We start from the raw sequence: 71,652 nt of genomic DNA, 5'->3' as shown, positions 1-71,652 counted from the left end.
GTGTCCTAGAGTACAGTGGAATGGAATAGCTTAGAGTGTCGTGACATGGACTGGAATAGCGTACAGTGCAGTGGTGCCTGGAGTGATTGTGTCGTTGCGCAGTCGCACTATACAGGACTGCAGAGTAGTATTGTCTCCACTAATCATATCATGGTAACTTGCCGACACTCAGGCCTCCGCGATTGGATAATAAACTTAGTGGCAACGCTCTCAAAGCTACCATAACTACAGCCGATGGACTGGCGTTTTACACTATGCTGGCACTTCATGGTTGTTGCCTCTATTTCTTACACTGGTGCTGCTTGTTTACTATTCTTAAGTGTACTGGGCCAAAAATGATTGCTCATTTGTTCGTTGTGAAAAGCAGGTGTGGTCCCAAAACACAAGCAAATTCAATGGACTCTTAGGTGAGGGCAGCAACCCACAGGGGTTGCCCCAGGTTTACCCCTAGGATTAGTGTGTCACCACTGCAGATTGACTCAATGCAAGCTGTGCAGAAGTCACTGGAAAATAAGTTTGAGGCTTCCAGGATTGCAGTCAAATTGCTATGTTTAGATCTAAGAAAGACTGAAGAGAGTGACTGAAATGGAGGTTATGGTTCAGCAACTTGAAATCACAACTGGTAAATACTGTGCCATGTGAAAGACTCCTGTAAGACTGTCCAAAGGCGTCAGAAGGTCCCTCTCAGCGGAATAACATTTATGTGATGGACCTTCCTGAAGAAGCGCAAGTCCCCTTCAGCAAGCTATTCATGGTGGCGTAGCCTTTGTACATGGCAAGCTGACTAGGGCGTTTGTAAACTCTTTTCGATGGAAGGAGCCTACAGTACACCAGATTCCCAACCCTGCCTGCAAACACCCCAAAGAGCTCCACCGCACGCAATAATTGTTCGCATTTTTCATCACAGAGATGTCACTTTGGTCAAAGCCGGCCTTACAAAGGATGAAAAGTGCTCAAAAAGATGGTCCAGTCAATCTAAACCTTGTGAAGGTAATTGGTGCTCCCTTGAGGGATGTATGATGTTACAACGCATACTTTTACAACGCATACCTTTACAACGCATTTTTTACAATGCAACATCCATTACAACGCATTGCATGCCATTACGAATTTTTAAAAACTACCTTTACAACGCATTCCATTACAACGCATACTACCTTTACAACGCATACCATTACAATGCATAACATTACATTGCATGCATGGTAAGTGTTGGATAGTGTAGGGGTAAAAATTACTATTCTAACTCCAGGGGGTGCAACAGTAGGGTAAGTGTTGGATAGTGTAGGGGTAAAAATGACTATTGTAATGTTATGCGTTGTAATGGTATGTGTTGTAATGACATGTGTTGTAGTGTCATGCGCTGTAATGGTTGCGTTGTAATGGCATGCGATGCAATGGATGTTGCGTTGTAAAAGTTTCGTTGTAATGGTGGTGCGTTGTAAAAGTTGAGTTGTAAAGGCTGTTTCCCCCATGAGTGGATAAGAAACTTTCTGAAGTAGATGAAGCTATTTTGTTAACAGAAGGTAGCTCATGCTCCTATCTGGTTGGTATTGGTAAAAGAGATCTGACTCTCCCATGGATGACAAAGAGAAGCACTCCCATTTATATGATCTGAAAGCAGCAATGCTGATCATTTTGCAATGTAGGCTTTCAGAAAGTTGTGCAGTTTGTCTCCTGATATGTACTTTTTAGAGTTTGTGCTGCATTAGAATTGTTTTTTCTCTCTGCAGAATGTCTGTCTGTAGGAGTTGTGTTTCAGATGGAAGACAGCTAGGCCAGTGTGCCTTGCAACAGATTTTTTTTTGCTGATCTACAAGGTCTCCCAGGCAGGTCTTAAAGCAGATATCAGTATCTGTGAGTTACCCCCGTCAGGTTTCTTCAAAAGGATCTTGCAAGGGATGTACATCAGAAACTCAGAACTAGATTTTCCTGTCTGTTGTACCACACTTCTTATACCGCTCTTCTATCCAGGGTCTTGAGACCTGGCAGTAGATACCTCACTGAACGGGTTGACTCTAAAGATTATGGGCCATATGTATCAAGCAAATTTGCATTCGCAAACGCCGAAATTCGCAGAACCTGGGCGTTTGTGAATGCGAATTTGCCAAATGGTATGTATAAAGGAAAATCTGGTGCACAACAAGGAATCGCAAATTTAGCGATTCCTTAAATGCAATGTATGAAGCAAAAAAAGAAATGCAAATTGTCCTTAAGGAATCTCAAATTACCACCAACTTCAAGTTGGTGGTAATTTGCGAATTCCTTGAAAAATGCAAATTTTTCAAAGTGCCATGTGATGCACATACATGCCCTTAGGGCATGTATGTGCACCACATGTGCACCCATGCTCATTTCAGGGGTGCAACAGGTTGTCCTTTGGACACCCCTGTACCCTTGAAATTATTCTCAATTTGCGATTCTCAAATTGCGAATCGCAAATAAGGAATACTAAGAATTCGCAAAAAAATTGCAAATTTGTACATACATCCCAATATGCGATTCTGAAATAGCGATTTAAAAAAAAATCGCTATTTCAGAATCGCAAATCTGGTTGATGATACACATGGCCCTAAATATTTTTATAATATGTGATCTAACGTATTTTTTTCCCTTTATCGACGTTTATATAAAATCTGTTTTTTATCCCCATTCAAAGGTTCAAGTATATAAACCTGTATATGTGAAGTTTCTGTGCCTATCAAAGAAATTGCTACATATGAAAAGGATATTGGTGATGGGAGTTGCGCTCACATCTGATATTTCCTCTCTCCGGCTCAATGACCCTGTTATCAGGTTTCAAATCATGTCTCAAGCACAATGGGCAACAGACTTATTTTGTTACAACTAGTATCACAGATAGTTTTCTCTGATCTTGTGTCCTCCTACTTGGGGAAAGGACAGCATAGTTGAGGTTTTCAGGGTTCTTATATCCAGGTCTGGGCTGCCAGTTTATTGCCCCGGGGCATTTTCCCGGTTGGCTGGAGCCACCAGAAGCCAGTATTTGATGGCAGAAGGCCGCTGATGGGGGCTCTGCCACTTTCTCCAGTTCCCCCAGGTAATTACAGCAGGTGCTTCAGATGAGAGGAGAGAGAAGAGGACAGAGAAGAGAGCAGGGCTGACCTTGACATTTTTGCCAGGGTTGATTTTGGTTCCCAGTCCAGCCACAGGTATAACTCGCCAATTTCTACTCTTTTCAATCAATCAATCAGAGTACTTGTAGAGTGCGCTACTTACCCGTGATGGTCTCAAGGCGCTGAGGGGAGGGGGGTGCTGCTACTGCTCGAAGAGCCAGGTCTTGAGGAGTCTTCTGAACGCGAGTAGGTCTTGGGTGTGCTGTATGTGGGTAGGGAGGGTGTTCCAGGTCTTGGCGGTGAGGTAGGAGGAGGATCTGCCGCCGGAGGTCTTTTCCCCCTTTGAGCCTCCTGGCAGCCAACAGTCCAGGGACCATCAGACCATAAGACCATAAACACGAAATGATGCCTTACTTCTGCAGCCTGCCTAGTCATCTGCTTTGAAGTACCTGTAAGAGCATTCATGAACACAATAACCCAGCCTGAATAGTGTATGTCAATAAAAGGGAAAACTGCTGCAGTATTACTGACACTCTGCGGCCTTCATGCCCACCGCATTGCAAATTGTGTAATCCTCCTGAACGGCCACAGGTGTGCCATGCTGAGAACGAAAGATTAACCCCTTGCATGCTGATGACAGCCCCTGGCCGTCATGCATTACGGTGGGCGTGTGCTGATGACGGCTGGGAGCCATCATGATCCCGCCCACTCATTAAAAGTGCCGCACAGCGCGAAAATTCACGCCACATACAAAAAGCACCAGTCTGTCCACACCCTGCCATTTCTCCTGCGCACGCTGTAGACTCATGCGCACTGAGAGTGCTGTATTGTGATTCCCGCGCTTGCACAGGCTATGGCAGAACTCACGAAAACATGCTTCCCTCACCATTCGAGGGCTGAGCGGGGACAGCAAATGATCCGGTCCTGGGACACTCGGGTCTCGGGCACATTTCTATACCTCGCTTCTGGTTTTCAAGGGAAGCAGACAAATGTGACGACTTCTAGGAGGCACAGAGAGGCCGGCGGGGCAGGGGTTCACGTGCTGGAGCACAGGCAACCCCAAGCCATGGGTGTCCGCCAGTTTTTTATTTTTATTGGCGTGGGGGGGAGTGCAGGGGTGGGGTAGGCGACGACTGTCGAGCCCTTTCGTACACTGCTGCTGTCCCAAAGTCAGGGCCTTGACATCAAATGTATGAAGTCTGCCATAAAATACATATTGTTTTGGGGAAACAAACTTAACAACGCGGTCAAAACACTGCAATACATTTATATCGCTGTTTTTACAATGCAAGTCGTTACCACGACTGGCACTGGACAGCGCTCTAGACTAAGGAATAGCGTGATTTACTATTCCAACACCTTCCCTACTGTACGTAGGCTGGAGTTGGAATAGTAAATAATGCTATTCTTAAGTCCAGCACCTACAGCGCAAGTCGTTGTAACGACTTGCATTGTAAAAACAGTGATGTAATGTACCGCAATCTAAATGATCGCGTTGTAACATCATACATCCATTGAATTGTGTTCAGGGCATTCCAGTAATGATACATTAGTGGGGAGTAGTATTTTTAAACAACCTCAACCGTATGTTGTATGGAATCTTCCCCATGGAGTGTGCAGAACTGTTCTGTTGCTAAGGCTGAATTTCTTTCACTTACAAATTATATCAGGGGCGTGGGCGGGACTAGCCAGGCAGGACAGACTGTGTCACCTAAGAGGAAACTGGGTGCAGGGTCTAAATCATGTTTTATTTGTCTGTCCCCAGCTACAACCGTTACAACGTCATTTTTTAAGACCATTGTATCTAAAATACAACATCGCTACAGCGAAGCAATTCTTAAATATATTTTAGAACAGGACCGGCACGTTGTGTATATTGTGGTATATTGAACAGGGTCCTTTCTGGGCAAAATTCATTGCATATTATAAGTAGAATGTTTGGGTCTTTGTATTAACAGTTGAACTTGTTGGAGTATGTAATGGTATCATCCGATTTGCACTGACCTAGTTAGGATGTTTTTTTTAAGGATATGAGAAATTGGTATTATTCTTGTGCATTTGCACTTTCGACATCCTGTATGCTGCTATGAATCTTGTACTGTACGATCAAAATCTGTAACTGTTATATGTAATACTATGTATTATGTATTATACTATATATAATATATATTAATATGTAATATTAATATGTAATATAAATCTGTAACTGTGATATGTAATCCATTTCATATTTAGGGTCTTTGTATTATACAGTTGAGGTTGTTGGAGTATTTAATGGTATAATCGAATTTGCACTGACTTAGTTAGTATTGTATTTGAAAGGATTTGTGAAATTGGTTTTAGGTTTAGCACTTGCACTTTCAACATCCTGTATGCTGCTATGAATCTTGTACTGTACTATGAAAATCTGCAACTGTTAGGTCTCTGCATGTATTTTGCACATGGTCCCTTTTCGGCAAAATCCATTTCATATTTAGGGTCTTTGTATTCTACAGTTGAAGTTGTTGGAGTATTTAATGGAAAAATCCAATTTGCACTGACTTAGTTAGTACTGTATTTTAAAGGAATTGAGAAATTGGAGCTCCAAATCATAATAAAAAAAAAAGGAATTGGACATAGTTACATAGTGATTTCATCAACATGCAGATTGTAGATATGGTATTGTAGATATGTGATGCAGGCAGTGGTACCCATATGTATGTATCCCTAATAGGTTTTATTAATTAATTTTAGTGTTGATCCAGAAGCCTACTAATATTTACTACCGCGGCACGACAATAATGTATACTGCTTGGAACTATGATTTTGGTTTATTTAGTAGACTCTCATTAGAACAGACATGTCTGATGTAGACATGGTAAATTAGCCTCTATGTATATTTTTACCCGGATAGGTGTTGTGCTAGACAGGATGTTGTCCTGAGGAGACCCTTGCAAATTGACTGAAGGGTCGAAACGTCAACATTTTTAGAGGTTTTTGTCTGTCATTCAATTACATTGCAAGCAGTAACCAGTGGATAGATTTTGGTCTGTTTCTTGGTCTTTAAAACCCTGAGACACCCCACTGTACATGTGTATCATTGTAAATGTTGCACACCACTGCACGTTTGAGCACTGCGCCGTCTGCACTTATTTTGATTCTGGCTGTGTCGCATAACACATATTTTGGAGAATAAATGGGGTAAAGTGTTTCTTTGGAGAAATGGACGTCACAGGTGTCCTGTTGCGTACAATCAATAGTGTCAGTAAGTGCCTTTTAACTCCCCAGGAGTCAGGGGGCTGTGCCTTCAGGGGCAGAGGATGAAAGGATGCCAGTGGGTGACGTCACTGAAGAAAAGGGTATTGATGGAGAGGCGGAAAGGGGGAGACTGAACAACAGATGGAGCGAAAATGGAGCAGTTGAAACAGGAAAGGAAGTAGGAAGGGAAAAAGGCAGATGGAGAAGAGGTTTGAAGCACTCACGAATAGGGTGTGTGAGGCAGTGCAAGGGGGGGGGGGCGCGAGGAACAGCATGTGAAGAAAGAAGGACAGAGAAAAGGCGACAGGAGAAGGGCCGGGTGGTCATAGGGAAGGAGAGAGGGAGAAGAGACTGGAAAGAAGACGACAGCAGACACATGGAGGGAGGGAGTAGCAAGACGTCTGCATCTTTCTTCAGTTACGTGTTGTCCCCCTCTTTGCATTCCAGCACTTTTAGTTTTGAATTTGTGGCTAAAGGGGGCTACAAGTTGCAGAATAGAAAGGAAAACAGGATTGATAAGTTATTAATGGTTGACATAGGACAACTAGAAATCTCAAGAGAAATGTTGGGGCACTAAGTGGAGAAAGAGGGTGAGAACGTGAAGAAAAGCGTGAAATGTAGCGGAGGGAGAAGTTAAGCGGGCGTCAGCAGCTTGCCAGCATCCATCAATCAAGCCAACAACCCAGATCCTCACCAGACGCAATAACGGTGAGGCCTTGACTTGGGTCCAAACGTGGGCAGTGGATGGCATCTTGTGTTGGCAATGCCTTATACAACTGGGGTCCCCGGGCCACAAAGAGGTTGCACTCCAGATTCCCAGGTTACTGCCTTTGGGATCTTGACTCTGCCTTGGTATCAAGCTGTCAAGTTATTCTTGGAAGGGAGAGGTGTAACAAAATTGCACAAAATAGGACAGGAAAAAACATAGTAGGACTTAATTGACCTGCCTTAGCATATACATGTAGAGTAGAGGCCCTCAAGCACCATCAGCACAGCTCCAACACCCTCAAGTACACAGGTAATCCAGGAGAAGTCAACGGTGCTGAAGGCAGACATCTGACCAGACCTTCTCAGCTGTGATCCAAGACCCGCAATCATCCTTCAGCACCTCATGGGCTCTGACCTTCAGCATGACCGTCACCTTCTAGGTTGTACCCACCACAGCAGCTGGTTCAGTTACTTCAAGAGCCTTGTGGTGAAGTTTCTACAACTATTATGAACTGGTCTCAAGGGGTTCTAGATCTCGTGTCCACCGGTCTCAAGGGGTTCTAGATCTCGTGTCCAACGGTCTCATGGGGTTCTAGATCTCTTGTCCACCGGTCTCATGGGGTTCTAGATCTCTTGTTCACCGGTCTCAAGGGGTTTTAGATCTCTTGTCCACCGGTCTCAAGGGGTTCTAGATCTCGTGTCCACCGGTCTCAAGGGGTTCTAGATCTCGTGTCCACCGGTCTCAAGGGGTTCTAGATCTCGTGTCCACTGGTCTCAAGGGGTTCTAGATCTATTGTCCGCTGGTCTCAAGGGTTTCTAGATCCCTTGTCCACCGGTCTCAAGGGTTTCTAGATCTCATGTCTACTGGTCTCAAGGGGTTCTAGATCTCGTGCCCACCGGTCTCAAGGGGTTCTACATCTCTTGTACACCGGTCTCAAAGGGTTCTAGATCTCTTGTCCACTGGTCTTAAGGGTTTCTAGATCACTTGTCCACCGGTCTCAAGGGGTGCTAGATCTCTTGTACACCGGTCTCAAGGGGTTCTAGATCTCTTGTCCACTGGTCTTAAGGGTTTCTAGATCTCTTGTCCACCGGTCTCAAGGGGTTCTAGATCTTGTGTCCACCGGTCTCAAGGGGTTCTAGATCTTGTGTCCACTGGTCTCAAGGGGTTCTAGCTCCCTTGTCCACCGGTCTCAAGGGTTTCTAGATCTCATGTCCACTGGTCTCAAGGGGTTCTAGCTCCCTTGTCCACCGGTCTCAAGGGTTTCTAGATCTCATGTCCACTGGTCTCAAGGGGTTCTAGATCTCGTGTCCACCGGTCTCAAGGGGTTCTAGATCTCGTGCCCACCGGTCTCAAGGGGTTCTAGATCTTGTGCCCACCGGTCTCAAGGGGTTCTACATCTCTTGTACACCGGTCTCAAGGGGTTCTAGATCTCTTGTCCACTGGTCTTAAGGGTTTCTAGATCACTTGTCCACCGGTCTCAAGGGGTGCTAGATCTCTTGTACACCGGTTTAAAGGGGTGCTAGATCTCTTGTCCACCGGTCTCAAGGGTTTCTAGATCTATTATCCACCGGTCTCAAGGGGTTCTAGATCTCTCGTCCACCGGTCTCAAGGGGTTCTAGATCTATTGTCCACTGGTCTTAAGGGTTTCTAGATCACTTGTCCACCGGTCTCAAGGGGTGCTAGATCTCTTGCCCACCGGTCTCAAGGGTTTCTAGATCTATTGTCCACTGGTCTCAAGGGTTTCTAGATCTTTTGTCCACCGGTCTCAAGGGTTTCTAGATCTCTTGTCCACTGGTCTCAAGGGTTTCTAGATCTCTTGTCCACCGGTCTCAAGGGGTTCTAGATCCACCATCCACTTCTCCCAAGGATTTGTAGATGTGTTACCTAGTTGTTACACTGATTTTACCTCTATTAACCACTGGTCTCAGGGGTTCTTACGTCTATCATGTACTCATCTAAACAGTTTCTATAACTAATCTGTACTGGTCTCAAGGGGTTCTACATCTCTTGTACACCGGTCTCAAGGGGTTCTAGATCTCTTGTCCACTGGTCTTAAGGGTTTCTAGATCACTTGTCCACCGGTCTCAAGGGGTTCTACATCTCTTGTACACCGGTCTCAAGGGGTTCTAGATCTCTTGTCCACTGGTCTTAAGGGTTTCTAGATCACTTGTCCACCGGTCTCAAGGGGTGCTAGATCTATTGTACACCGGTCTCAAGGGGTGCTAGATCTCTTGTCCACCGGTCTCAAGGGTTTCTAGATCTATTGTCCACCGGTCTCAAGGGGTTCTAGATCTCTCGTCCACCGGTCTCAAGGGGTTCTAGATCTTTTGTCCACCGGTCTCAAGGGGTTCTAGATCTCGTGTCCACCGGTCTCAAGGGGTTCTAGATCTCGTGTCCACCGGTCTCAAGGGGTTCTAGATCTCTTGGCCACCGGTCTCAAGGGGTTCTAGATCTCTTGTCCACCGGTCTCAAGGGGTTCTAGATCTATTGTCCACCGGTCTCAAGGGGTTCTAGATCTCGTGTCCACTGGTCTCAAGGGGTTCTAGATCTCGTGTCCACCGGTCTCAAGGGGTTCTAGATCTCTTGGCCACTGGTCTCAATGGTTTCTAGATCTCTTGTCCACTGGTCTCAAGGGTTTCTAGCTCTCTTGTCCACCGGTCTCAAGGGGTTCTAGATCTCTTGGCCACTGGTCTCAATGGTTTCTAGATCTCTTGTCCACTGGTCTCAAGGGTTTCTAGCTCTCTTGTCCACCGGTCTCAAGGGGTTCTAGATCCACCATCCACTTCTCCCAAGGATTTGTAGATGTGTTACCTAGTTGTTACACTGATTTTACCTCTATTAACCACAGGTCTCAGGGGTTCTTACGTCTATCATGTACTCATCTAAACAGTTTCTATAACTAATCTGTACTGGTCTCAAGAGTTTCTAGATCTGTCTACTGGTCTCACTGGTTTCTAGCTCTATCATTTACTGGTCGACAGGGGTTTTTAGATCTTTTATCCACTGCTCTCAACGGGTTCTAGATTTAATATTTTCTGGCCTCACGTGTAAGTCTGCCAGGTTATCTTGTTGCCGCTGCAACATATATCTAACCATCGTGACTGGAGGGTGAGTGAGGTTGGCAATACTCCCTTACTGGTGCACAGGTGCATGGTTACTCACCTTCTACCATTCCTAGTGTGAATGAAATCTATCAATGTTTCAAGAAAAGCATTTAACACTAATTACTTTTGATCTAGTGTGACAGGTATCAGGCATCTAGGAGTCTAGTAGTGGCGGCCTGTCAGTGGGAGGCCAGCATGTTGGTCATGATCACCGAGCCCAGCAATGTAAAGGTTACCTTTGTATTAACCCCTTCGCCGCGGGGGTAATTCCCCCGCTGTGCTGGGGGAGCGCACACAGCACCCTGGTGGAGCAGTGCTGATGACGAGCTGAGCTAGTCACGGCCACACCCGTTTCCTCGGAACGCTCAGCACAGCGGGGGAATTAGCCCCGCGTGCGAGCGTTGCGGACGTTATGACGAGCTGAGCTCGTCATGAGCACACATGAGGTTAACCTCTATCCAGACTCTTGTTTTAGAGAGCCAGCACTCACACAGATGGCCGGTTGCAACCAGTTCTGGCCAACAAGGTCCTTAATATCCACGATGTTGTAATTTTAACAGATGAATGATCGCTGGGGCACAAGGGACATTTGTTTTATACTGGACTAAGGTGAAAATCAACGAGGAACCTACTGGAGTCTGAACTCAACTGGGAATGTGAGAGGTGGGTGGCGAGTAGTGGAAAGGAACCCCACTAAAAGACCGGAGGTACAATCTTTGCATTGGACACCAGGTATTTTCAGCGGGCGAGAGTGCCCAGGGCATAGGGACAGATTCTTCTAAGGCACAAGCAGCCTTTCCCCCCTCCTATAAGGAGCATGGGAGTTTAGAGGACAGCCCACAATCTGACTCCGTAAAGACAAGGAAAGCACTCCAGGAATAGGCAAGCAAAGCACTCAAGGCTTAAGGGATTGTTGCCTCATTTCTGTGCCAAAGATAGAGGACATGATGGAAGACAATAAAAGCAAAACAGATGGAGGTAGAGCAATAGAATATATCAATACAAAACAGAGGCCCAGCTGGTGCCAGGCAGGTGTCATGGAATTTGAGGTGATATGGTATGCATCGCCCTGACAGCAAACAGTGGGGAACCAGAGACAGTGTATGTGCGATGCCCTGCTCCACACACGAGTCAAAAGTTGGCAGCCATAACTTGCAAGTATTTCCTGAGCAGGATTTGCACAACCTTTCTTCACAAGTGCCTCGTGTGAAGAAACGGGTACGCAAAAGGTTCACAAGCTTAAACACGCATTTCCATAATGGGATTTACGCCATATAGAACTATTGCCACAGACCAAACTTCACGCAAAGGAACCAAAGCGAAAACCTTCACTATTCGGTATTCTCAATGAGGCTTCACGAGGCTCAGAGGAATACAACTTTGCACACCTCTAATTTAGCACATGGCTCCCACCACTGGGAGGCTGGGTGCCTTATTGGAACCATTGCCTCCTTTTGGACCTTCTGTGCTGAATCTGAAACCTCAAGTCCACCACAAACCTTTTTTTCCAGCTCCACCCGCCAATGACCCACAAGATCGGAAAGACAAGGTACTGGTGAGTGCATAAGCACACTCGAAGGGTCAACTCTCTCAAATGCTCTGCTGGCTTCATAATGAGATGGGTAATCACTGCTTTGGCTTGGAAGGCCGGCTGAAGTGGGCTGCTAACTAGCAGTCTCAATGGGGCAGCAAACGTGCCACGTGCCCTGGATCAAGCAAGAAATTCCATGTCTAACAGGGGCTCACTGTCCACCTAGCTGATGGGGCACCCTCACCCGCATGAAAACCAGTGTCGAGGGCACCTGCAGACCTAATGATAGCTACATCAGATCCTGCCACATTTACCAGCATGCTGTGACCCCTCCACAAACTTGCCTTCCAGACTTGTTCCAATTAATCTGGGGCACACAGCCTGTTAGGAGTCTCTAATGATTGGGTTGATTTGCTTTAGGTACCACAACATGTATGTCATCGAAATCCCCCTTCGGTGTGGGGACAGCCATGGAGTCTAAGCATACACTCCCATCACAGCCCATCAAGAGGATTCTTTCAAAGCAAAGTTGGCTAGGTTTGTGCTATAGAAATACCATATACACGTACATACTTTATGCATACATATACACGAGCAAGAGTAAACTAACCCAGAGCATCAGGGAGGGGGCTGCACAGGTTGGTGTCTCCGATGCTAAATTTACTAATTTGGTTTACGATACTTTCATTTTACCGACTTAAAACAGAGCCATAATTCACCAAAACTGTACATGGATGCACGACTCACGCAACTTTCTGTCCAGATAAATATTTATTTAGGCATCATTAGGTCATTTATCAGTCACAATACAAGAGCATTTAATAAATACATGTGTCAGAATTTTGAAAGGACGAGAAAAGAGAGAAAAATACAAAGCATTTTACATGTGTTAACTGGACAGTAAAACAATCTATAACACTTTAAAACTGCTTCTATTTCTAAATGACAAATCGCGAAACACAAGGCTGCTGGCAAAGCCTCTGCTAGAAAGTGCAAAAATAAACATCTAGAATATGAATGTACGTATAAATATATAAATGTGTACACAAAAATAGGTCTGAAGCGTGGCCCCGTTGACGTCAGTGGCTTTTCGTTAATAGAAGAAACAGCCAAATGCTGCAGCAACACAGAATAGACTGTCCTGTGGGGAGAGGAAGAAACAAAATGAATTTTTATCAGGTTCCTACTTCACATGCAAAATGTTTAGGGGATCAGGTCAGCTGTCAGCAAGTACTCCTAGAAGAGGAGTTGCCACTAGCTGGGTAAGTGTTTAAAGATTAACGCAAGCCCAGGGTTTTCGTTTTATCTGCCGTAGCCTTGCCTGTGCTCCAGGTCCTTACTATCTCTATCACCATTAAGCAGATACCTCTCATTAATAATGTCCTTCTCCAAGGGCACTCAAAGTGGTCTTTCCGATGCAGAGTAATGGAACTTGTACAGGAACCCTCATCTAGGCTGGCCAGATCTTCCTGTACATGAACTCGTAGATGAAGTATCCAGCAGTGGCGGCTGTCAAGGAACGGGGGTGGTCAAAAACACGTACTTATCTGCAACCGCCGTCTCTCGTCAGCTTCGGTCCCGGAAGCAGGAAGCACGCAGGCTCCCCTGAGCCAATCCCAACACTACAATTCAGCATTGTGATTGGTCTGAGTGCCGTGGTTCAGTGCTCAAACGGGGACTGGGAGCCTGTGCTTGTTCTCGACCAGGCTGTGTATTACAGTCTAGTGGGGAACATGCAAAGTGCGCATGACTGTTTGGGTCACCCAAGACGGCCGGCCAAACAGTCATAGGTAGATGTGCAAACCACTCCTCTCCCTGTGACCCCAGCACCGCCCTAACCTAGCCCCGGAGCGAAGAAAAGTAAAATGATAATAACTATGTTATTATCATTTTCCTTTTTCCGGCCCTGGTCTCCAGTGTAGGATGCGGGGTGGTGGCAGCTCTCGCTACAGGCTCGTGTAGACACAGCCCATGTGATTCTGCACAAGTTCGCTTAGGGGAATATATTGCACACTACTGAAGAATCTGAACTTAAATTATGGGAAAAAGTTTAGGCAGAGATAAGAGGGAACCATCAGCAATGTAGTGAAGCTACCTAAATGTTAGAAAGGCGATGATACCTAAGAAATGTGGAGAAGATGTCAACAGGTGGGAAAGGGCAGAAAAAACAAATAAATGCCCGAGTCGAACAGGAAAATGGATGGAAGAGTTGAAGGTAGATGGAGAGGGTGCACGGAAAACCAAGAAAGAGGGAAAAAGAACAATCATTGAGAGGCTGGGCAAGTTATTGGATTAAAGAAAAACAATACAACTACAACTGTTGTTGACAATTCTTTGCATGACACGTGCTCTTGATTCTGATGTATACTATGTTGCAATAAGCATTGGAACTTTAGCATGTACACAGGCTTACGACGATCATATGCTGACCTCAGGGTCTATCTTTTGGAAGGATTAGGGGTTGTACCTCTCCTGTTCGCACCGCCTCACTTACCTCAGGCTTACTTCTATGCATTTTTGATTGGCGCCATTCCTACCACACCTAAGAAACCCACCCCTCTGTGTTTAATCACTGAGAGGAATAGGCTGAGGTTCAATGTTTAAACAGCTTTGAAGGATAAGTGGATACATTTTTGGGGACCATAAAAACTGAAAATGGAAAAGCAGTTGACAAGGGCGGTCTGATCCCATTATGAGAGGGAAGAGTCATGGAAAACCAGGGATAGAAGCATCTGGAGCAGAAGGCAGAGAGGGGAAAGAATGGAAGAGAAAGCACAGGGTGAAGGGAAGTGATGCGGGAAAGAGCAAGCTGTTGGTGAAGATCTCGTTGGATAACAAGAGCACAGGACAGAGGCGATGGGATCACAGTATGAGATGGGAGAGTCAAGAAACACCAGAGTTAGAAGCAATTGGAGAAGGCAGAGAGGGAAAAGAATGGAAGAGAAAGCACAGGGTGAAGGGAAGTGATGCAAGAAAGAGCAAGCTGTTGGTGAAGACCCCATAGGATAACAAGAGCATGGGACAGAGGCGATGTGATCACAGTATGAGATGGAAGAGTCAAGAAACACCAGGGTTAGAAGCCGGAGAAGAAGAAATAGGGAAAGAGTGAAAAGAAAGGAAGAGGAGGCACTGGATACAGGGGAGCGATGCAGGAGAAAGCAAGCTGTTGGTGATGATCTCGTTGGATTACAAGAGCATGGGACAGAGGCGATGTGATCACAGCATGAGATGGAAGAGTCAAGTAACACCAGGGCTAGAAGCAATTGGAGAAGAAAGCAAAGAGGGAAAAGAATGGAAGAGAAAGCACAGAGTGCAGGGGAGCGATGCAGAAAAAAACAAGGTTGGTGAAGAACTCAATACCCAAAGCACTGGGTAGTTTTTGGCCATGGTCTACAGCCTGTAGTTATGGTGCTCCCTCCCGTGCTCTCCCTCTGACATCATCATCTTTTGACTCAGTGCAAACTTCTCAGCTTCACTTGAACGCCTTAAAATACGAACTGCTCTTTTAAAACCACCCTTTTGGAAAAAGACTCACCGCCACTGGGTCACGCTTGCGCTATAAGTAACTGCTTATGAAATAAAATTAAAATAAGAATACTGCAGGTGGTTGGTGTGGCATTTCTAATTCTAGACAATAAAGTGAAAAAATGCTACCTGCAGATTTGGTGGCTGAAGTGGTGACGGTCCCACCACTTCTGCCCAACATGTGAAAAACCACACATAAAAAGATGCCCCCATCTTTGCAACTGCTGGCAAAGGTTGCACTTGCCATCTGCGACGCAAATAACTATTTCACAAACTTCTACCCACGCTACCACCCGCCTCCGGCTCTGCACTGCACAGAACTGCAGTGAGGTACAGCACATGACTCCTGTAATCTCCTCTCTGGCGGAGGACAGCAAGTATGAAAGTAACAGCTCTGAGAACGCAGGGTGAGCGCAGAAAAGATGGATGAAAAGAGCATGTGAGAGCAATAGCAAGATAGTCAAAAGAAAGAAAAGTGCGCAACAGAGAAAAGGGGGAAAAAAGGATGAGAAAAGAAGTGAAAGGAAGAAAAACAAGAGGTGAGAGGGTGGAGGTAGTGGAGGAAGAGAATGGACAGAGGAGAAAGAGACAAGGCATGGGCGAGAAGAAAGAAAGGCTGGAAAAGAGGAGGGAAGAACAGAGATTTAAAAAGTGGTATGGGGTCCGGCTGCATTTTTTAAGTTTTGGTCTACCGGCACAAAGCAGCTGAAACTTCTGAGTTTATCCTTTAAGAAATTGACCCTGTAGAAGAAACTAGCAGAAAGAGTTGTTACCACAACTGCTTACATTCCCTCGCGTGACCTTGCATTGACAATGAATTGCTTCCATTGCAATGCATAGATGGAAATGCTTTCATTATACAATGATTTTATGATTAGTTTTGGTCAGAAAAGTCTTGGCGTCAGATGGACACCAGTAGCGAGTGCATGCTGAGGTACTACCTCTCCCAAGCCCTACTGTTTATCTTCTGAACCCCCCCCCCACACACACACATCCCCTGCATGGACCAAACTCCCCCATTCCTATTCTATCCTCAACAGTGATCCTTTCCCCCCCTTAACCTGCTCCCCTCAACAATGCCTTTTATTCCAAGCCCTCCTTTTCCCATGTCGACACAGGGTAGCTACCCAGAGAAGAGGAGCAAAGCCATCCTCACCTCCCCTTACCTGCCCCAAGCCCCACCCCCCCGACCCACCCAAACCCCACTTTGCCATTCTCATCCCAGCAGACTGTTGACCACATCCCTTGCACCTGTATGGGTGTCCGTGCTACACTGTCTCTGTGAGGGAGTGAAGTGAACTCTGCTGTTGTGCATGGAACTCTGTGAGAGGAAAGATTTCACAATGATGCTGTATTGTACTAACTCTGTGATGGAGAGAAAAGTACCCTGCTGATGTGCACAACTTTGTTAGAGGGAAGATTTTTCTACTGATGCTGTACTGTACTAGCTCTGTGAGGGACAGAAGAGTACCCTGCTGATGTGCACGACCTTATGTGAGAGGGACGTTGTCCCTAATGATACTGTACTGTACCTGTTCTGCGAAGTAGTGAAGCATACACTGCTCATGCTCATGACCTGTGAGCTGGAAGTTTTATTTTAAATATATATTTTTTTATTGTTTTTCATGACCGGTTACATATAAAACATATAACAATTAAGGCAATTAGAGCAAATCGCTGATCCATTTGGAGTACATAAATTACATAAAAGCGTTTTGTGTATGGCTATTGGGTGGCTGATTAAATGTCCCGCTCGGTTGGTCGTCTTCATGGCTTCATTGCAACGGACCTCTTATTTTCGCCCTTTGTCTATTTTTAAACATATAACATGAACATATAACATATAATTGTTTGGTGGCTGGTTGAGGATCGGCCGTCTAGCACTGTGTGTGATTATCGCTATTTGGTTGTCTAGGGTGGTTTGTACGGGTCTAGGAAGCTATCCAGTGGTGACCACATATCTCTGTTGGGTGTTCTCCAAGGTGTGTGCCTTAATGCAGTGCTGTTGGCTCCTCTTAAGAACGTTACCCAATTTAGCCAACCCTTGAAGGTGGCCTTGGTGGTGTCTTTACACTTGGCTAGTACTGTCTTTGTTGCACTAGTTAGGAGGAAGTCGAGAAGGTTTCTGTCTTGTTGTGAGGTAACGTCGGTGTTGAGGTTTGCTGTGGTTAAAGTACTAAACTCTTGTTTGATGGTGCAGTCTAGTGTCTTGTTAGTAAAGTCAAACACTTTATCCCAAAATTTCTTGACCTTGCTGCAGTAGAAGATTAGATGGGCTAGGTCCCCTGTTGCGCTGTTACAGTTCCAGCAGTGGTCGTTCTCTCTTAGGCCTAGTTTCGCTGAGGCTGTACCGTACCTGTTCTGGGAGGGAGTGAAGCACACACTGATGCGTGTGACCTGTGAGAGGGACGTTTTCCATACTGAAGCTGTACTGTACCTGTTCTGGGAGGGAAGGCAGCTTGCATTACTGATGCTCATGTTATAGCTCTTCTTTACTAATTCTGTGAGTAAGGCAAGCGTGGCGTACCGGTGCCCATGCTGCACCTCTATAGTGCGCGCAATAGAGCTTGCATTGCTGATGCTTATGCACCATCTGTTCTGGTGGGCGGGGTGCCTCTGCCGATGCTATGCTGTGTCTTTTATGTGATGGATGGAAGCCACCTTTACTGATTCCCATGCTGTACTTTTTGTGATGGGGCAAACTTGCCATACTGATGCCCATGTGGTATAATTCTGTGTGCTTGAATTGTGCACCACTGTTGCTCTTGTCATATCTGTCATATCTGTACAGTGAGGTAGTAGTTGGCCCTGCTAATGCTGTACCTGTTCTGTGAGGATGGAAGCTTGCACTGCTGAGGTCTCTCCTGTACCTGTTCTGTGAGGATGGAAGCTTGCACTGCTGAGGTCTCTCCTGTACCTGTTCTGTGAGGATGGAAGCTTGCACTGCTGAGGTCTCTCCTGTACCTGTTCTGTGAGGATGGAAGCTTGCACTGCTGAGGTCTATGCTGTACCAGTTCTGAAGGGCTGACATACCTGCCCAAATGATGCCCATCATGAGAGTTTTCTCTAACGGAGGGGAGTTTTCACTGCTGATGCTGTGCGGCTTTGTGAGAGAGGGAGCTTCCAATGCGGACGCCTAAGCTGGACATGTTCTGTGAAGGAAGGAACCTTGCACTATTGAGCCCTGAGCTATATTCAAATAATGGGTAAGGGCTGCTTGTACTCCTTATTCCTATGTAGTACCAGTTCTGCGAGGAAGGGAAGCTTGCACCGCTTGTTGCCCTTGTCAGACCGGGTCTGAGAGAGGGTAGTTGGCACAGCTGATGCCGATGCTGTATCTGTCCTGTGAGGGAGAGAAGCTTTACTGCTAATGTCCCTGTGGTACCTGTTCTGTGAGGGGGTAGTTGGCACAGCCAATGCTGTTCTGGGATGAGAGAAGCTTGCACTGCTAATGTCCCTGTGGTACCTGTTCTGTGAGGGGGTAGTTGGCACACCTGATGCAGATACTGTATCTGTCCTGTGAGGGAGAGAAGCTTGCACTACTAATGTCCCTGTGGTACCTGTTCTGTGAGGGGGTAGTTGGCACAGCTGATGCCGATACTGTATCTGCCCTGTAAGGGAGAGAAGCTTGCACTGCTAATGTCCCTGTGGTACCTGTTCTGTGAGGGGGTAGTTGGCACACCTGATGCCGATACTGTATCTGTCCTGTGAGGGAGAGAAGCTTGCACTGCTAATGTCCCTGTGGTACCTGTTCTGTGAGGGGGTAGTTGGCACACCTGATGCCAATACTGTATCTGTCCTGTGAGGGAGAGAAGCTTGCACTACTAATGTCCAAGTCATACCTGTTCTGTGAGGGGGTAGTTGGCACACCTGATGCCGATGCCGTATCTGTTCTGGGATGAGAGAAGCTTGCACTACTAATGTCCCTGTGGTACCTGTTCTGTGAGGGGGTAGTTGGCACAGCTGATGCCGATACTGTATCTGCCCTGTAAGGGAGAGAAGCTTGCACTGCTAATGTCCCTGTGGTACCTGTTCTGTGAGGGGGTAGCTGGCACACCTGATGCCGATGCCGTATCTGTTCTGGGATGAGAGAAGCTTGCACTGCTAATGTCCAAGTCGTACCTGTTCTGTGAGGGGGTAGTTGGCACACCTGATGCCGATACTGTATCTGCCCTGTGAGGGAGAGAAGCTTGCACTGCTAATGTCCAAGTGGTACCTGTTCTGTGAGGGGGTAGTTGGCACACCTGATGCCGATGCCGTATCTGTTCTGGGATGAGAGAAGCTTGCACTGCTAATGTCCAAGTGGTACCTGTTCTGTGAGGGGGTAGTTGGCACACCTGATGCCGATACTGTATCGGCCCTGTGAGGGAGAGAAGCTTGCACTGCTAATGTCCCTGTGGTACCTGTTCTGTGAGGGGGTAGTTGGCACACCTGATGCCGATACTGTATCTGTCCTGTGAGGGAGAGAAGCTTGCACTACTAATGTCCAAGTGGTACCTGTTCTGTGAGGGGGTAGTTGGCACACCTGATGCCGATACTGTATCTGTCCTGTGAGGGAGAGAAGCTTGCACTACTAATGTCCAAGTGGTACCTGTTCTGTGAGGGGGTAGTTGGCACACCTGATGCCGATGCCGTATCTGTTCTGGGATGAGAGAAGCTTGCACTGCTAATGTCCCTGTGGTACCTGTTCTGTGAGGGGGTAGTTGGCACACCTGATGCCGATACTGTATCTGCCCTGTGAGGGAGAGAAGCTTGCACTACTAATGTCCCTGTGGTACCTGTTCTGTGAGGGGGTAGCTGGCACACCTGATGCCGATACTGTATCTGTCCTGTGAGGGAGAGAAGCTTGCACTGCTAATGTCCAAGTGGTACCTGTTCTGTGAGGGGGTAGTTGGCACACCTGATGCCGATGCCGTATCTGTTCTGGGATGAGAGAAGCTTGCACTGCTAATGTCCCTGTGGTACCTGTTCTGTGAGGGGGTAGTTGGCACACCTGATGCCGATACTGTATCTGTCCTGTGAGGGAGAGAAGCTTGCACTGCTAATGTCCCTGTGGTACCTGTTCTGTGAGGGGGTAGTTGGCACACCTGATGCCGATACTGTATCTGCTCTGGGAGGGAGAGAAGCTTGCACTACTAATGTCCCTGTGGTACCTGTTCTGTGAGGGGGTAGTTGGCACACCTGATGCCGATACTGTATCTGCCCTGTGAGGGAGAGAAGCTTGCACTGCTAATGCCCCTGTGGTACCTGTTCTGTGAGGGGGTGGTTGGCACAGCTGATGCTGTTCTGGGATGAGAGAAGCTTGCACTGCTAATGTCCAAGTGGTACCTGTTCTGTGAGGGGGTAGTTGGCACACCTGATGCCGATACTGTATCGGCCCTGTGAGGGAGAGAAGCTTGCACTGCTAATGTCCCTGTGGTACCTGTTCTGTGAGGAGGTAGTTGGCACACCTGATGCCGATACTGTATCTGTCCTGTGAGGGAGAGAAGCTTGCACTGCTAATGTCCCTGTGGTACCTGTTCTGTGAGGGGGTAGTTGGCACACCTGATGCCGATACTGTATCTGTCCTGTGAGGGAGAGAAGCTTGCACTGCTAATGTCCCTGTGGTACCTGTTCTGTGAGGGGGTAGTTGGCACACCTGATGCCGATACTGTATCTGCCCTGTGAGGGAGAGAAGCTTGCACTACTAATGTCCCTGTGGTACCTGTTCTGTGAGGGGGTAGTTGGCACACCTGATGCCGATACTGTATCTGTCCTGTGAGGGAGAGAAGCTTGCACTACTAATGTCCCTGTGGTACCTGTTCTGTGAGGGGGTAGTTGGCACACCTGATGCCGATGCTGTATCTGCCCTGTGAGGGAGAGAAGCTTGCACTGCTAATGCCCCTGTGGTACCTGTTCTGTGAGGGGGTGGTTGGCACAGCTGATGCTGTTCTGGGATGAGAGAAGCTTGCACTGCTAATGTCCCTGTGGTACCTGTTCTGTGAGGGGGTAGTTGGCACAGCTGATGCCGATACTGTATCTGTGATGTGAGGGAGAGAAGCTTGCACTACTAATGTCCCTGTGGTACCTGTTCTGTGAGGGGGTAGTTGGCACACCTGATGCCGATACTGTATCTGTCGTGTGAGGGAGAGAAGCTTGCACTACTAATGTCCCTGTGGTACCTGTTCTGTGAGGGGGTAGTTGGCACAGCTGATGCCGATACTGTATCTGTCCTGTGAGGGAGAGAAGTTTGCACTGCTAATGTCCCTGTGGTACCTGTTCTGTGAGGGGGTAGTTGGCACACCTGATGCCGATACTGTATCTGTCCTGTGAGGGAGAGAAGCTTGCACTGCTAATGTCCAAGTCGTACCTGTTCTGTGAGGGGGTAGTTGGCACACCTGATGCCGATGCCGTATCTGTTCTGGGATGAGAGAAGTTTGCACTACTAATGTCCCTGTGGTACCTGTTCTGTGAGGGGGTAGTTGGCACACCTGATGCTGATGCTGTATCTGCCCTGTGAGGGAGAGAAGCTTGCACTGCTAATGTCCAAGTGGTACCTGTTCTGTGAGGGGGTAGTTGGCACACCTGATGCCGATGCCGTATCTGTTCTGGGATGAGAGAAGCTTGCACTGCTAATGTCCCTGTGGTACCTGTTCTGTGAGGGGGTAGTTGGCACACCTGATGCCGATACTGTATCTGTCCTGTGAGGGAGAGAAGCTTGCACTGCTAATGTCCCTGTGGTACCTGTTCTGTGAGGGGGTAGTTGGCACACCTGATGCCGATACTGTATCTGTCCTGTGAGGGAGAGAAGCTTGCACTACTAATGTCCAAGTCATACCTGTTCTGTGAGGGGGTAGTTGGCACACCTGATGCCGATGCCGTATCTGTTCTGGGATGAGAGAAGCTTGCACTACTAATGTCCCTGTGGTACCTGTTCTCTGAGGGGGTAGTTGGCACAGCTGATGCCGATACTGTATCTGCCCTGTAAGGGAGAGAAGCTTGCACTGCTAATGTCCCTGTGGTACCTGTTCTGTGAGGGGGTAGCTGGCACACCTGATGCCGATGCCGTATCTGTTCTGGGATGAGAGAAGCTTGCACTGCTAATGTCCAAGTCGTACCTGTTCTGTGAGGGGGTAGTTGGCACACCTGATGCCGATACTGTATCTGCCCTGTGAGGGAGAGAAGCTTGCACTGCTAATGTCCAAGTGGTACCTGTTCTGTGAGGGGGTAGTTGGCACACCGGATGCCGATGCCGTATCTGTTCTGGGATGAGAGAAGCTTGCACTGCTAATGTCCAAGTGGTACCTGTTCTGTGAGGGGGTAGTTGGCACACCTGATGCCGATACTGTATCTGCCCTGTGAGGGAGAGAAGCTTGCACTGCTAATGTCCAAGTGGTACCTGTTCTGTGAGGGGGTAGTTGGCACACCTGATGCCGATGCCGTATCTGTTCTGGGATGAGAGAAGCTTGCACTGCTAATGTCCAAGTGGTACCTGTTCTGTGAGGGGGTAGTTGGCACACCTGATGCCGATACTGTATCGGCCCTGTGAGTGAGAGAAGCTTGCACTGCTAATGTCCCTGTGGTACCTGTTCTGTGAGGGGGTAGTTGGCACACCTGATGCCGATACTGTATCTGTCCTGTGAGGGAGAGAAGCTTGCACTACTAATGTCCAAGTGGTACCTGTTCTGTGAGGGGGTAGTTGGCACACCTGATGCCGATACTGTATCTGTCCTGTGAGGGAGAGAAGCTTGCACTGCTAATGTCCCTGTGGTACCTGTTCTGTGAGGGGGTAGTTGGCACACCTGATGCCGATGCCGTATCTGTTCTGGGATGAGAGAAGCTTGCACTGCTAATGTCCCTGTGGTACCTGTTCTGTGAGGGGGTAGTTGGCACACCTGATGCCGATACTGTATCTGCCCTGTGAGGGAGAGAAGCTTGCACTACTAATGTCCCTGTGGTACCTGTTCTGTGAGGGGGTAGCTGGCACACCTGATGCCGATACTGTATCTGTCCTGTGAGGGAGATAAGCTTGCACTGCTAATGTCCAAGTGGTACCTGTTCTGTGAGGGGGTAGTTGGCACACCTGATGCCGATGCCGTATCTGTTCTGGGATGAGAGAAGCTTGCACTGCTAATGTCCCTGTGGTACCTGTTCTGTGAGGGGGTAGTTGGCACACCTGATGCCGATACTGTATCTGTCCTGTGAGGGAGAGAAGCTTGCACTGCTAATGTCCCTGTGGTACCTGTTCTGTGAGGGGGTAGTTGGCACACCTGATGCCGATACTGTATCTGCCCTGTGAGGGAGAGAAGCTTGCACTACTAATGTCCCTGTGGTACCTGTTCTGTGAGGGGGTAGTTGGCACACCTGATGCCGATACTGTATCTGTCCTGTGAGGGAGAGAAGCTTGCACTACTAATGTCCCTGTGGTACCTGTTCTGTGAGGGGGTAGTTGGCACACCTGATGCCGATGCTGTATCTGCCCTGTGAGGGAGAGAAGCTTGCACTGCTAATGCCCCTGTGGTACCTGTTCTGTGAGGGGTTGGTTGGCACAGCTGATGCTGTTCTGGGATGAGAGAAGCTTGCACTGCTAATGTCCAAGTGGTACCTGTTCTGTGAGGGGGTAGTTGGCACACCTGATGCCGATACTGTATCGGCCCTGTGAGGGAGAGAAGCTTGCACTGCTAATGTCCCTGTGATACCTGTTCTGTGAGGGGGTAGTTGGCACACCTGATGCCGATACTGTATCTGTCCTGTGAGGGAGAGAAGCTTGCACTACTAATGTCCCTGTGGTACCTGTTCTGTGAGGGGGTAGTTGGCACACCTGATGCCGATACTGTATCTGTCCTGTGAGGGAGAGAAGCTTGCACTGCTAATGTCCCTGTGGTACCTGTTCTGTGAGGGGGTAGTTGGCACACCTGATGCCGATGCCGTATCTGTTCTGGGATGAGAGAAGCTTGCACTGCTAATGTCCCTGTGGTACCTGTTCTGTGAGGGGGTAGTTGGCACACCTGATGCCGATACTGTATCTGCCCTGTGAGGGAGAGAAGCTTGCACTGCTAATGTCTCTGTGGTACCTGTTCTGTGAAGAGGTAGTTGGCACACCTGATGCCGATACTGTATCTGCCCTGTGAGGGAGAGAAGCTTGCACTGCTAATGCCCCTGTGGTACCTGTTCTGTGAGGGGGTAGTTGGCACACCTGATGCCAATACTGTATCTGCCCTGTGAGGGAGAGAAGCTTGCACTGCTAATGTCCAAGTGGTACCTGTTCTGTGAGGGGGTATGTCACGGGTCTGACTGTCAAGAGACCTCTGAATATAAAGACTGGTGGTGCGCCACCCACCTTTCACCTTGCGTCTTGTCTCAACAGCCGCAGACATCTACGTGGCGTGAGGAAGAAGGAGACCCCGACACGGAATGGCCATCAGGCGTGAATGTATACGGCTCCTTTAAGGCCGACGGCTGGGATTGTGGAGTCACGCCCCTAGTGACGACAAAAGCAGGAAGCACGGCATCGAGGACGAACGGCGTTTCCCCCGCGGAGGAGATCGAGGAGGAGAGCAGCGCGGAACCAAGTCCAGGAAGAGAAGCAGACGGAAACGACAAGCCAGGAGGCCAACGGTCGGACGAGTCGCCCTGCCACGCGCCCACGGGAGGAGCGTGGCTTAAAGAGGTACGGGGCCGGGTCGCGGGTTGGGTTGGGAGGCGGAGACAGCCCCCGGTGTAACACTTCCTGCAACCAAACCCTTCCCTGAGCACGAGCACCTTCCGTCACTCCCGTTGTTAACTGGAGCACTTCACGGGGTTTGCGTGTCCCTCACTCCCGGTCCTTGTGTGTGTCCAACCAGAGTGCAGGCAGTAATTCGCCTTCTCTTGATTTCCTTTGTCTTTCCGGTACCACGTGGAATCCTGTTGTTGAGACGTATCAAGATAAAGACTTCCACGACCAGAAGGCACCGCGGCATTCAGCGATACCCAGAGACTAAAGACTACTTACCTGTTCATGAAGAAAACGTATATAACAATAAAGCCCTCCTTAAAACCTTTAATCAAAGCCCCAGTGTTTCTCTTTGAGCCTGCCCCTCCCACTCCAGTGGTCGAACCTCCAATCCTTCCTGAGCCCCCGGGACAATTGGTGTCAGAAGTGGGATTCACTTCATCATCCATCAGTGAGATCAAGATGGAGACCCTGATAGACCACCTCATAAAGGGGCAGGAGAAGTTAGAATGGGCCGTGGAGAACCAGCTGTCCATTGCACAAGCGGACCGAGAACTTTTTACTAAAACAATGACCGCACACGTAGAGGGTCTTAAGTCCATACCCTCTGTCCAACAGGCAGCCACGGGCGAAGGACGTGTACACACGCCACATCCGTCAGGAATGGCCCTACAAAAATATGTACCCGGTGAGGATCCTGACGCCTTTTTGGTAAACTTTGAAAGGGCGGCTCGGGCTATGAGCTGGCCCGAAGAAAAATGGCCGTTCTTTCTCGCCCCTCTCCTGACTGCCGAAGCCCAATCTGCATATCAAGCGGCGAATCCCCTGGGGACAACCCCTTATGCGACTATTAAAATGGTCATATTGGACCATCTAGGTTTGGACCAGGAGGCCTATAGAGTCCGCTTCCGCAAAGAGAAAGGGGTTCCTGGGGAAAACCCAAAAACATTGTTCTTCAGGCTAAAAATGGCGGCGGACAAATGGCTTCGCCCTGATGTATGTACAAAGGAAGAAATACTGAATAAAGTCTATGTAGAGCAGTTTATGGAGGCGTTACCATATGCGACCCAGCGTTGGCTCAAACAGCATGTTGGCCTGACAGTAGAACAAGCCATAGAGATGGCATCCCAATATGCCAGGGCCCAACCCAAGTCTATACCGTGGGAACCAGAAAAAACCTCCAAAGGTACTCCTACCATCAAAACGGACAAAAGGCCAAAACCAGTACTCGAGGCTCCCCGACCCTACAGACCTCCCGGTATGATGGTTCCTCCAACAAAAGGACCACAGTGTTTCGAATGTGGCGAGTGGGGCCACATCACCAGGATGTGTCCCAAAAGGAAGAGCCATGAGGAACCCATGGAGGTGGGGTATCTGCCCCGGACTGTGATGTATTCGGCCGAAATGGGCAGCACGTTTTACGTGAGTATAAAGATGAATGGGTTCCAATTGAAAGCATTGTTAGACTCAGGGTGCAGGCAATCTGTGGTACAGTCCAGGTTCGTAACCCCGGATCAGATGAATCATAAGACTCCCGTGTATATCAGGTGCGTCCATGGGGACGTGAAGCCTTACCCCGTGGCCTCCATCACTCTCACACCGCAGGATAGGGACCCCTGTACTGTTAGCGTAGGGGTAGTTGATTCCCTGCCTGAAGATATGATCCTGGGGACCGACAATCCAGAATTCCTGTCCCTATTTAAGGAACACCTGTCCACAACCAGGAGTGGGGTGCATATACCATCCTACCTATCCCCCGAACCCTGGGTTATTGATCGCAGTTTCAGATTTGCTCAGGCTGAAGACAAATCCCTTTTCAACGCCTGGGAAATCGCCCATAGCTCAGACAATCAGACCGCTCCAGTATTTCCCCGCTTTTTGATCAAAAACGATTTGTTATACAGACAAGCCAACCAAGAAGCAGAAATGCAGCTATTGGTTCCCCAGTCTTTTAGAGAACAAGTGCTATTCTTTGCACATGCCCACTTGATGGCAGGACATGCCGGCAAGGAAAAAACCACTGACTGTATCCTGCGCAACTTCTATTGGCCGGGTATTTACAAAGATGTTCAAGAATTCTGTGCCCGGTGCGAGGTCTGTCAACGTAGAAACACACAGCGCCCTCCGGCTGCCCCCCTACAAAGGATGCCCTTAATTGGTGTCCCCTTCGAGCGAGTGGGCATGGATCTGATAGGGCCCCTACCAAAGACGGGGAGAGGCTTTCTATATGCATTGGTAATCGTGGACTATGCCACTCGGTTTGTTGAGGCTTTCCCCTTAAAGAACACTACCACGGCGGCCATCGCTGAAAAATTCGTGGAACTTTTCAGCAGGGTTGGTTTTCCTAAAGAAGTGTTGACCGACCAGGGGACTCCCTTCACCTCAAAATTAATGAAGGAGGTGTGTGCCTCACTGGACATAAAACACTTGAAAACCTCAGTGTATCATCCCCAAACCGATGGTTTGGTGGAAAGATACAACCAGACTCTGAAACAAACACTAAAGAAAATGCTGACGGCGGAAGGGCCCGCCTGGGATCGGCTCCTACCTATCGCCCTTTATGTGATAAGAGCACAAAAGCAAAGTAGCCTAGGGTGCTCATCGTTTGAGTTACTGTATGGGAGGATGCCCCGGAGTCTCCTAGACATCACTAAAGAGATGTGGGAAAACGAAACGTCCCAGGAGCAAAAATCCATGTTGGAATATACCTCTCAGCTCCGAACTAGACTTGGTAAATTAAGAGAACTCGCCTATACCTCTATGGAGCATCAACATGAGAGATACAAGAAATCTTATGACAAAGGGAAAAGATTAAGATCCCTGGACGTAGGAAAATGGGCTCTAGTGCTACTGCCGTCCATCAGTACTAAGAATAAACATGAGTGGCAAGGCCCATATCAGATCACGGAAAAAATCGGAAACACTACGTATAGACTCCGGTTAACCCCTCACAAATCACAAATCTACCACATCAATCTCTTGAAAGAGTGGTTGGGACCCCTACCCCGGGTGGGACACTTCGTAGGGCAGATGGATGTCTCTACTCTAGAACAGTTGGTGGTGAACCCAGAGCTGACTCCCCAGGAAAAGCAGGAGTTAACAGAGTCTCTAACCCCGTATACAGCAGTGTTTTCCGACCTACCAGGAAGGACAGAGTTAGCAGAGCACTGCATCGAAACTCTTCCTGGCGAAGTGGTAAAACAAAGACCATATCGAATTCCCGCAGCAAGAAAAGAGATTGTACGGAAGGAAGTACAGGACATGCTCGACTTGGGCATCATACGCCCTTCCCAGAGTCCTTGGTCATCCCCGATTGTTCTAATTCCTAAACCTGATGGCACTAAAAGGTTTTGTATGGACTTTCGGGCATTAAATGCTGTCTCGCATTTTGATACGTATCCGATTCCTCGAGTCGATGACTTGATTGAAAAAATTGGAGACGCCAAATTTATCACCACCATTGACCTCACGAAGGGGTATTGGCAGGTCCCCCTTCGGGAGGAAGATAGAAAAAAAACAGCGTTTGTAACGGATGAAGGTGCTTTTGAGTTCACCGTCCTGCCTTTCGGATTACACGGCGCCCCGGCAACATTTCAGCGCCTGATGAACAAAGTCTTACAACCCTATTCACACTTTAGTTCAGCTTACTTAGATGACATAGTCATTTACAGTCAGAACTGGAAGGAACATTTGAGACACTTACAAACCATTCTGGGAGCCCTACAAACAGCTGGACTACACATCAATGCAAGAAAATCGCGAGCAGCTTTTCAAAGTGTGAAATACCTGGGCTACGTGTTGGGTGAAGGTACCATCGCTCCCCAAAGCGAAAAAGTAAGAGCAATAGCAGCAGTCCCGTTCCCCAATAACAAAAGGGACCTTAGAGCCTTTCTTGGCCTGGTGGGTTATTACAGGCGCTTTATACCAGGCTTTGCAGAGTTGGCAGCCCCCTTAACCAATCTGCTCCGCAAAGACGTCAAGGCCAAGGAATTTAGTAACCCATCGAGAGAGGCCTCACAGGCTTTTCACCTTCTTAAGTCCACGATGACAACGGCTCCTGTTTTGATATCACCGGATCACAGCAAACCATTTGTGTTGTCCACGGACGCTTCTAATCAGGGGATAGGTGCGGTACTATCACAAGTCAAAGAAGGCGTTGAACATCCGATCCTATACGTCAGTAGGAAATTGTTCCCCAGGGAGTGCCGATACTCTACCATCGAAAAGGAGGCCTTGGCAATCAAATGGGCAATTGACAAATTAAAGTACTACCTGGAGGGCAAGCCCTTTGTTCTACATACAGACCACGCTCCCCTGAAGTGGATGCACCGAAATAGTAGCCACAACCCCCGGGTGTTACGATGGTTTCTGTCCTTACAACCCTATGCATTTACCGTGCAACATCGCAAAGGAAGAGACAATGCAAATGCAGACTTTTTATCCCGGGTGTTTCCTCTCCCCGATCGGGAGATGCCAGGGGGGGAGGTGTGTCACGGGTCTGACTGTCAAGAGACCTCTGAATATAAAGACTGGTGGTGCGCCACCCACCTTTCACCTTGCGTCTTGTCTCAACAGCCGCAGACATCTACGTGGCGTGAGGAAGAAGGAGACCCCGACACGGAATGGCCATCAGGCGTGAATGTATACGGCTCCTTTAAGGCCGACGGCTGGGATTGTGGAGTCACGCCCCTAGTGACGACAAAAGCAGGAAGCACGGCATCGAGGACGAACGGCGTTTCCCCCGCGGAGGAGATCGAGGAGGAGAGCAGCGCGGAACCAAGTCCAGGAAGAGAAGCAGACGGAAACGACAAGCCAGGAGGCCAACGGTCGGACGAGTCGCCCTGCCACGCGCCCACGGGAGGAGCGTGGCTTAAAGAGGTACGGGGCCGGGTCGCGGGTTGGGTTGGGAGGCGGAGACAGCCCCCGGTGTAACACTTCCTGCAACCAAACCCTTCCCTGAGCACGAGCACCTTCCGTCACTCCCGTTGTTAACTGGAGCACTTCACGGGGTTTGCGTGTCCCTCACTCCCGGTCCTTGTGTGTGTCCAACCAGAGTGCAGGCAGTAATTCGCCTTCTCTTGATTTCCTTTGTCTTTCCGGTACCACGTGGAATCCTGTTGTTGAGACGTATCAAGATAAAGACTTCCACGACCAGAAGGCACCGCGGCATTCAGCGATACCCAGAGACTAAAGACTACTTACCTGTTCATGAAGAAAACGTATATAACAATAAAGCCCTCCTTAAAACCTTTAATCAAAGCCCCAGTGTTTCTCTTTGAGCCTGCCCCTCCCACTCCAGTGGTCGAACCTCCAATCCTTCCTGAGCCCCCGGGACAGGGTAGTTGGCACACCTGATGCCGATGCCGTATCTGTTCTGGGATGAGAGAAGCTTGCACTGCTAATGTCCCTGTGGTACCTGTTCTGTGAGGGGGTAGTTGGCACACCTGATGCCGATACTGTATCTGTCCTGTGAGGGAGAGAAGCTTGCACTGCTAATGTCCCTGTGGTACCTGTTCTGTGAGGGGGTAGTTGGCACACCTGATGCCGATACTGTATCTGCCCTGTGAGGGAGAGAAGCTTGCACTACTAATGTCCCTGTGGTACCTGTTCTGTGAGGGGGTAGTTGGCACACCTGATGCCGATGCTGTATCTGCCCTGTGAGGGAGAGAAGCTTGCACTGCTAATGCCCCTGTGGTACCTGTTCTGTGAGGGGGTGGTTGGCACACCTGATGCCGATACTGTATCTGTCCTGTGAGGGAGAGAAGCTTGCACTACTAATGTCCAAGTGGTACCTGTTCTGTGAGGGGGTAGTTGGCACAGCTGATGCCGATACTGTATCTGTGATGTGAGGGAGAGAAGCTTGCACTACTAATGTCCCTGTGGTACCTGTTCTGTGAGGGGGTAGTTGGCACACCTGATGCCGATACTGTATCTGTCCTGTGAGGGAGAGAAGCTTGCACTACTAATGTCCCTGTGGTACCTGTTCTGTGAGGGGGTAGTTGGCACAGCTGATGCCGATACTGTATCTGTCCTGTGAGGGAGAGAAGCTTGCACTGCTAATGTCCCTGTGGTACCTGTTCTGTGAGGGGGTAGTTGGCACACCTGATGCCGATACTGTATCTGTCCTGTGAGGGAGAGAAGCTTGCACTGCTAATGTCCAAGTCGTACCTGTTCTGTGAGGGGGTAGTTGGCACACCTGATGCCGATGCCGTATCTGTTCTGGGATGAGAGAAGTTTGCACTACTAATGTCCCTGTGGTACCTGTTCTGTGAGGGGGTAGTTGGCACACCTGATGCCGATGCCGTATCTGTTCTGGGATGAGAGAAGCTTGCACTGCTAATGTCCCTGTGGTACCTGTTCTGTGAGGGGGTAGTTGGCACACCTGATGCTGATGCTGTATCTGCCCTGTGAGGGAGAGAAGCTTGCACTGCTAATGTCCAAGTGGTACCTGTTCTGTGAGGGGGTAGTTGGCACACCTGATGCCGATGCCGTATCTGTTCTGGGATGAGAGAAGCTTGCACTGCTAATGTCCCTGTGGTACCTGTTCTGTGAGGGGGTAGTTGGCACACCTGGTGCCGATACTGTATCTGTCCTGTGAGGGAGAGAAGCTTGCACTGCTAATGTCCCTGTGGTACCTGTTCTGTGAGGGGGTAGTTGGCACACCTGATGCCGATACTGTATCTGTCCTGTGAGGGAGAGAAGCTTGCACTGCTAATGTCCAAGTCGTACCTGTTCTGTGAGGGGGTAGTTGGCACACCTGATGCCGATACTGTATCTGTCCTGTGAGGGAGAGAAGCTTGCACTGCTAATGTCCAAGTCGTACCTGTTCTGTGAGGGGGTAGTTGGCACACCTGATGCCGATGCCGTATCTGTTCTGGGATGAGAGAAGTTTGCACTACTAATGTCCCTGTGGTACCTGTTCTGTGAGGGGGTAGTTGGCACACCTGATGCCGATGCCGTATCTGTTCTGGGATGAGAGAAGCTTGCACTGCTAATGTCCCTGTGGTACCTGTTCTGTGAGGGGGTAGTTGGCACACCTGATGCTGATGCTGTATCTGCCCTGTGAGGGAGAGAAGCTTGCACTACTAATGTCCAAGTGGTACCTGTTCTGTGAGGGGGTAGCTGGCACAGCTGATGCCGATACTGTATCTGTCCTGTGAGGGAGAGAAGCTTGCACTACTAATGTCTCTGTGGTACCTGTTCTGTGAAGAGGTAGTTGACACAGCTGATGCCGATGCTGAACCTGTTTTATGAGGGAGAGAAGCTTGAACTGCTTAGGCCTATGATGTGTCTATTCTTTGAGGAAGAGTAGCTTGTACTCCTCAAGCCCACGAGGTAGCTGATGAGTGAGGGGCAGAAGCTTTTATTGTTTATGTCCATGTTGGACGTCTTCTGTTATGGAGTAGTGGGCACAGCTGATGCCCAAGAGGTACATGTTTAATGAGGTTCTGTACCTTGCCTTGATGATGATTCTGTGGTACAAGTTCACTTTGTGTTTCTGAGGCCGAAGATCTTTGTTTTGTTATCTAAAAGCTACAATGACTGGAGCTTTCAATACTCATCACCATTTACCTTGAGTGCTATTTCGTCTCGCGATAGCACCCCAGGAAGTTTAGTTTAGTTTAGTTTATGCCATTTGTTAAGCGCTTGGTTGCACAGAGAACAGTGCGTCCCCGCGCTGACAACCCTACCTACATCTCTTCAGCTTAGCTCACAGAGGGTGAGCAAAGGGACACGGGCGTACTATGCTGAATTTATCTTGGGGAAAAGATGGGTTTTCAGCCTCTGTCTGAACCTGGTTTCAGACGGCTCCATCCTCAATTCGATAGGTAGGTTATTCCAGTCATTGCTGGCATGGTGTCTAAAGGAGCGTCCTCCCATCCTTGCTCTATGTATCCGAGGCGCCACTAATAGCATACTGCCCATCGACCTCAAAGGACGTGAGGGGCGATAGACTGGAAGCAAGTCCTGAAGATATGGAGGTGCTTTTTTGTGAGCTATACGGTGGGTGATGCACATCGTTTTAAATTTGATTCTTTCCTTTATCGGGAGCCAGTGAAGGGAGCGTAATGCATGTTTCCCAGAGGCTCTCCTAGGGAGGTTAAGGACCAGCCTAGCAGCTGCGTTCTGGACGCGTTGTAGCTGTGTTAGGCCTTTTTTACTAAGTCCACATAGGAGGGAGTTCCCATAATCTAAATGGGAGGTGACCAGGGCGTGTACCATAGTTTTTCTGGAGCTAGGGGGCAATAGGTCCAGGATTTTCCTCAGGACCTTCAGAAGTCCATAGCATTTTCCCGCGACCTTACCAACATGATTGGTGTAGGCTAGTTTAGAGTCAAGAAGAAAGCCAAGGTTTTTAACTGTGTCTACCGGGGCCGGGACAGAGCCCAGTTCAATGGGCCACCAGGCAGAGGTCCAGATGGAAGGACAGGGACCTACAATAAGAACTTCCGTCTTGTTACCATTAAGGCGGAGACAGTTCTGTTTCATCCACCCTTCAAGTGCCACAAGGCAGGCCGAGAAATTCTCAGCGTCCACAACTGGATCACGGGACAGATTGATCACCAGCTGTGTATCATCTGCATAGGAGACTATTGCAACACCATATGACTCCACCAGTTTGGCAAGGGGTTCCATGTACAGATTGAATAATGTGGGGCTCAAAATCGAGCCCTGAGGAACCCCTTGCTTGAGACATCTTACACTGGATTTACATGGTGGGCAATGCACTTGAAATCTCCTGTTCTTAAGAAAGGATACCAGCCACTCATGTGCAGGTCCGGTTATTCCCTTTTCACTCAGGCGGTCCAGTAATACGGGGTGTGATACGGTATCAAACGCCGCACTTAAGTCCAGTAGGACCAGTGCGGCCGTGTGACCTTCATCCGCCTTGCTCCGTAGCAGTTCTGTCGATAGGAGGAGGGCGGTCTCTGTCGAGTGTTTGGCTCTAAAACCCGACTGAGACATGTGAAGGAGCAAGTTTTCCTCCACAAAGCTCACCAGCTGTCGGTTAACCAATTTTTCTACTACCTTCCCGCAGTAGGAGAGAAGGGAGATTGGTCTCAGGTTGTCTAATTGCGTTATGCTTATGTGGGCTTTCTTTTTTATTGGGACGACTTGGGCCAGTTTCCAGCTCTCCGGAACTAGACATTCATGGAAGGAAAGCGAGGCCATGTTGCCTATATGCTTCGCTACCTGAGGAAGATGACTTCGAAGAATTCTCGCTGGTACCGCATCTAAGGGAGAGCCCGAGTGAATGTCCGATAGGATGTTGATAAGCTCCTCAGTTTGGGGAACCACAAATTTCCTAAGTTCTTCCCTGACCTTCTTTCCGCAGTTAGGGTCGGGCGAATTAGTAGCATCAGAATGAGTCTGAAACGAAGCATAGATCTTTTCTACCTTCCCTATAAAGAAGTCTGCGATCTCATTGCATGACTCGGTCGTGGGGGGGACTTCCCCTGAACTCACTGGAGGGGCGGAGATTTCCTTCAAAATCACAAAGAGCTCTTTCGATGTATTCTCTGCACAGTCTATCCTGTTATTATAGTACTCTCTTTTAGATTTCCTGATCTGGCTGTGGTAGAATCTAAGTTCACTCTTATAGACTTCGCGTAGTGAGGGGGCATAATCCACTCTCCATCTACGCTCCAGGGTTTTACATTTGGTTTTAGCGGCACGTAGCTCAGCGGTGAACCACGGAGCGGATTTCGTGCTCCGTGCCATGGCTTTGTGAGTCCACGGGGCTACATTATCCAGCGCACCTTGAACCCACTCTTCATACATCTTGTCCGCCTCAACCAAATTGTCGCTAAGCTTTGGGGGATCCTGTTCTAGGGCTTGACTGAAGGCGTCGTGACTGAATTTCCTCCAGTCCCTGCGTCTAATGACGGGAGGTTTCTGTAAGGGCCCCCTGTTGGGCAGTTTTCTGAGTTGAAATGGGATCAGATAATGATCTGACCATAGGATCTTAATCGGAGCAGAGACACTTATATCGTCCCAGTTAGTAAAAATTGGGTCCAGTAGATGTCCTGCTTGATGGGTGGCTCTATTGTCAGCTAAAACAAACATTAGAGCTCTAAGTTCATTGACTAAGGAAACGGCCTCTCTGCAGTTGACATCATCCAAATGCACGTTGAGGTCTCCTACAATCATGAACTTATTATGGCGTAAAGCAGATTGCGTTAGAGCATCCAGGAGGCTTTCAATGAACACAGTTGCCACACCCGGAGGACGATAGATAAGGTAGCCCTTAATGGTGCAGTTGGGGCTAACCGCGATAGAAAAAAGTCCTGCTTCACATTTATTGATGGAAGTTGGTTCAAGAGAGACTGGTAGGTCGCTTTTGTGAATAATAGCTATCCCCCCCCCTCTTTGATCCCCTCTATTGATGTGAAGAATATTGAAGCCGGGAGGAAGGGCCTCTACGATATCAGGGATGGATTGTCCATCCAGCCATGTCTCGGTCAAGAAGACTAAGTCGGGTTTGTCATCTATCAGTAGGTCATAAATGTTCAAGCTATGCCGTTTCATCGATCGGCAGTTCAGTAATAAGGCAGATAGTTTGTTACCTTCCTTACTCGTCGTTTGGTCTCTGAGGATAGTATGGCCGCAGCCCACACACTTCAGGGGCCATTGTTCCACCTGCAGCTTGTGATTGCATTCCGGCGGCAGCCTCCTACGCAGCTGTAGTAACGCCTGCCTCGTATAGGTTACAATCCCATGTTGGTCTGAGATGGTTTGGCCAGGGGGACGGGGCCTGGGCCGCAGATGGTCGCGGACGGGCGCAGACGGGCTTGCCTTAGGCGCTCCCGCTGCGCTCGTCCGCTGCGCTCGTCCGCTGCGCTTGCGTGGATGGCACATTTAGGGAGAGGGTGGGTGTGGCCAGAGAGATGGGCGTGGCCTCGCGAGTGCAGCGATGGCGGCCCTCCAACTAGCTGTCCCGCGATGCAGCGCTAGCTCCGCTACTCGTGGGGTGTCCTGCTAGGCGCTTAATGCTGTCAAGCTCAGGGGAGGGTTAGGTAAGTTTTAAAATCATTGTAATACACAAAACACAATTTTAAAATTATCGAGTGGGTATGGCCTCCGGCTTCCGCCTCAGAGGTGTAGATAATGGCAGCCTGCGCTTTCAGTCAGCGCTAGTTATAGGCGGGGGAGTGGGCGTGGCCAGAGAGATGGGCGTGGCCTCGCGAGTGCAGCGATGGCGGCCCTTCAACTAGCTGTCCCGGAACTCCATAATGCTAGGAGTAAACCCCATAAAAAAGGAAGACACAGAGCCCCATGCTGGCATTACTATTCAGAGTGACCAACCCCAAATACTTACATTCATGAAAACCTCTTGAGCGTAGTTATCAGTGTCAGCATCCCAGAAGCACCGAGCCGCCATCCTAAGCAAAACAAAAACACATGCTGCTCTTAGGTACTGAAGACTATTGCAATAAATACAACTTGTTTGTAATTAGCCCAAAAATACAAGTTCCAAGCTGACGGGGGAGAAGACAGACAATGAATGGCTTGGTTCACAGTGCAGTCATCTACACAACAGTATACGACAGACCCAGCAAATATCGACAGTAGAAATTTATAAACTAAGCAGTTTACCAAATGCAAGAAAACATTAAAACTATACATTATAAAGAACAACTGCTAAACCCAAATGTATAGAAGGTACAGTGTTCCTGCTCCTTCAGTAACCTACTTTGAGGATTTATAGGGGAGGCACTAAGTAACAGAGATAAAGAAGTCAATTCGAACAAGACAACTTACCTCAGTAAAGGAATTGAAGAAAGTCCTGTGGGGCTGACCATAGGGATAGTATAGCAAGAAGCGGAGGTAAGAATCAAACTAAAAGAGGTGGTCAGAGATCGTGTTTATGGATTGATCGGAAACAGGAAAATTAGTATCCCAGACAGAACATTTGTGTGGCACACAAATACCCAAGAAAGTAAATGTTGTGCATCTCGTTTGACAGAGCTTCTGGGAAGTTTCAGCCGAGATTAATGTTGTTGCCACAATCAAAGAAACTGTAAGAGTGATAGGATCAGTTGTTCTTTGCTGTAGCTAATAATAAAAATAATAATAATAATAATAAATCATTTGTAAAGCGCCTGGCTACACAAAGCTGTGTGTCCCTGCGCTAACTGCTGATACAATACAGAAATCCAAAAGCAGCTGTGAAAAAAAAAAAAGCTCAGGAGAGGTTACATGTTGGGGAACAGAAAGGTTTTAAATTTTCCCCGAAATCTCAGTTCAGATGGCTCCATCCGCAAGTGGAGCGGGAGCGCATTCCAGTGTTTGGAGGCTACCTAAAGGAGCTTCCTCCCATTTTAGCCCTGGAGATTCGAGGGAGTTTAAATAGCATCATACCAGATGATCTTAGGTTCCGGATAGGGCGATGTATAGTGAGGAGATTTTTTAAGTATTCAGGACCTTTGTCCTGAGCGATGCGGTGAGCATAACAAAGGGTCTTAAATTTGATCCTCTCCCTAACCGGAAGCCAGTGGAGTTTGACCAAGGCAGTTTTTGCGGAAGTTCTACGTGAGAGTCCGAGCACAAGGCGTGCGGCAGCGTTCTGCACACATTGCGGTTGATGTAAACCCTTCTGACTGAGCCCAATCAGGAGGGCATTCCCATAGTCCAAATGGGGAGTCACTAGTGCGTGGACAATGGTTTTTCTGGCTCCGATAGGAAGGAGATCCAGCACCTTTCGAAGCACCTTTAGTATACCATAACACCTTCCCGTTACCCTGCTTACATGGGTCTTGCCAGAGAGCTCAACAGAAGATTAGTATAGACCTCCCATATGGGGTTTAACACAAGGATTTATTTGTTTGGAAGTTGTAGGACGCGCTGGGCCTTGCTTTGGTGCCGCTCAAGAGATCTGAAAATCTTGGTTTGAAGTAAATGTTCAAGAGACTGCTGAGAGGGAGTTCAACTGAATGCTCAACTTGCTGATACAGTGCGCCAGATTCCAAACCCTGCCTGCACACCACCCGAAAGAGCTCCGCCGCACACAATAATTACTCCCACTTTTCCTTACAGAGATGTCACTTTGCTCAAGGCCCACATTTGGTGCTATAACATTTGAAATTGTTAACATATTTTCCTGACCATGCACTTGCTGTGCAACATAAGCAATTTGAAAAAGCAAAACATACTCTTGGAGCTGGAAGTTATATATGCACTTACTCCCTGTTACACAGAGAGACAAAGATAGATGGACGTCTTGAATTTGATCCTACAAAGGGTTGGAAATGGGCAGTAGAATGGGAATTTGGGTGTCAAGCTAGGCGGTAAACTGTCAGGCTTGGAGGCTGATGGCAAAACATGATGATCTCTGAGAGAGGGAAGATGTTCCCAAATCCAGCACACAAACCGCTGCGATGAGAAGCCAATAATTAATAACAAGGTGTTTCTGAAGCTTGTAGACGTTGGCAGCTGATTTGTTGTGATCACAATTACTAAAAGTTGGCTTTGTTTGGAATGCTTTCTTACACGTCCCATTGGGGTGGTTATTTTATTGGGTTAATACTGCTGCTTTTTCAGAACAGTAGTTCAGTGATGGATCATGATCATCTCAGCTACGCCTCAGCTCCGCCCCAAGATGTGCTTGGTATCAAACATTTGTTTCAGCCTCTATCCTACGCTCTTTGTGCAGATTGTTCTGTTTGTTAAGCTGTAGGCATTAAAAAAGTCGCAGTGTTGGAGAACATCAAACAAACATTGTACCAATATTTTTAAGGATGACAGCCAGGCCCTTCTCATTGTTGAGTGGATCTTGTACAATTCTAGGCACTGAAGAATCCACAAGTAGGTAAAGGGCAGGGAGTGCGAAGAGGAAGGAGCTCAAATGTTATTTCTCTTGCTATCCAAGCTGACTTTGCAATGTTGGTGCAGATGTTTGCATTTAGCTAGGTCCTCAAGCAGGAGGTAACTGCTTTAACTTCCAGTTAATTACAGAAGTTTATTTTTTTTTACATTTTTGATCAGAGTTTTATATAGTGCGAACTTGACCCTAAACCGGTATCAGAGGGCTTTACATAGCACCAGTTGCATTACATGAGGACACATTTATTTTTGTTAGGCACGGGGAGATTAAGTGATTTGCCCAGAATCCCAGGATGTTTAGCGTCATTGCCGAGACTCAAACCCAGTTCCCCAGATTCAAGGTCGACCGCCCTAGCCGTTAGGCCAACTCCTCTCCCCAAGTTTAGCATCTGGACACCCAAATTGGTAAAAATGCCTTCGGCAAATCTGTCAAGCAATCACAAGTTTAATTAGATACAGCAAATACATACAGGTTTTAAAAAGAGGAGGACAGTAAAATATACCAGGGATGAGAACATTAATCCATACAGTGAGCGTTTCTCTAGATCTCAAGCAATGTAGAGATTAATTTCCAATAAGTGAAACACACCTTTTACACACAGTTGGCACAGAACCCAAGAGAGAGGCAAAAAACAGCAACTTACTTCACTCCTTCTCCTCTCTGCTCACCAATCACAACCTGCACCACCATTTTGTATCTGTCATATCCCATATCTGTGAAGGAAAACACAGATACTGGGTCTTTAAAGCTGATCATACATGTACATGTTTCAATATTATAGCAAGCTGGTAAAAACGTGTCTAAGAGCAATCGCATGAGTACAGTAACACCAACAAGGTTGTACGACCATATGGTTTCAACGGAATACCGCTCAGTAATTTATAGGTGATACCTTCCTCAAAGTCTTTACAGTAAGCTGGTCTAGAATCCAGTAGGAGCCGACAGTATAGAAACGAATCCTGATATGCTCAACTTGCCACATAGAAATGTTGCAAACCATGACAGTAGCTCCCTCTAACCATTTATGCCACATGTTTTAATAAAAACCAGGCTGTAGTGTTGTTACTTAACCCCTTCCATGCTGCCGTCGGCCATTGGCCAACGGCAACGCTACCTCGCTGGTGCTGCCGTCGGCCAATGGCAGACGCGCCCCGCCCGTTTTGCGGAAGTGCCGCACTTTCGCAAAATCGCAGGCGCAGTGGAGGGGTTAAATAGGTAATTATTTGGGAAACAATCCTTCATGCCATCCCTAACAACAGTTAGGAAGAGAAAAAATTACAATGTTTTCAGTTTGAAGTGGATGCCTCATAACATCACAATACTATGTAGGGCCAGTACGAGGAGCTGTCCAAACTAACTTCTTAGAACAAGGTACTCAAGTTTACCAATAGAAGGCAGTGTGAGTAACCGCACTAGAACATCTAGTATCCGAGGGACGCATACGGACAATAGTTTCGTAACAGAAAGGAAGGGTGAGTAACCAGAACCTCTCTACCGCACCAAAACATCCAATAGGGTAGCTGGGTTCTGATAGAGGAAGTGGGCAGTTAGTATGCTACAATGTAGTTTTCTTTTTAAAAGGGGTTTATTCTGCCCTTTAATAATTTGGAGTACATTTGGAGAAACCCAGATTAATAAAGGCAAGTCATTCTTCATCATAGTTGCTTAGATGGGGAAGGCTCTCTGCCTTGCGTTAGCTTTTTTGTGCTTCACAGTCTCCACTGTGATGATCTTCTGATTGCAGGTGAGCAGACAATCACCACAGATGGCGAGTTTGTCAGACAGATATGTGGGGTTGCCAGTCACACGGTTTTTGTAGATGATGCAGCTGATTTTGAAGATGGTGTGGGCTGGCAGGGGAAACCCAGGAGAGTTCCATCAGGGTGGGTCTGATTAAGGAAAATGTCTTCAGGCCCTTGATGAGGCATCCTGCAATGAGTAGGAGGTCGATAACGTGGTCCAATGTGTTGTCTGGCACCCAATGGTCGGAGCTTGCCACTTAGCTTAGTTAAAACAACACCCCCACTAGGAGTAGAACGTGATAGAAAGGTGTCAAAGGTATTTCCATTTACCTGATGTACACATTTGTAATTTAATGAGAAGTATTGTGTGGTTCATGGACTGGACAATAAAACATAATTTGGTCCTCCCCTGCCGCATATTTCTAGTGGTCCTGTTAATAACCCAATTTCTTACCCATGGTAACGGGGATCTGTATAATTCATTTTGATATACCTTCCCACCCACAGCTCTACTTTATTTGCATTAATTATGGACTATCCAGTATTCTCCCACTTGTCTCAATAAAAGCGCGACCCTAATCATGTGGCTAGGCCTAGTACACGCTACAGGAACTGATCAAACCAGGGTCCATGGGAGTCCTCGCAAGGGATTCCATGTCGTGTTTTGGGTCCATTCCTGCTGGGCAGTAGGCCCAGCCACACAAGTAAGGTACTGTTTATTATCAGGAGACTTGGGGGAATGCTGGGTTGTAGAAATGTGTGCTTTTATGCATATTCCAGAAGATTGCCTCGCAGAAATGTGAGGAAAATCAGTGTTTTTAGACAAACTTTGAGATTTGCAAGGATTCTAGGTAAGAAAACCTGGAGAGGGTCACAAACGTCATACCACCCTGGACTTCTCCATGTGGCTATTTTTCAGAAACATGGATTTGGTAGGTTTCCCTGGGTGCTGGCTGAGCTACAGCCCAAAATCCACAGCTACCCATACTGTAAAAAAGCGTAGAATCAGAAGGGATGTCCCCAGATTGAGTTTTGGGCCATTTTTGTTGCAGGTGCTAGGCCTAGCCACACAAGTTGGGTACCGATTTTATCAGGCAACATGAAGGTATACAGATAAGTAGAAATTGGATTTCTCTGCATTTGTGGCTTCCAAATGTAAGCAAGAGAGCAAGAAAGAAACAATTTTGCAAAAACACATCTAAATCACGGGATTGTAAGGGCAACCCCAAATTCAGAGGTGTACAAAAAAACACTGCTCCTAAACTCAGAATCTTGGGTACATTTCAGAAATACACAGGTATTCTTCTACCCATTTTGCATTCCTTTTATTTTACCATATAAATTGCTGTAAAGTCAGTACACAATGAAAAACAACTGTAAGGGGCCTCAGGTGTTGGCTCTGGATCCCTCAGATTCTTGTAGAACCTATAAATCCTATATCCCTGCGGACATAAAGGTCTAGTGGACGTAACAGTATATTGCTTTTGTAAATCTGCCATTGTGACAAGACGTTATAGATGAACATGTAGTCACAAATGGCAGAATGTTTCTACTAATTTTCATTATTTTATTTAAACAGTTTTTGTGTGAAAACCCTGAAGGATCTCACAAAAGACCCCTTGCTGAAACGAGAATTTTTTCTAATTTCCAAAAATGTATTGCTTTCTGGGAACACCCATGAGTTTTGCATAAATTTCCACCAAGTAGGTTGAAACCACAAAAATTAGGAAGAATATTCTACCTCTTAGAAAATGAAAAAAACTGTGGTTAAAAAAAGCTGTTTTTTTAGCAGTTAAGTGCTATTCACATTGTTTAAAGTTCCAGAAACGTGATCAATATTCTCAAATATAAACTGCAATGTAGTAATATGAAACTTGCCTCAGAAAGTGATTTTTGTTAAGTGCAGAAGCCCAGCAAAGACTACCATTAATACTGGTTATTAGAGGCTGCAGATTTTCATTGAGGTTGACTGGGTATATACAGAGTTACACAGCGTAGTATGGAGAGAAGCCTAAATCAACAGCACAGACAGAACAATACATGCTTGGTGCTAGATCAAATGTGCATGGAACTAAATATTTTTTCAGAAGACCTGGAGGCAGAAATTATTTTTTAAAACAGCGGAAAGTCTCGAATCTGTGATTATCTTTCACTTCAGATTAACCACACCGAACAAAGGTAAACTAAAGAAAGCCTGTGAATAATGCCCTCTGAAGTAAAGAACGATTACCTTTCAGTTTATTTTTAATATTTTCAGATAGAGATATTGTCATATCCGGAACTTCTGTAGGGTCGTAAAGTTTGTTGGATAACTCCGCCTTGAGCATGGTACGAATGATTTCTTTCACAGTACTGGCTTTGAATCTAATAGGGGAAAAGAAAAAAAAAAAATCACACCAACCTAGAACCTCCATAATCCACCATTGAAAAAACATACATATTCCCTCCTTTTTAGGTTTCGCCTCGTCAAAAGCTGCGCCGCGCAGCTTTTCGGCGAAGGTGAAATCTAATGTTTACAGTATGTTGCTTTGGAATCTGCCCTCTGTTCCATTGGCTAGCTCCATAAATGGAGGCTAGCCATTGGAACAGAGATCTGTCCGTCATGGCCGGAGCAGATTCGTGGGCGTTCCGGACATTTTTACTCATCCCGCCCCCTTGCGATCGTCATGCGGCTGTGGGAGTGTTTTTTTTTTTGGGGGGGGGGGGGGGGGGGGGGGGGGGGTTGGTCATTCTGCCGACCGCCACCGGAAGAAGTCGTCCTTGGTGAGTGCTTGCTGTCCTGTCTTCCCCCGCCCCCCTCCCGCTGTCCGTGTGCCCGTTACCGACTCCCCTCCCGCTGTCTATGTGTGCCTGTTCCCACCCCCCCTCCCGCTGTCCGTTCCCACCCCCTCCCGCTGTCCCCCCGCCCCCTCCCGCTGTCCGTGTCTTGTAAATGCTTGTTTTATCCTCTTTTGCACTCACTACTCCAGGTAATCCCCTGGTCTTCTCCAACATACAGATCACAGCAAAGCCGGCCCTTCCTTCTAACTAGCTCCTGAAGTGCCTGCCGCCCTCCCCGTGCCCTGAGTGGGCGCTGCTGGCCCTAATCCCCGACACTCAAGTTTGTTTTAAAATGTCCGCCTCTCTGGGGTGAGTGCTTGCTGTCCTGTCTTCCCCCGCCCCCCCTCCCGCTGTCCGTGTGCCCGTTACCGACCTTCCTCCCGCTGTCTATGTGTGCCTGTTCCCACCCCCCTCCCGCTGTCCGTTCCCACCCCCCCCCCTCCCGCTGTCCGTCCCCCCCCCCCCGCTGTCCGTGTCTTGTAAATGCTTGTTTTATCCTCTTTTGCACTCACTACTCCAGGTAATCCCCTTGTCTTCTCCAACATACAGATCACAGCAAAGCCGGCCCTTCCCTCTGACTAGCTCCTGAAGTGCCTGCCGCCCTCCCCGTGCCCCGAGTGGGCGCTGCTGGCCCTAATCCCCGACACTCAAGTTTGTTTTAAAATGTCCGCCTCTCTGGGTGATGTTAAGAGGGGTCAGGCCATCTCTCCTCGGCCCCTTCGGAGCCGGCACTCCCTCCCAGACTTATTTCTTTTAGTTTTTACTTGCTCATCAAAGTTTGGTACAAATCGGTCAACCTTATCTTTTAATTCGCCATAGCAAGTTTGTTATCCACGATTTGTACGAAACGTCTTCAATAATGGTGAGTAAAACAAAACGTGGGGTGGGAGGAGCTAAGGGGTGGTGTGGATCTGGTGTTGTGAATAAGTGCAGTGGGCCGCACAATGTTTGGGGCCTGCCTTTGAACCTCGTGGACCTCAAGCAATATCGCCAACATCTTTCCATCCATACAGCCCTGGAAGGGCGCCAGGGAACTGCTAAAAATCAAGTAATCAAGTGCTTCACAGCTGTGTCAGGGGTATGAAGCGCTGTACAAATATTCCGACACAATCCAATGGAATGTTTAGAACAAAAAAAACTCTTTAGCCACCACATGTTGCACAGCCCTACGTCCAGCAATGTCACCTCCGAATTACGAATGCAGCCGCAGGGCAAGGACTGCATACAGGCGCAGCGGCAGCCAGGCCAGCTCTCGGGTGCAAATACTTCGCCTGCCTTCCACACTCTGCCGAGCCAGGCGCGCTATGCCTCCTTCCTGCTTCCCTCTTGTTTTTTATTTCAACTATGATGGTCTCGCATCAGCTGAAGCTGGGCAAGCGAAGTGGTTGCAGGCTGGATGGAGAAGCGCTGTGGGAGCAGCGAGGAAATGAAGACGCTTCACAATTAGAGCCCGTGATTGAGTGGGGGGCGCAGAGTGTCTGAGCGTGTGGGTGCGTGTGAGGAGTGGGCCACACGGGGGCTACGAGACGAAAATAAGTCCTGATGGGAGCTCTTCGATTTCTGCAAACCAGGCCCCTACTGTCACAGCTTCGTATCAAAGCAGCTAAAAACAGTATTTTGTCTGGATTTCAGGCGATGTACTATTTTGCAGCCTGGCAACATTTTACAGGACGTTGTATCGCTCATATTTTAAGTTACATGTCTGCCCGAGGAGGAAAACTTGTCAGCAAATCCCAATAGCCGACCTATGTTTCTACGACACATGATACATTGTCAATACATTTGAGTGGCATGTATTAACTTCAGTGTAACTGACCCACAATAGAATGCTCGTGACGACTGACCAGATCTATTTATTGACCAACCACATACCACACGAGGCTACCAATTATGCGTGCAGAACCGAACACATTTGTTTGTTGTGCATATATGCTCATTTATATCCCTTTGTTCCTCTTTTTACTCCAATATCTTCCCAATCACTGTTGTTTCTACGGACCTACTGGCCTACCTCTTTTGGTCCGGGAACATCTGTAAAGCGCTCTGATACCCGCCTGGGTCTTGTCCGCGCTACATAAAACTTTATATAAATAAAGGATCCTCGAAGAAAGTAACAAGGGAACTATTACTTGCCTCTCTGCATGTACAACCAACTTCTAGTGTGAAAAAATAGTGCTTTGGTTTAAAGTGAGGCGATTAATCATCACCTTTGATTTCAGCACCTCCTCATATTGCAGACTACACAACACTCATTCAGAGAGTCCAAGTAAAGAATTAGGCACTCTCATGAACAGGTTGGCGCCATTTGAATCTAAGATCAACTGTGATTACCCTGAGGGCATCTGAATAAGCAAAATGATAAACTTTTAACTGTAAAAGGGCAATAGCACTTGCCTGAATGATTCCAAGAAAGAATCTACAGCGAATCTCTCAAGGTGGAGTCAGAGGTACAGGATTAGTTACAATACCAGAAATGTATTGATTATTCCTCTCTGATGATTTGGAGTACACAACAGACTGACACTGCCTCCTTTCAGATGCCTTATCCCATCAGTCAGTCCTGTATTTTAATAAAGACTAGAGACTCTGGGAGACCATGATATTGAAAGACCCGAGGCGTACAGAAGGGTGGCGGTTTTGGGATCAGCTGAGTAACTACAAACTAGAACTCCGCCCTCCAACTCCACCCTCCAACTCCACCTCCACCCTCCAACTCCACCTCCACCCTCCAACTCCACCTCCACCCTCCAACTCCACCTCCACCCTCCAACTCCACCCTCCAACTCCACCTCCACCCTCCAACTCCACCTCCACCTCCACCCTCCAACTCCACCTCCACCCTCCAACTCCACCCTCCAACTCCACCCTCCAACTCCACCCTCCAACTCCACCCTCCAACTCCACCCTAATCTCTAGTACTCACTCTACTACTCTCTACTCACTCTCTACTACTCACAATACTCACTGTCACTCACTGTAGTACTCTCTACAACTCTCTACTACTCACTCTTTTAATAACTATTGCTATCTAGTACTCACTCTAATACTCTACTACTCACACTCTACTACTCACACTCTACTACTTACTCTACAACTCTCTAATACTCCCTACTCACTCTACTACTCAATCTCGACTACTCTCTAGTACTCACTCTACTACTCTACTACACACTCTCTACTATGCACTCTCTACTACGCACTCTCTACTACGCACTCTCTACTACGCACTATTACTCACTCCACTACTCGCTCTTTACTACTCGCTCTTTACTACTCACGCGTTACTACTCACTAATACTCTCTACTACTCCCTCTAGTATTCTACTACTTACTCTACAACTCTCTAATACTCCCTACTCACTCTACTACTCACTCTCTACTACTATCTACTCACACTCTACTAATCACTATACTCACTACAACTCTCTACTACGCACTACTACTCACTCTCTACTATTACTCTCTAGTACTAACTAATATTCTACAACACACTCTACTCCTTTACTACGCACTCTCTACTCATCACTCTACTGCTCACTCTACTACTCACTTTCTACTACTCTGCTCTACTCACACTCTCTATTATCTACTACTCACTATCTACAACTCTACTAACTATGTTACTTGCTCTACTACTCTCTACTACTCATTCTCTACTACTCACTCTCTACTACTCTCTACTCTCAAATCACTATACTACTCGCTCTATCTACTACTAACTCTACTACAACTATTCACTACTCACATTTGCGAGAGATTAAGCTATTGTCATTGTAAATGGCAATGCCATTTTTTATCTGTTTTCAAAAACAACACAGAGAAAAACTTTTCCTTCATGTTTCTCCTCCTCTCTATCTACTCGCTCTTCTTCCTTCTGTTTGTATCTCCTTCCCATTATCTCTTCCCTTCCTTGTATTTCTTTGTCCTCTCTTTGTCCTCCTTTCTGTCTCCTCTCTCTTCTTCTTCCTTCTGTTTGTCCCTCCTTCCCATTCTTTCTTTCTTTCCTTTTATTTCTTTGCCCTCTCTTTCTCCTCATCTTTCCTTGCCCTTTCTGTCCTGGCTTCATCTCCCCCACGTGCACTAATAGGAATCAGCTCGATTTAATACTGCCACAGCAGAACGTTTGGGGATAAACGTGTTATTTGAATCCTGAGCGTGCTTGCCTTTTATTTCACCAATTCTCAAAATCATAGAGTGTAACTACAATGAAACCCTGTCATCAGCCAAATTAAAGGAATAGCACAGGTGCAAATTTGCATCAACATTTGTAACTACACAGCTTGCACTGGTTCCGGTTCGATTAAGCACAGACATTTCCGGATTACACAGATTTTGAAGCAACATTTAGAGCTAAATGTAGATTTATCAATGGAGAGTGGATAGTCTTCTCACTGTTTACACTTTCAGGGGGTGCAAAGACCTGTGCACAACTGAACTGGTGTATTTCTGAAACCAGGCCCCAGGTCCATCGGTCCTGCCTGTTTCCCTGTCCATTTCTGGGTGTGTGTGTGGCTCTGGGTGTGTGTGTGTGTGGCTCTGGGTGTGTGTGTGTGTGGCTCTGGGTGTGTGTGTGTGTGGCTCTGGGTGTGTGTGTGTGGCTCTGGGTGTGTGTGTGTGGCTCTGGGTGTGTGTGTGTGTGTGTGTGGCTCTGGGTGTGTGTGTGTGTGTGTGTGGCTCTGGGTGTGTGTGTGTGGCTGGCTCTGGGTGTGTGTGTGTGTGGTAGTAATTGCTGTCTGCTGAGCTCGTCTGTAGGGTACAATAGGTCTCACATTTGCGAGAGATTAAGCTAATGGCAATGTAAATGACAATGCCATTTATTTATCTGTTTTCAAAACCAACACATAAATACAAATTTTGTCATTTACAATGCCAATAGCTCTAACTTTTCCAAAGGCGAAACCATTGCATTGTAAATGCTTGTTTATCTATGACACACTTGGTGCAAGGGCTCTTTTTTAACTGTCTACCATTTTGCAAACCAAAAGCCATGGAAAGGAAGAGTTAAAGATTTCAATCCAACACAAGGCATGTCTTTGTTGCCTAAATTGTTTTATAAACTTCGAAAGTGATAATACTGAGGAAATGAACAGTTCAGAAACAAGCAACCATAGTGCCTGAGATGTTCTAATATTGGGAGATTTAAGATGGCTGTGTGGCACAAGCTGCTTTACATGACTCCTCTTCATATGCTGTGGAAGATGAAGATCGTCTTCAATATGTAGCTGCACGGACGACTCTCAGAAGGAGCAATAATAACACGAGTAGACCTGGAAAAATCAACATCACACAGATCATACCCCAGCACCCTTCCTGGAAGCGAAGGTCAAGGCACAAGTTAACAAGTCCTATTGAGATGCACCAACTCGACCTGGTACAATTAACCATATCACCCTATATCAAGAGTCTCTACACAGTAATATCTTCTGCAATGTTTCGACATGTTAACAATGTGACCTGCATTGCAACTGTTGCTCATGTCAAAGCTCCAATACCTTCTGGACGAGTTCCGGCTGGATAAAACTGAAGAAGTAGAGTCCTATCCTAGCCACTCAACATATGACATGCCCTAGTCTTCCTCGCTCCATGCCCCATGCTAGTAAACTGAAGCAGTGCACTGCCGCCTGCCCACCCTCCCTATACAGAGCCCTTCTCTAAGGACATGTCACCATCTTCTTCCTACCCTCCCTGCCAACAGAGCCGATTGAGGCGGGAGACTCCGGATTTTTTAAAGCAAAGAATTGCTTCCTTTTAGCAGTCTCCCACCTAAAACTGCCCATCCTTCAATGTACGTCAGAGAAGAAATTAAAATCCCCCTATTTATTTTTCTAAATCTCCCTCAATTTTGGCGTGCATGCCCTCTCCACTCAGGGTCCTTTTGGGCATGTAGGCCCTCTCCCCTCCTTTTGGCATGGGTGCCTTCTTCCCTCAGGGTCCTTTTGGGCACGTATGCATGCCCTAGGCTCTCCACTTGGGGTCCTTTTGGGCATGCAGGCCATCTCCCCTCCTTTTGGCATGGGTGTCCTCTCCCCTCCTTTTGGCATGTGTGTCCTCTCCCCTCCTTTTGGCATGTGTGCCCTCCCCCCTCCGGGTCCTTTTGACATGTGTGCCCTCCCCCCTCAGGGTCCTTGTGTCATTCATGCCCTCTCCCCTCAGGGTCCTGGTGTCATTCATGCCCTCTCCCCTCAGGGTCCTTTGGGCATGCATGCCCTCCCCCCTCAGAGTCCTTTTGACATGTGTGCCCTCTCCCCTCAGGGTCCTTGTGTCATTCATGCCCTCCCCCCTCAGGGTCCTTGTGTCATTCATGCCCTCTCCCCTCAGGGTCCTTGTGTCATTCATGCCCTCCCCCCTCAGGGTCCTTGTGTCATTCATGCCCTCTCCCCTCAGGGTCCTTGTGTCATTCATGCCCTCTCCCCTCAGGGTCCTTTGGGCATGCATGCCCTCCCCCCTCAGGGTCCTTGTGTCATTCATGCCCTCTCCCCTCAGGGTCCTTGTGTCATTCATGCCCTCCCCCCTCAGGGTCCTTGTGTCATTCATGCCCTCTCCCCTCAGGGTCCTTGTGTCATTCATGCCCTCCCCCCTCAGGGTCCTTGTGTCATTCATGCCCTCCCCCCTCAGGGTCCTTGTGTCATTCATGCCCTCCCCCCTCAGGGTCCTTTTGACATGTGTGCCCTCCCCCCTCAGGGTCCTTGTGTCATTCATGTCCTCTCCCCTCAGGGTCCTTGTGTCATTCATGCCCTCTCCCCTCAGGGTCCTTTGGGCATGCATGCATGCCCTCCCCCCTCAGGGTCCTTTTGACATGTGTGCCCTCCCCCCTCAGGGTCCTTGTGTCATTCATGCCCTCCCCCCTCAGGGTCCTTGTGTCATTCATGCCCTCTCCCCTCAGGGTCCTTTGGGCATGCATGCCCTCCCCCCTCAGGGTCCTTTTGACATGTGTGCCCTCCCCCCTCAGGGTCCTTGTGTCATTCATGCCCTCCCCCCTCAGGGTCCTTGTGTCATTCATGTCCTCTCCCCTCAGGGTCCTTGTGTCATTCATGCCCCCCCCCCCCCTCAGGGTCCTTGTGTCATTCATGCCCTCTCCCCTCAGGGTCCTTGTGTCATTCATGCCCTCCCCCCTCAGGGTCCTTGTGTCATTCATGCCCTCTCCCCTCAGGGTCCTTGTGTCATTCATGCCCTCTCCCCTCAGGGTCCTTTGGGCATGCATGCCCTCCCCCTCAGGGTCCTTGTGTCATTCATGCCCTCTCCCCTCAGGGTCCTTGTGTCATTCATGCCCTCCCCCCTCAGGGTCCTTGTGTCATTCATGCCCTCTCCCCTCAGGGTCCTTGTGTCATTCATGCCCTCCCCCCTCAGGGTCCTTGTGTCATTCATGCCCTCTCCCCTCAGGGTCCTTGTGTCATTCATGCCCTCCCCCCTCAGGGTCCTTTTGACATGTGTGCCCTCCCCCCTCAGGGTCCTTGTGTCATTCATGTCCTCTCCCCTCAGGGTCCTTGTGTCATTCATGCCCTCTCCCCTCAGGGTCCTTTGGGCATGCATGCATGCCCTCCCCCCTCAGGGTCCTTTTGACATGTGTGCCCTCCCCCCTCAGGGTCCTTGTGTCATTCATGCCCTCCCCCCTCAGGGTCCTTGTGTCATTCATGCCCTCTCCCCTCAGGGTCCTTTGGGCATGCATGCCCTCCCCCCTCAGGGTCCTTTGGGCATGCATGCCCTCCCCCCTCAGGGTACTTGTGTCATTCATGCCCTCTCCCCTCAGGGTCCTTGTGTCATTCATGCCCTCTCCCCTCAGGGTCCTTTGGGCATGCATGCCCTCCCCCCTCAGGGTCATTGTGCCATTCATGCCCTCCCCCCTCAGGGTCATTGTGTCATTCATGCCCTCCCCCCTCAGGGTCCTTTTGACATGTGTGCCCTCCCCCCTCAGGGTCCTTGTGTCATTCATGCCCTCCCCCCTCAGGGTCCTTTTGACATGTGTGCCCTCCCCCCTCAGGGTCCTTGTGTCATTCATGCCCTCCCCCCTCAGGGTCCTTGTGTCATGCATGCCCTCCCCCCTCAGGGTCCTTGTGTCATTCATGCCCTCCCCCCTCAGGGTCCTTGTGTCATTCATGCCCTCTCCCCTCAGGGTCCTTGTGTCATTCATGCCCTCCCCCCTCAGGGTCCTTGTGTCATTCATGCCCTCTCCCCTCAGGGTCCTTGTGTCATTCATGCCCTCCCCCCTCAGGGTCCTTGTGTCATTCATGCCCTCTCCCCTCAGGGTCCTTGTGTCATTCATGCCCTCCCCCCTCAGGGTCCTTTTGACATGTGTGCCCTCCCCCCTCAGGGTCCTTGTGTCATTCATGCCCTCCCCCCTCAGGGTCCTTGTGTCATTCATGCCCTCTCCCCTCAGGGTCCTTGTGTCATTCATGCCCTCTCCCCTCAGGGTCCTTTTGACATGTGTGCCCTCCCCCCTCAGGGTCCTTGTGTCATTCATGTCCTCTCCCCTCAGGGTCCTTGTGTCATTCATGCCCTCTCCCCTCAGGGTCCTTTGGGCATGCATGCCCTCCCCCCTCAGGGTCCTTTTGACATGTGTGCCCTCCCCCCTCAGGGTCCTTGTGTCATTCATGCCCTCCCCCCTCAGGGTCCTTGTGTCATTCATGCCCTCTCCCCTCAGGGTCCTTTGGGCATGCATGCCCTCCCCCCTCAGGGTCCTTTTGACATGTGTGCCCTCCCCCCTCAGGGTCCTTGTGTCATTCATGCCCTCCCCCCTCAGGGTCCTTTTGACATGTGTGCCCTCCCCCCTCAGGGTCCTTGTGTCATTCATGTCCTCTCCCCTCAGGGTCCTTGTGTCATTCATGCCCTCTCCCCTCAGGGTCCTTTGGGCATGCATGCCCTCCCCCCTCAGGGTCCTTTTGACATGTGTGCCCTCCCCCCTCAGGGTCCTTGTGTCATTCATGCCCTCCCCCCTCAGGGTCGTGGTGTCATTCATGCCCTCTCCCCTCAGGGTCCTTTGGGCATGCATGCCCTCCCCCCTCAGGGTCCTTTTGACATGTGTGCCCTCCCCCCTCAGGGTCCTTGTGTCATTCATGCCCTCCCCCCTCAGGGTCCTTTTGACATGTGTGCCCTCCCCCCTCAGGGTCCTTGTGTCATTCATGCCCTCCCCCCTCAGGGTCCTTGTGTCATTCATGCCCTCTCCCCTCAGGGTCCTTGTGTCATTCATGCCCTCTCCCCTCAGGGTCCTTTGGGCATGCATGCCCTCCCCCCTCAGGGTCCTTTTGACATGTGTGCCCTCCCCCCTCAGGGTCCTTGTGTCATTCATGCCCTCCCCCCTCAGGGTCCTTGTGTCATTCATGCCCTCTCCCCTCAGGGTCCTTGTGTCATTCATGCCCTCCCCCCTCAGGGTCCTTGTGTCATTCATGCCCTCTCCCCTCAGGGTCCTTGTGTCATTCATGCCCTCTCCCCTCAGGGTCATTGTGTCATTCATGCCCTCCCCCCTCAGGGTCCTTTGGGCATGCATGCCCTCCCCCCTCAGGGTCCTTTTGACATGTGTGCCCTCCCCCCTCAGGGTCCTTGTGTCATTCATGCCCTCCCCCCTCAGGGTCCTTGTGTCATTCATGCCCTCTCCCCTCAGGGTCATTGTGTCATTCATGCCCTCCCCCCTCTGAGTCCTTTTGACATGTGTGCCCTCCCCCCTCAGGGTCCTTGTGTCATTCATGCCCTCTCCCCTCAGGGTCCTTGTGTCATTCATGCCCTCCCCCCTCTGAGTCCTTTTGACATGTGTGCCCTCCCCCCTCAGGGTCCTTGTGTCATTCATGCCCTCTCCCCTCAGGGTCCTTGTGTCATTCATGCCCTCCCCCCTCAGGGTCCTTGTGTCATTCATGCCCTCACCCCCTCAGGGTCCTTGTGTCATTCATGCCCTCCCCCCTCAGGGTCCTTGTGTCATTCATGCCCTCTCCCCTCAGGGTCCTTGTGTCATTCATGCCCTCTCCCCTCAGGGTCCTTTGGGCATGCATGCCCTCCCCCTCAGGGTCCTTGTGTCATTCATGCCCTCTCCCCTCAGGGTCCTTGTGTCATTCATGCCCTCCCCCCTCAGGGTCCTTGTGTCATTCATGCCCTCTCCCCTCAGGGTCCTTGTGTCATTCATGCCCTCCCCCCTCAGGGTCCTTGTGTCATTCATGCCCTCTCCCCTCAGGGTCCTTGTGTCATTCATGCCCTCCCCCCTCAGGGTCCTTTTGACATGTGTGCCCTCCCCCCTCAGGGTCCTTGTGTCATTCATGTCCTCTCCCCTCAGGGTCCTTGTGTCATTCATGCCCTCTCCCCTCAGGGTCCTTTGGGCATGCATGCATGCCCTCCCCCCTCAGGGTCCTTTTGACATGTGTGCCCTCCCCCCTCAGGGTCCTTGTGTCATTCATGCCCTCCCCCCTCAGGGTCCTTGTGTCATTCATGCCCTCTCCCCTCAGGGTCCTTTGGGCATGCATGCCCTCCCCCCTCAGGGTCCTTTGGGCATGCATGCCCTCCCCCCTCAGGGTACTTGTGTCATTCATGCCCTCTCCCCTCAGGGTCCTTGTGTCATTCATGCCCTCTCCCCTCAGGGTCCTTTGGGCATGCATGCCCTCCCCCCTCAGGGTCATTGTGCCATTCATGCCCTCCCCCCTCAGGGTCATTGTGTCATTCATGCCCTCCCCCCTCAGGGTCCTTTTGACATGTGTGCCCTCCCCCCTCAGGGTCCTTGTGTCATTCATGCCCTCCCCCCTCAGGGTCCTTTTGACATGTGTGCCCTCCCCCCTCAGGGTCCTTGTGTCATTCATGCCCTCCCCCCTCAGGGTCCTTGTGTCATGCATGCCCTCCCCCCTCAGGGTCCTTGTGTCATTCATGCCCTCCCCCCTCAGGGTCCTTGTGTCATTCATGCCCTCTCCCCTCAGGGTCCTTGTGTCATTCATGCCCTCCCCCCTCAGGGTCCTTGTGTCATTCATGCCCTCTCCCCTCAGGGTCCTTGTGTCATTCATGCCCTCCCCCCTCAGGGTCCTTGTGTCATTCATGCCCTCTCCCCTCAGGGTCCTTGTGTCATTCATGCCCTCCCCCCTCAGGGTCCTTTTGACATGTGTGCCCTCCCCCCTCAGGGTCCTTGTGTCATTCATGCCCTCCCCCCTCAGGGTCCTTGTGTCATTCATGCCCTCTCCCCTCAGGGTCCTTGTGTCATTCATGCCCTCTCCCCTCAGGGTCCTTTTGACATGTGTGCCCTCCCCCCTCAGGGTCCTTGTGTCATTCATGTCCTCTCCCCTCAGGGTCCTTGTGTCATTCATGCCCTCTCCCCTCAGGGTCCTTTGGGCATGCATGCCCTCCCCCCTCAGGGTCCTTTTGACATGTGTGCCCTCCCCCCTCAGGGTCCTTGTGTCATTCATGCCCTCCCCCCTCAGGGTCCTTGTGTCATTCATGCCCTCTCCCCTCAGGGTCCTTTGGGCATGCATGCCCTCCCCCCTCAGGGTCCTTTTGACATGTGTGCCCTCCCCCCTCAGGGTCCTTGTGTCATTCATGCCCTCCCCCCTCAGGGTCCTTTTGACATGTGTGCCCTCCCCCCTCAGGGTCCTTGTGTCATTCATGTCCTCTCCCCTCAGGGTCCTTGTGTCATTCATGCCCTCTCCCCTCAGGGTCCTTTGGGCATGCATGCCCTCCCCCCTCAGGGTCCTTTTGACATGTGTGCCCTCCCCCCTCAGGGTCCTTGTGTCATTCATGCCCTCCCCCCTCAGGGTCGTGGTGTCATTCATGCCCTCTCCCCTCAGGGTCCTTTGGGCATGCATGCCCTCCCCCCTCAGGGTCCTTTTGACATGTGTGCCCTCCCCCCTCAGGGTCCTTGTGTCATTCATGCCCTCCCCCCTCAGGGTCCTTTTGACATGTGTGCCCTCCCCCCTCAGGGTCCTTGTGTCATTCATGCCCTCCCCCCTCAGGGTCCTTGTGTCATTCATGCCCTCTCCCCTCAGGGTCCTTGTGTCATTCATGCCCTCTCCCCTCAGGGTCCTTTGGGCATGCATGCCCTCCCCCCTCAGGGTCCTTTTGACATGTGTGCCCTCCCCCCTCAGGGTCCTTGTGTCATTCATGCCCTCCCCCCTCAGGGTCCTTGTGTCATTCATGCCCTCTCCCCTCAGGGTCCTTGTGTCATTCATGCCCTCCCCCCTCAGGGTCCTTGTGTCATTCATGCCCTCTCCCCTCAGGGTCCTTGTGTCATTCATGCCCTCTCCCCTCAGGGTCATTGTGTCATTCATGCCCTCCCCCCTCAGGGTCCTTTGGGCATGCATGCCCTCCCCCCTCAGGGTCCTTTTGACATGTGTGCCCTCCCCCCTCAGGGTCCTTGTGTCATTCATGCCCTCCCCCCTCAGGGTCCTTGTGTCATTCATGCCCTCTCCCCTCAGGGTCATTGTGTCATTCATGCCCTCCCCCCTCTGAGTCCTTTTGACATGTGTGCCCTCCCCCCTCAGGGTCCTTGTGTCATTCATGCCCTCTCCCCTCAGGGTCCTTGTGTCATTCATGCCCTCCCCCCTCTGAGTCCTTTTGACATGTGTGCCCTCCCCCCTCAGGGTCCTTGTGTCATTCATGCCCTCTCCCCTCAGGGTCCTTGTGTCATTCATGCCCTCCCCCCTCAGGGTCCTTGTGTCATTCATGCCCTCCCCCCTCAGGGTCCTTGTGTCATTCATGCCCTCCCCCCTCAGGGTCCTTGTGTAATTCATGCCCTCCCCCCTCAGGGTCCTTGTGTCATTCATGCCCTCTCCCCTCAGGGTCCTTGTGTCATTCATGCCCTCCCCCCTCAGGGTCCTTGTGTCATTCATGCCCTCTCCCCTCAGGGTCCTTGTGTCATTCATGCCCTCTCCCCTCAGGGTCCTTTTGACATGTGTGCCCTCCCCCCTCAGGGTCCTTGTGTCATTCATGTCCTCTCCCCTCAGGGTCCTTGTGTCATTCATGCCCTCTCCCCTCAGGGTCCTTTGGGCATGCATGCCCTCCCCCCTCAGGGTCCTTTTGACATGTGTGCCCTCCCCCCTCAGGGTCCTTGTGTCATTCATGCCCTCCCCCCTCAGGGTCCTTGTGTCATTCATGCCCTCTCCCCTCAGGGTCCTTTGGGCATGCATGCCCTCCCCCCTCAGGGTCCTTTTGACATGTGTGCCCTCCCCCCTCAGGGTCCTTGTGTCATTCATGCCCTCCCCCCTCAGGGTCCTTTTGACATGTGTGCCCTCCCCCCTCAGGGTCCTTGTGTCATTCATGTCCTCTCCCCTCAGGGTCCTTGTGTCATTCATGCCCTCTCCCCTCAGGGTCCTTTGGGCATGCATGCCCTCCCCCCTCAGGGTCCTTTTGACATGTGTGCCCTCCCCCCTCAGGGTCCTTGTGTCATTCATGCCCTCCCCCCTCAGGGTCCTGGTGTCATTCATGCCCTCTCCCCTCAGGGTCCTTTGGGCATGCATGCCCTCCCCCCTCAGGGTCCTTGTGTCATTCATGTCCTCTCCCCTCAGGGTCCTTGTGTCATTCATGCCCTCTCCCCTCAGGGTCCTTTGGGCATGCATGCCCTCCCCCCTCAGGGTCCTTTTGACATGTGTGCCCTCCCCCCTCAGGGTCCTTGTGTCATTCATGCCCTCTCCCCTCAGGGTCATTGTGTCATTCATGCCCTCCCCCCTCTGAGTCCTTTTGACATGTGTGCCCTCCCCCCTCAGGGTCCTTGTGTCATTCATGCCCTCTCCCCTCAGGGTCCTTGTGTCATTCATGCCCTCCCCCCTCTGAGTCCTTTTGACATGTGTGCCCTCCCCCCTCAGGGTCCTTGTGTCATTCATGCCCTCTCCCCTCAGGGTCCTTGTGTCATTCATGCCCTCCCCCCTCAGGGTCCTTGTGTCATTCATGCCCTCTCCCCTCAGGGTCCTTGTGTCATTCATGCCCTCCCCCCTCAGGGTCCTTGTGTCATTCATGCCCTCCCCCCTCAGGGTCCTTGTGTCATTCATGCCCTCCCCCCTCTGAGTCCTTTTGACATGTGTGCCCTCCCCCCTCAGGGTCCTTGTGTCATTCATGCCCTCCCCCCTCAGGGTCCTTGTGTCATTCATGCCCTCTCCCCTCAGGGTCATTGTGTCATTCATGCCCTCCCCCCTCTGAGTCCTTTTGACATGTGTGCCCTCCCCCCTCAGGGTCCTTGTGTCATTCATGCCCTCTCCCCTCAGGGTCCTTGTGTCATTCATGCCCTCCCCCCTCTGAGTCCTTTTGACATGTGTGCCCTCCCCCCTCAGGGTCCTTGTGTCATTCATGCCCTCTCCCCTCAGGGTCCTTGTGTCATTCATGCCCTCCCCCCTCAGGGTCCTTGTGTCATTCATGCCCTCCCCCCTCAGGGTCCTTGTGTCATTCATGCCCTCCCCCCTCAGGGTCCTTGTGTAATTCATGCCCTCCCCCCTCAGGGTCCTTGTGTCATTCATGCCCTCTCCCCTCAGGGTCCTTGTGTCATTCATGCCCTCCCCCCTCAGGGTCCTTGTGTCATTCATGCCCTCTCCCCTCAGGGTCCTTGTGTCATTCATGCCCTCTCCCCTCAGGGTCCTTTTGACATGTGTGCCCTCCCCCCTCAGGGTCCTTGTGTCATTCATGTCCTCTCCCCTCAGGGTCCTTGTGTCATTCATGCCCTCTCCCCTCAGGGTCCTTTGGGCATGCATGCCCTCCCCCCTCAGGGTCCTTTTGACATGTGTGCCCTCCCCCCTCAGGGTCCTTGTGTCATTCATGCCCTCCCCCCTCAGGGTCCTTGTGTCATTCATGCCCTCTCCCCTCAGGGTCCTTTGGGCATGCATGCCCTCCCCCCTCAGGGTCCTTTTGACATGTGTGCCCTCCCCCCTCAGGGTCCTTGTGTCATTCATGCCCTCCCCCCTCAGGGTCCTTTTGACATGTGTGCCCTCCCCCCTCAGGGTCCTTGTGTCATTCATGTCCTCTCCCCTCAGGGTCCTTGTGTCATTCATGCCCTCTCCCCTCAGGGTCCTTTGGGCATGCATGCCCTCCCCCCTCAGGGTCCTTTTGACATGTGTGCCCTCCCCCCTCAGGGTCCTTGTGTCATTCATGCCCTCCCCCCTCAGGGTCCTGGTGTCATTCATGCCCTCTCCCCTCAGGGTCCTTTGGGCATGCATGCCCTCCCCCCTCAGGGTCCTTGTGTCATTCATGTCCTCTCCCCTCAGGGTCCTTGTGTCATTCATGCCCTCTCCCCTCAGGGTCCTTTGGGCATGCATGCCCTCCCCCCTCAGGGTCCTTTTGACATGTGTGCCCTCCCCCCTCAGGGTCCTTGTGTCATTCATGCCCTCTCCCCTCAGGGTCATTGTGTCATTCATGCCCTCCCCCCTCTGAGTCCTTTTGACATGTGTGCCCTCCCCCCTCAGGGTCCTTGTGTCATTCATGCCCTCTCCCCTCAGGGTCCTTGTGTCATTCATGCCCTCCCCCCTCTGAGTCCTTTTGACATGTGTGCCCTCCCCCCTCAGGGTCCTTGTGTCATTCATGCCCTCTCCCCTCAGGGTCCTTGTGTCATTCATGCCCTCCCCCCTCAGGGTCCTTGTGTCATTCATGCCCTCTCCCCTCAGGGTCCTTGTGTCATTCATGCCCTCCCCCCTCAGGGTCCTTGTGTCATTCATGCCCTCCCCCCTCAGGGTCCTTGTGTCATTCATGCCCTCCCCCCTCTGAGTCCTTTTGACATGTGTGCCCTCCCCCCTCAGGGTCCTTGTGTCATTCATGCCCTCCCCCCTCAGGGTCCTTGTGTCATTCATGCCCTCTCCCCTCAGGGTCATTGTGTCATTCATGCCCTCCCCCCTCTGAGTCCTTTTGACATGTGTGCCCTCCCCCCTCAGGGTCCTTGTGTCATTCATGCCCTCTCCCCTCAGGGTCCTTGTGTCATTCATGCCCTCCCCCCTCTGAGTCCTTTTGACATGTGTGCCCTCCCCCCTCAGGGTCCTTGTGTCATTCATGCCCTCTCCCCTCAGGGTCCTTGTGTCATTCATGCCCTCCCCCCTCAGGGTCCTTGTGTCATTCATGCCCTCCCCCCTCAGGGTCCTTGTGTCATTCATGCCCTCCCCCCTCAGGGTCCTTGTGTCATTCATGCCCTCTCCCCTCAGGGTCCTTGTGTCATTCATGCCCTCCCCCCTCAGGGTCCTTGTGTCATTCATGCCCTCTCCCCTCAGGGTCCTTGTGTCATTCATGCCCTCTCCCCTCAGGGTCCTTGTGTCATTCATGCCCTCCCCCCTCAGGGTCCTTGTGTCATTCATGCCCTCTCCCCTCAGGGTCCTTGTGTCATTCATGCCCTCTCCCCTCAGGGTCCTTGTGTCATTCATGCCCTCCCCCCTCAGGGTCCTTGTGTCATTCATGCCCTCTCCCCTCAGGGTCCTTGTGTCATTCATGCCCTCCCCCCTCAGGGTCCTTGTGTCATTCATGCCCTCCCCCCTCAGGGTCCTTTTGACATGTGTGCCCTCCCCCCTCAGGGTCCTTGTGTCATTCATGCCCTCTCCCCTCAGGGTCCTTGTGTCATTCATGCCCTCCCCCCTCAGGGTCCTTGTGTCATTCATGCCCTCCCCCCTCAGGGTCCTTTTGACATGTGTGCCCTCCCCCCTCAGGGTCCTTGTGTCATTCATGCCCTCTCCCCTCAGGGTCCTTGTGTCATTCATGCCCTCCCCCCTCAGGGTCTTATTGGCATGTGTGCCTTCTCGCCTCGGGTCCTTTTGGCATGCATGCCCTTCCCTTTGGGTATGTGTGCCCTCTCCCCTCAGGGTCCTTTGGGCATGGATACCCTCTCCTCTCCCCTCAGGGTCCTTTGGGCATTACGCCCTCTCCCCTCAGGGTCCTTTGGGCATGTATGTCCTCTCCTCTCCCCTCAGGGTCCTTTGGGCATTATGCCCCCTCCACTCAGGGTCCTTTGGGCATTACGCCCTCTCCCCTCAGGGTCCTTTGGGCATTACGCCCTCTCCCCTCAGGGTCCTTTGGGCATGTATGTCCTCTCCTCTCCCCTCAGGGTCCCTCCCACCACCTGTCCCAGGGGCCCCGCACCGGGCTCTAGCCCGGCCTAGGCCCACCCCCGGCCTCTCACTTGCGGTGGTAGTTGGGCCGGATGGAGTAGGTGTTGTCCAGCGTGGTGCTCGAGCCCTCCACCTCTCCCATGGCGGATCCGTCCTCACGGCTCCGGCTCAACGTTTCAACATGTCCGCGTCTGCCCCGCTGGACCGGTCACCATAGCAACGCGCGAGGCAGTGACAACTTCCGGCCGTAACGGCAGCGTCGACGTCCGCCGGCGCCATCTTGGAACGGGCAACTTGGTCGCAGGATCCAAGGCCCTGGCTCCTCTCTGTCCAGAACTCTGCACTTTAAGGGCACTCAAGCACTTCAACACTTAGGGGTTTGTAGAATACAATGTTTAATGTGCTTTCACGCGAGAGCCACCTGTTTGGATAGTTTAACAACCTAGCTGGCAAAAATCATTTTTTACCGAGTTGGAGTGCCATGTTTAAGTCTGTACTTATAAGGGGCAACATCAACATTTTGGTGATTTTTGCAACATTTGAGCTGCAAAGACATTAAAATACCGGCCATTCGGTTATAAAACCGGGCAGGTGACAAACCTGATCTCTGCTAAAATATTAGTTTTGAGTTTAAGGTGCTGGTAGCTGGTAATTGCTACGATTGCATGCAAAATATTCTACCATTTATAAATGGCAATTATGCATCAGTTGTTTGAACAATCAATCAGGAATTGTATAGATGTAGTGAAAACTGGACTCAGTAGGCGCAGGCAAGTAGAAGATTATTTCTAGTACAGGAGGAAGGGCAGGCACATTATTATTTATTATTAGATGCAGGTCCTCTACACAGGACAGCTCTAAAACTGACACTCTACCTCAAGTTCCAAACTAGAACTCATCTGTGTGGCATCCTATGCCTCAATGCATGTGACTCTAAGATACCAAACACCTTCCCTCTTTATACAATTTGGAACACGTTGACACAAAACTAAACAGCAACAACTTATTAGAAAAATAAAAGATACAAGAAAGAAAAAAATATGCCAATTTAAGGTAAAACACAACAATGAGGAAAAGAAACACACAATGGTGAATATAATCACTGTACCACAAAGGCCTTAAATATCGCAGGCACGGTGACCATTCTTCCTGACTTAGTTAACTTCAAATCCTTAAGGTGACTAGTTGATACCTCTTTGGGTAAAAACCTCCCTCTCCTTTCGCCTTCAGCATCAAAACTGCCACCAGGACGCAAGTTCCCTGTCTGACCAGACCGGTTTGCAGAAGAAGGTAAGCTCGAAGTGGAAGCACTCTCTTCATTCCACAACCACTACTTGTGCTTGGATGAAACCATACTTTTGTTGTTCCAAGATAATATGCTCTAAAGTTGGAAAGTTTGCTGAGGTGCTAAACCCTCCCATCACTTAACTTAGCAGAACTTGCGTACACTTCTAAAACTTTGCAAAGTGATGAGAAATGGCTGCCACCCTTCCATAATTTGTTGTTTCGTTTAACACACACCCAATCACTTTCCATAAAGGAAAGTTCCTTCACACAATTATCTTGATGTAATTGTTGTAACTGAAGACACCGCTCACCAGTTAGATAAGGCTAGTTCCTTTCTTAAACGAAGGAAGAGACCCCACACCGCAGCCCTGCCAGGTAGAGTTCAGCAATGGTCGAAGCGTCCGAAACCCCCACATTCCACTTGTGACATGAAGGTGAAATGTTGCCATGTCACATGAGGGAGTGCAGTGTCAACCTGGCTGAGGTTGCCTATTATAACACATCTCCCTATCTTGGGAAATAAAGAGAACCATCAATCAATCAATCAAGAATTTGTAGAGCGCTCTACTTACCCGTGAGGGTCTCAAGGCGATGGGGGGAAAAAGGGCGGGGGGCGCTACTGGTTGAACAGCCAGGTCTTGAGTAGCCTCCTGAAGGTCAGCAGGTCTTGGGTCTGTCGTAGGCTCAGAGGGAGGCTGTTCCAGGTCTTGGTGGCGAACCATGACACCAAACAACCCCAAACTCCAACAGATACCCCGGTGGACAGAGAACAAGAGACACAAAGACGCGCAAAAAGTGACTTGAAAGGTTGTGCATTGAACAGAAAAAAGAACACCATGCAGCAACCTTCACCACAGGATTGGGCACCAATCAATCGCAAACATAATCCCCCAAATAGGCGTGTGGCTTACTAACTCTCATCTCTTTTCTGACCTGAGGAATGCTTATGATCCACCTACACTGTGGAACTACTTGTTCTTGCGGTAAAACTGTCACATTGTCTGAATGAATAACCCCATCTCCACCCGATACATATGGGGCCGCAGCTTGTGAACCCCCTCCACCTAAAACTTTTGTGAATTCACCATCTCTCATGAACAACCAAGGAGAACATGACTTCAACTTGTCCCCAGCATCAACAGAACTCCTCAACATCTCTCCCTGCTTCTGGTACAAAGCCACCCTTCTGAGGTTCTAGGTTTGGCCGTTATCTAATTTGACCCAATTTTCACCAACCTCTTGAACTTTGAAAGGCCCACGAAATTTAGTTAAGTTATTTACACCAGAATCGCTAGGCTTGACTTTGACCCAATCTCCAGCTGAAATAAAGCATTTTTCCATAGTTTTATTCCAACCCCCTTGACCCCTTGTTACACTTTCCCACAACCATGGCGGTACTAGTTTGGTCTAAACAACACAACATAGTTTCGGGGCTCCTTTGCCAGTACTAGTTTGGTACCAGTACACGCCACACATCATCTCAAAGGGGCTTTTCCCTGAAGCCGAATTGACAGCAGTGCAGTATGCCCAACAGACAAACCTGCACTGCAAGCCAATTGCATCGTACCTTTGACCTTCCTGTTGACTCTCTCCACGAGACCATTACGCTGGGGATTGTATAACAATGAATAAGCATGTGTCACACCCAAAGTGTCCAAGAACATTTTCATCTCCTCTAACCTCAACTGTGTACCATTATCCGTGAGGATTACCGAAAGTAGTTCCTCCCTTCTTAAAACATCACTCAGAAAATCAACCTTGAAATTGGTGGTAATATGCCTCATGAATGCAAGCTCCACCAGAACAGCTGTAAACCTATCCTGCTTCGGTAAAAACGAGAATGGCTCAATGAAGTCCAAACATACTTTCTCCCACACTTCCTTAGCATCAGTCACATGTTGCTCCTCCTGCAATTTCCCAATACCTACTCTCAACCGCTTCTCAGAATCCTAGCACACACCGCAACTCATGATCCATTCCTTAATTTCACTGTCTATGAGCGGCCACCAAAATCTTTCTCTGACCCTCTTGCTGGTCAGGGTCTGCCCCAAGTGTCCCTCATGAGCCATGATGATCAAGCGTGGCCTTAAGGAGCTGGGAGGCACAAATCTCTCATTCCTCATCAACAGATACTCGCCAAATACGTACAACTCATCCACCACCTTGAAAAATGGTTTGGCTGCATGTGGAAGTGCACTCTCTCTCCTGACCACCCCCTTCATCAACTTTAACACACACTGAAGCATCAAATCTTTTTCCCTGGCTTTCTTCTATTCCTCTTTGGAGTGGGAAGCCCCCCAGTCTTCCGTGACATTCTCCACACTTGCCACCACCTCCTCAGTGACCATTTCGGTCAATTCGGCGGTCCCATCAGGCAGCCTTGAAATGCAATAAGCCACCCTATTCTTCCACCCGGGGACATATTCCACTAGACAATCATAATCTTGCACCCTGACAGCCAGCCTTGCCAAGCGTCCAGAGCAGTTCTTGGTTCTCCCCGGCCCTAACACTTTCAGTAATGGCTTGTGATCCGTCCTAAGGGTAAACACCCCTCCCAACAACAACACCCTGAAATAAGTAGTGGCCCAAGCAGCAGCCCAAGCCTTATGCTCAATAACAGAGTAGTCAAGTTCCATGTCATTTAATGACCATGAGGCAAAGGCTATGGTTTTCACCTGGCCGTGCACCTGTGACAAAACCACCCCAATAGCTACTGCACTGGCCTCCACTGCGACAATGGTCTTTAAAGTACTCTGCTTCTGTACAAGGACACCAGCCTGTGAAATATCATTTTTTACTGGCAGGAATACCCTCTGTTGTGATTAAACCCAAACTAACTTCCTACCCTTCCTCAATAACTCTGAGAGGTTCAGTTTTCAGTGCAAGTACTTGCACAAACTTGGAGTAGTACTCCACTAATCCAATGAAAGATTGAAGAGGATGTCTGTCACTCGGAACTTCGCCATTAACAATTACACTCACTAGTTTCACCTTGGGCTTCACTGCATTTCCAGTGATCATGTAACCCACATACTCCACTTCATCCACCCGGAAAACGCACTTCTCCCTGCGTATTGTTAAACCCGCTTCTCTAATATTAACAATTCATTCAACATAAAATTGTGTTCCACCTCGTCCTTTCCAAACACCAGGATGTCATCCTGGAATACAATGCTTACCCAAATCAGACACAATTCCTGACATTAAAAGCTGGAACACACTTGCAGCTGAACATTGCCCAAATGGAAGTCTGTGGAATTGGAAGGTGCCCTCCGATGTAATAAATGATGTCAGATGTTTAGAGTGTGGATAGAGTTTGACCTGATGATATGCACTCCGCAAATCTTGAAAAGAACTTCCCCCTAGATAACATCAAAATGAGTTCAATAATATTCGGCAACAGGAAATTATCCATGACCACATTTTGTTTGAGGCTGCAAAGGTCCACACAGAACCTGAGAGACCCATCCAATTTTTTGGTAATAACAACTAGAGAAAAACACTTAGTTTCCTCTACTGTTTCTAATACTCCACCTTCCAAGAGCTGCCTGATAATCTTCCTCGTTTCTGCTCGTGCAGCCGTAGGTATTGCTGGATGTTTTATAGGAACAGCATTATCCTTCAATTCTATCTCATCCACATAGTTCTTGAACTCCCCCAACCTGTCCTCAAAGGCTTCAACATGGCGAGATAGCAGATCATCAAAGTTAAATGCATCCACTATCATGACTTGATTATTGGCCCTGGGATTGACAGTGATGCCAAGGACGTACTGGTGTATCCAACCTAAAATTAGGGGACCCTCAGATGAATTTTCCATTTGGTCTGGCCATCCGCAAACTTGATGTCCGCACCCATGAACCCTAAGACTCCAATGTCTGCCCCTGATACCCTTTGAGAACGACATCTGAGGTGATCGTTTCACTAGGTCAAGCAACATCAAATAATTTCTTATGGTATACAGAGAACCAGTGTCCACCATTAGAGATACTATGGTTCCATTGAACTCAAAGTCAGCCTTAGGACGAGATAACCTTCTCTGCTGGTCGTGGCCTCCTAACATCACTCTGTCTTGCACCATCTGCACTCTGCAATCAGATTGCTCATCCTCCACCAAAGCAACCATCTTCTCCAACACCTTGCACATGCGGGCTAAGTGTCCCTTCTTCCCAAATTTGCGACAATCCTTTCCCACTGTAAAGCATAGCTTCGAGTCTGCCAAATGATAATTGCTGCCACATCTAAAACAGGCTTGAGATGATTTCACTTGCACATTCACAGCTGAGGAGTTTTTACATGTCCTGCTCTTACTGGTATTTCCAATGGCTAGCTGGGATTTACCCTTTACTGCATTAACAAGATCACCATCTTCCACCAAAGCTGCAAGTTCAGCCGTTTTAGTGTCTAGATTTGAAATCCTCATTTCCCACATGCATTTTTTGGATTATTCCACCACCTTTGCAATTGCTATTGCCTCTTTCAAAGTAGGATTGCTGGCAGCTCACAAATTCTCCTGAATCCTTTTACTTTTACATTGGACAATAAATTGGTCCCTAATCATCTGTCCAAATTAGCACTTTGCGGACAGCTCTCTTAATCTTGCTACAAAATCATCAACGGACTCCGTAGACCGTTAAGGCTGTATGTAGAATTTGTGGCGTTGCATTACACCATTTACTGTTTTGCAAATCTTGTTTGTAAACATAGTACAGTCTCCTTGTAGACATCACCAATAGCTTTACCTTGAGCATCCTGTACAGGAGGTAAATACTTAAACACATGCTGACCATCCTGCTCCAAAGATCCCAGTAGCAGTGCTTTTTTTCTAACAGCCGAAAACATGCCACCATCCAGGGCCAAAATTAAAAATTTGAAACAATCCACCCAATCTTCCCATTCAATTGGGGGTTCACCTGGCAACATCAGAAAAGGTGGTGCTGTGCTCATATCCATTGTGGGAAAATTTCACTTAACTCTTTGAGCACAAGGTGGCAGTGTTTCCCAAGGAAAGAAAACAATCTGCAGGCTACACTTGACAGCATAACAGCCAGCCAATGAGTCACCAGTTACCCAAACACCCAATAAGCTTGTTACAGAAGGACCGGTGAGCCAATCCTCGCCCCCGACCAATGAGAATTTGGGGAAAACGTTCAATTTATTTGCTGGACAATAGGCTGTACATTCACTCCGCCTCCTCTGCGTTTCTTCAGCTGACTGTTCCCTCCGGGACTCCTCTCAGGAGTCGAGAGTGCTTCCACTGTGTTCACGCTGTCCCTCGCTGCCGGTCCCAGGACGGGAAACATCGTTTACAACGTGGGGATTACATTGCGATGCTATTACATCGCGGTTTTCACAATGCAAGTCGTTACAACGACTTGCGCTGGATGGCGCTCTAGGACAAGGAATAGTATAATTTACTATCCAACACCTTCCCTACTGTATGTAGACTGGAGTTGGAATAGTAAATTATACTACTCCTAAGTCCAGCACCCTCCAACGCGATTTAATGTACCGCAATGTAAATGTATGCGTTGTAATGTCATACATCCTCCCAGGACAGCAGGTAAGCCAGCACTGATTCCTTTTGCTCGTGCCGGGCTCTGTTCACAAAGGAGCCAGCGTTGTTTCTTTATCCACCAGCGTCGTCCTTATCATTCCTTCACGGTTCCCTTCAAGACAGTTGTGCACGTGCCAATTTCGCTGCTGGCGCTCTCACCGGGAGGCAGAACGGTGCTGATCTCACACCATGCCCAACCGGTGACAGAGCCAAAGTAAAGCACTGACCTTGTGCCTGCCCACTAAACCGGAGACCCTCTTCACCGCTGCTCTTTAAATCTGGAAAATCCAGTCAGGGCCCATTCAACTGCCACTCGTTACTCATCTCCTGTCCACAAACTTAATCTCGTAGTAACCTCGGCAGGGGACTCAAACCTCCATAGTGCGTCTGTGCCCAGCCGCGTAATAGTCGCCAAAATTGTTGTAATTGAAGACACCGCTCACCAGTTAGATAAGGCAAGTTCTTTATTAAACGAAGGACGAGCCCCCACACCGCAGCCCTGCCAGGCACAGTTCCACAACAGAAGAAGCGTCTGAAGCCCCCAATTTCCACACGTGACATCAAGGTAGAATGCTGCCATGTCACAGGATGGAGTGACGAATGCAAAAACAACAGTTGATGGACAGAATGCAGAACAATGTCATACATTCACCCCAGTACAGAGATCTGGCCCTAAGTCCATCGTTTTTTTGCTCACCATGCCATTCCAGTTTGAACCCAGCCATATGTAAATCAGTCTTGACCCTGTGCCCCATGGGAACAGTCCAGCCCAAAATGCCAAGCCAGGTCCTCCCTAGACTGGAAACAAGCATCCTAGGACCGGTTTCGGGATTTCACCCCTCTTCAGCCAGGATAGCTTGATTCCAGTGGCACAGAGAGCACGGGACCCACATCTGAGCATACCCGTCCCACTCGGGGAGACAAATGCAAAAACAACAGTTGATGGACAGAATGCAGAACAATGTCTATACATTCACCCCAGTACAGAGGTCTGGGCCCAGATCTCCTGACTGGGGGTGAACGTTTTGATTTGTTCTGCATTCCGTCCATCAATTGTGTGTCTTTTACAGGACGGAGTGCAGCATCAGTATGGCTGAGTTTTCCTAGGAACATTATAACAGTAATATTCTTTGTAAGTCATTTGAGCCTTCTCCAAATGATTCCTGACCACATCAGGCAACCATTTGCTTTGGTATTCCCGGGACATCCAAACTGAATTATCTTTTGCAAATGGCTCTCTACCCCTTAATATTTTGAAGGGGCGGTACCTGTAATAGTGGGAGTAATTCTGCAAGCCTACGCTTACTTGTCTAACTCTACTCTCAATTCTTGCCCGCATTGATGGCAGGCTGGATACTACCCAAAATTACTCTGTTAAATCTCTCAACAGTGCCATTGCAGGCCAGGTGATAGACAGGGGTTTTCTTTTCCTTGATGCCATTCCTCAATAAAAAGTTAAAAAATGTGTCTGCAGTAAATTGTGGACCATTGCCACTTAAAAGCGACTTAGGAATTCCTTCCCTCAGAAACGTTTTCTCCAAAAATGTAAACACTCTTGCAGTATCCACACACTTGAGAACGTCCAATTCAGGCAACTTCAAGTATAAATCAAAAAGTACCATAGCATTCTTAGGAACTCCGGGGCATTTTATCAAGGACGGGCGATACATTATCGCCGCTTTATCGGCAGAAAACTGCTGATAAAGCGGCGATAATGGGCTTGATAATATGCTCTATGGAATTCCAATCGAAGCCCATGTTAGATGTCTTCACATCTAACATGGGCTTCGATTGGAATTCCATAGAGCATATTATCAAGCCCATTATCGCCGCTTTATCTGCAGTTTTCTGCCGATAAAGCGGCGATAATTTTATCTCCAGTCTTGATAATATGCTCCTCCATTCCTATCCAAAATGGGTCCTAGAATGTCTATAGACAGGTTACTCCAGGGCTCTGAATGTAGTTCAAACACTCCCAAGGATGATCTAAACATCTTGCGAGGCTTGTCTGCTGAGGCACACTGAGTACAGTTCCTGACAAATTTTTCAATTGCCAAATCAATACCCGGCTACCAATAAAAAAGTTTCACACTCTGCTTAGATTTGGTGATGCCAAGGTGCCCCTCGTGTGTGAGGTTCAACATTTTATACCAAAGGACGGAAGGAAGAACTACTCTACTACCCCCTAAGTTAAATTCTGAGTCAGAAACTGACCATTTTTCTCTTAGCTCCCAACATTTTCTGCAATCCTCAGTGATGTGACATTTGTTAGGCCACCCATGCAACACACACTCCCTGATTTTCTCCAAGCACGCGTCCTGTGAGCCATTTTTCTTTAGAAGTAGCTGAATTCTATGTCAGGACCGGAGGCTCTGATTGTGCTTCTCATTTCTTTGCTACAATCTCAGCAGCCAATCAAAACAAAGTTTCAGAAATACTACAGTACCCACGATACCACCATATCACATGACAAACCATAGAGCATAGCCCTACACAAGTCCCAACCAAGGTCTCAGTGTCCTCTTTCTTTGCTGCTCCAAAATGTTACTCGGATACGAATTTACCTTAAAGAAATGAAAAGCCAAGAGGCGTTTGGCAAAACAGGAACAAGTTGGTTTAATTAAAAGCACCTGCTGGGATAGTCTCGACAGAATGCATTCGAGGAAAGTCTCTAGGTGTACAAAGTTTTAGCTGACATTTGTATATATCCATACTAATATTATAAAGAGAGAGCCCAAACCTTTGAGGCGGGTAATCTCAGTAACCACAGCACCAATCACAACACCCAATACAGCATTGGAAAGGGCAGTTGCAGCAGAAGGACATAGGCTATGCAGACGGACACCATTTATTTATTTTTTTGCTGAGTTTTATATAGCGCGAACTTGACCCGAACTGAATCAGGTATCAGAGCGCTTTACATAGCACCAGTTACGTTACATGAGGACACACATTCATTTTCACACGGGGAGATTAAGTGATTAAGTGATTTGCCCAGAATCACAGGATGTTTGGCGTCATTACCAAGACTCGAATACAGATCCCCAGGTCCGAGGTCGAGCGCCTTAGCCGTTAGGCCAACTCCTCTATACATTTAAAAGGTATAAGAACCGTGCCAGCAAAGTAGTCCCTTGTGGGTGTGTCTGCGTTGTGCTGTGGGCGTGACTAACGCTGGGGGCATGTGGTACGGCCATCACATCGTGGGCTGGGGGCGTGACAAATGCTGGGGGCGTGACAAACGCTGGGGGCGTGTGTCCTCCCTTCATGCCATGTGAGTCGTACACACAAGCGCCAATTACGTTGCTGCGCAGCATCAAGGGGCACGCTGGGGGCGTGAGAAACGCTGGGGGCGTGTGTCCAGCCTTCATGCCATGTGAACGCAATTGCGCGGCATCAAGGGGCACGCTGGGGGCGTGAGAAACGCTGGGGGCGTGTGCTACGTTCCGCCCTTCATGCCATGTGGGTCGTAAATTAATCAGAAGATCGTCTGGTGTGGCCGTGTGCTGGGGGCGTGACAAACGCGTTCACCTGGAGGCCTGGTAAGTAACGTTACTGCAGCCTCTCCTGCGCGCTGTTACTGAACTCTCTCATTCAACGAAATTACACGCGCCTGCTACCATCAACCAGGGCTCTAGCCGGGCTCAAGCGGCGGATCAGTACATTGATTACACTCACCTGATAACATCAACCAGGGCTGCAGCTGGGCCTCAAGCGGGGGAACACGCGCCTGCTAACATCAAACAGGCCTGCATCTGGGCCTCAAGTGGGGGAACACGCAAATGAGCGTGTCTGCGGGGACAATTACTGCAGCCTCTCCTACTCGCTGTCACTCAACTCTCTCATTAAACGGATTTACCCGCGGCTGATAACTCTCTCATTCAACAACATTACACGCGCCTGCTAACATCAACCAGGGCTGTAGTCGGGCTCAGGCGGCGGATCACTACACCAATTATACGCGCCTGCTAACATCAACCAGGGCTGCAGCTGGCCCTTCTCCGTCCCTATTCTAATGAAACAAAAAATGTTGTCTACCGCGAGATTTTAAAATAAATTGCCCTTGCCAAATACACACATTACACACATTCTGTTTAATACTCGGACAACGTCGGGACGGGCAGCTAGTGTACAATAAAGTCATTATAGAGTTATTTCTGCATTCCTAAAAGGCATCTCAGTCATAAATTAACAAGTTTGGGCATCTGATAAGGACACTGATGTCCCTCGCTCTCGGAGAGAGCAAATGTGGGCTAGTGTGTATGTGGGCAGATGACTGGCATGAGGAGCATGTGATCACTACGTGTTGTGTGCATGTCGTGTCCTGATTGGCCGAGTGTCCCTATCTACATGAGGTATCTATCTTTGTGGTATGTTTCGGGAATGCAAGCATTTGGCTAAATGTGTTTAATTGGGGCCAATTTCCTCTGACCTGTTTGTGGTGCAACTATCTATCTGTGGGATCGATCAGGGTTTTACCTGGATCTGGGTTTGTCTCTGGGTTAATAGAGACCCCACCTGTGACCTGTTATTCGATAGGCTTGGGTCACAGAGCCTGTCTGAACCCGTATCTCTGACTTGGGTTGATG

At 49.2% G+C, this 71,652-nt stretch overlaps 1 protein-coding gene across 1 annotated transcript; it reads right to left on the bottom strand.

Moving 5' to 3' along the window:
- Positions 1-12,407: 12,407 nt before the first annotated feature.
- On the bottom strand, positions 12,408-60,455 carry DYNLT2B (dynein light chain Tctex-type 2B). Its single transcript, XM_078665837.1, has 5 exons — positions 60,294-60,455; positions 42,672-42,805; positions 39,343-39,412; positions 36,195-36,258; positions 12,408-12,796 (listed from the first exon to the last, which is right to left on the bottom strand). The coding sequence occupies exons 1-5, from the start codon at positions 60,362-60,364 to the stop codon at positions 12,749-12,751; spliced, it is 387 nt and encodes a 128-aa protein (XP_078521963.1). The 5' UTR covers positions 60,365-60,455; the 3' UTR covers positions 12,408-12,748.
- Positions 60,456-71,652: the final 11,197 nt, after the last annotated feature.

Source organism: Lissotriton helveticus, chromosome 11 (assembly GCF_964261635.1).
Source record: "Lissotriton helveticus chromosome 11, aLisHel1.1, whole genome shotgun sequence".
Taxonomy (NCBI): Eukaryota; Metazoa; Chordata; class Amphibia; order Caudata; family Salamandridae; genus Lissotriton; species Lissotriton helveticus.
The sequence above is the reverse complement of the archived record's forward strand: the minus strand, read 5'-3'. Positions and strand labels throughout refer to the sequence as shown.

Excerpts from the sequence above, each read along its gene's own strand:
- DYNLT2B (XM_078665837.1), bottom strand. The coding sequence starts at position 60,364 with ATGGGAGAGGTGGAGGGCTCGAGCACCACGCTGGACAACACCTACTCC. Across the intron at positions 42,806-60,293 it reads CGGCCCAACTACCACCGCAA|ATTCAAAGCCAGTACTGTGA; the intron begins GTGAGAGGCCGG and ends TTCCCCTATTAG. Across the intron at positions 39,413-42,671 it reads TATTAAAAATAAACTGAAAG|ATATGGGATATGACAGATAC; the intron begins GTAATCGTTCTT and ends TTTCCTTCACAG.